The 72,089-nt window shown below is 47.0% G+C and overlaps 1 protein-coding gene across 1 annotated transcript; it reads right to left on the bottom strand.

Moving 5' to 3' along the window:
* Positions 1-20,378: 20,378 nt before the first annotated feature.
* TMEM19 (transmembrane protein 19) lies at positions 20,379-50,103 on the bottom strand. Its single transcript, XM_075344893.1, has 7 exons — positions 49,964-50,103; positions 43,313-43,460; positions 39,272-39,385; positions 36,278-36,415; positions 28,951-29,205; positions 24,811-25,020; positions 20,379-20,863 (listed from the first exon to the last, which is right to left on the bottom strand). Exons 2-7 carry the CDS (start codon positions 43,440-43,442, stop codon positions 20,700-20,702), a joined length of 1,011 nt encoding a protein of 336 aa, XP_075201008.1. The 5' UTR covers positions 43,443-43,460; positions 49,964-50,103; the 3' UTR covers positions 20,379-20,699.
* Positions 50,104-72,089: the final 21,986 nt, after the last annotated feature.

Below are 72,089 nucleotides of genomic sequence, written 5' to 3'. Positions count from 1 at the left end.
ACTTTTCCAGAACTGAGCTGGCTTCATGAGGTGTTTTTCAGCAAATTTAACTCTGGCCTGTCTATTTTTGGAATTGATGAATGGTTTGCATCTAGATGTAAACCCTTTGTATTTACTTTCATGGAGTCTTCTCTTTACTGTTGACTTAGAGACAGATACACCTACTTCACTGAGAGTGTTCTGGACTTCAGTTGATGTTGTGAACGGGTTCTTCTTCACCAAAGAAAGTATGCGGCGATCATCCACCACTGTTGTCATCCGTGGACGCCCAGGCTTTTTTGAGTTCCCAAGCTCACCAGTCAATTCCTTTTTTCTCAGAATGTACCCGACTGTTGATTTTGCTACTCCAAGCATATCTGCTATCTCTCTGATGGATTTTTTCTTTTTTTTCAGCCTCAGGATGTTCTTCTTCACCTCAATTGAGAGTTCCTTAGAGCGCATGTTGTCTGGTCACAGCAACAGCTTCCAAATGCAAAACCACACACCTGTAATCAACCCCAGACCTTTTAACTACTTCATTGATTACAGGTTAACGAGGGAGACGCCTTCAGAGTTAATTGCAGCCCTTAGAGTCCCTTGTCCAATTACTTTTGGTCCCTTGAAAAAGAGGAGGCTATGCATTACAGAGCTATGATTCCTAAACCCTTTCTCCGATTTGGATGTGAAAACTCTCATATTGCAGCTGGGAGTGTGCACTTTCAGCCCATATTATATATATAATTGTATTTCTGAACATGTTTTTGTAAACAGCTAAAATAACAAAACTTGTGTCACTGTCCAAATATTTCTGGACCTAACTGTAAGTGAATAAATATTATTATATTATTTGGGGGCACTTTGTGCATTATTATTCATTAGGCAGGCACTCTTAATATCTTTGCATTTGGGGCTTAGAACTTACAGGCAGGCAGTGACTAAAACTACTTGTTCTGCCTGGTACCAATCTTTACCGCCTCAGAGTGGTCATGGGCCACTCCCGCTGGTGATTCTGCGAATTTCGATAAGTAACGCCTTTTTTCTACTCTGCTCTGTTGACAGGGTATCTCTATCCATGTCATGCTGATTCACAGCCGGCTCCCCACTGTCTAACTGCAGGGAGCCGGCTATCAACCAAGATGTTTGCAGTGGCGCTCCATCGTCAGAGCAGACAAGGGGTGAAGTGAAGCTGGGGATCTGCCAGCTGCGTCACAGAGATCATCTCCATGCAGAAGAAGCAGGTAGTTAACATCTACCTGACAATAAAGAAAGTGCACATGTATGCTCACCAGCCTTGTGCAGAGTCCTCCACCCATGGCAAAATCCCAATTGGAGACCGGCTTCCAACCATGGACTAACGGAAGCAGCACTGTAAGGACAGAAGGGAATTCGGGTCCTCCAGCTAAATAAAAAATGTGTATGCTTTATTTATTCCATGTTAAAATCCATGCTTTACAGAAAATAAAATATATATATATTCAAATATTTTTTTTTATCTGGGTGGACCCGGATTCCCTTCTTTCCTTATATTAGCATCTACCTGCTTGTTAGTACTTAGCCAAATAGCCAAATTGTGAGGATACGTTCTCTCTCCTATCTCTAATAAGCAGTAACAAGGCGTGATTTGTTATTTAAGACACCACTGGATGGTGACCAATGTGCTTGAGCCTTGGTTTGTGACCTGCTGATGCCCATCATCTGAATGCGGTAAGACCGTTCTCGTCTGTGGGGGACCCACATTATTGTACGGAAGGTCGGATCCTTTTCCATTACGAGGGTCTTATACCCCGTTATCAAGAGTCCCATTATTTTTAACCCGATCACCTGACAAAAAGGCGGTTCCTTATGTAGGTGGTGCGGGATTTAATATCCTAGTAGTCTGCGGTTGGATATTTGGGATGTTCCTTGTTTAATGTGCCTAACACCTGTCCCTAGCCCATTTGAGCTTGGTGGCTATTGTGGACTGTGTGTCTTTTGTGTTTTATGACACGTTTTTATGTAATGACATTTTGTCATTTTTTAAATACACCTATTAAAAGTTAATTTTTAGGTCTTTTTCTTTCTAAGGATTGTTGCACCCCTTAGCTATTTTCTGATATTTACTCCTACCAGGGGTGATATTGGTTGGTAATTTTTGCTGTTAATCTACTTAGCCAAACAGCCGCCTTCCCCCTCACCCCCCCAAAAAAATCTAAATTACTTGTTAGGGGGGGAATTCAAGGGGTATTATTATGGAGTGGCAATAACAGGCACATAAATGAGAGAATCAGCACAAGGGGAAGCTTCATCACTTTGGGAATGGGTGTTGGACATATGACAAACAAAATGTATATGTGTTGCAAACTCAGTCTTAGAAGAAAAAAATAAATTGTCATGAAAAATTGGGCCAGATGGAAAAGGTGAATAACTCTGACCAGAAAGGACGTCAACTGTGACGGTTATGTTGTGGTAATACTACCGTAGTTTTGATCTCTGTGAAGTTTTTCATTAACAGCCAGGTTATGCTTATGGTGAGCCACCCTAACTGTAAACCAATGTAAACCAAGTAGGGGGCTCACCAAGATGTGTCCTGCTCCCACCCCTATCTATGTCTCTGGTGAAGGTGATATTTCCTATACTCCTTTTGCCTGAGAAACAGCACTCCCGCAAGTTTGTTTTTTGTGGCTTCTTTAGAATCTTATCTTCTATGAGCATGTAGGAGAGAAGCCGAGGACGATCCTCATCGTTTTCTGACAGTCCCATGGAAATAAAATAGAGCAATACTGTGCATGCTCAGCCACCGCTCCATGCCAGACAGGGCATTTTAGAATACCTTTCTCAGTATCAATGGGGGTCTCAGTAGTGTGGGCCCCCACCAATCATAACTTTATCACCTTAACTATGGATATGGGATATCTTCTAAAGGCCAGAATTATTCTTTAAAAGGGAAGATGTCCAAAAAAAAAAATTTCAATAACTGAAAAAATGTAAAGTATTAATGTTTTGTTTTAATATTATTATTTGTTTTTAATTGAGCAAAACATAAAAAAAAAAAATAAAATAAAAAGTTTGATATTTTCCACTCTTAAACACTAGGGGGAGCAGCTTCTGAAATCCTACAGAAATCCCACTGTAGAAATAGCCTGGATTACAGCTGCAGTAAAGTGGGCAGTAGCTGCTCTCCTGTGTGTGATATCACAGCTCCCCCTCCCAATCTGGGGGTTTCCAAATGATAACAGAGAATGAAAGGTAGGGACACAGTGCAGAGCCATTTTGCTGGTGACCAGAAATGTCTATAAAGTGTCACCGAGGACAGCAGGAGTATCACACAGGATAGGATTAGATACACAGCTCAGCAGACAGTATCACACAGGATAGGATTAGATACACAGCTCAGCAGACAGTATCACACAGGATCAGATTAGATACACAGCTCAGCAGACAGTATCACACAGGACAGGATTAGATACACAGCCTTGGAGAGATCTAGTGCTCCATTCGCCTGACCAAATTTTTTAGTTTTTGAAGAGTTGCTTTAAAGGAATTGTCCAACAATACAAAAAGTCTTTCAGTAATTTGCAAATGTGAGTTAATGAACCTTAATAATATATTTAAATTCTAAACACTAAACAGATGGCCTACATAAAGGCCTCTGAAGTGTAGCACTTCTGTATAAGCAGATCTAGACCAACAAAGCAGAACGTTTTCTTCCCCTTTCTGTGTCTGGCTCCAGTCATGAATTAAGCCAGCCCCCAATCCCTCTCTCAGCATAAGCTATGGCGAGTAAGGGGCTGGCTTTGCTAATGAACCAAGAGCCAGTCACTTCTCCAAGTCACTGGGGAGGTGCCAACACAAAAGGAGCGGGAAGGAAGCTCTTTACTTGGTTGGAAGGTAATAGCTGACACAGGTGACACTTTTGAGACTGAACTCAAACCACAAACTTTTAAATTTAAAGAAAATTACTAATTTGTTAATTCACATTTATAACCCACTAAAGGTCTTTTGTTTTGTCTGATAGCACAGTCTTTTGATGGCTGCATGGCTCGCAGACAAACCTTTAATAATAAAAAAAAAAAAACCTATATTTTACGGTTTGTAAGACACACTTTTCCCCCAAAAAATGGTGGAAAAATGGGGGTGCATCTTACAAACCGAATATGGCTTACTGGGGCGGCAGTGGTGGAATAGGGTCGGCGATACTGCGGGCTCGTGGGGTGTTGCGACGGCAGGCACTATTGATTTGCCGGCGGATTGCGGGCTGCTTTGAATCTCCCGAAGTTGACGAGATCGACTTATAGAAAATGGGCGCGGAGGTGGCGCGTGCGCAGATAGGAATCCGTGACCATTTTCTTGAAGTCCATTGCGTCGATCTGCGCACATGCCGTGGCCATTTTCTTTAAGTCGATCTCGTCAACTGCGGGACATTCAAAGCAGCCAGCTGGCAGATCAATGGTCCTTGCTGCCGCGACACACCACAAGCCCGCAGTATCGCCAACCCTCCGCTGCTGCACACAGAGCCACGACACCCTGTCTTTCGAGCCCGTAGGCAGATCAGTGGCACCAGACGCCATGACACCCCATGAGCCCACAGCAGTATCGTTAGCCCTTTGCACACTGACCCTCTTGAGCCAAGATACCCCCTCCTCCGTGCCCGCAGTATTGCCTACCCTGCCTCCTGGGACCTTCTGAGACTCCGCCACCGCACCTCCCTGGTGAGTATGGTTCTCATGGAATTACATTTTAAAATATGTGGCGTTCATGGCTCTCAGCCAAAAAGGTTCCCAACCCCTGTGGTAGCCCCTTGATGGGTGCCTGTTTGTTGTCTGTATGGCATGTATAGTAGTGGCACAGGAATGCATTTTGGTTTTCACCTGTATAAGCACCATGGTCATCAACTCTTTGCAGTATAATCACATTGCTCACTATGTGTATTAGAACCCTAAGCGATGTGCCCACGGGCGCTCGTATCTGCAGGTACGAGCGCATGTTTCCCGCAGCTGCCCGCCGGCGTCCGCAGCTATTTTTAGCTGCTAGATTACAGCGGAATAGGTGCGGGAAACATGCGGACATTCATGCGGCTTACCTGCGGACGTCCCGGCCTCTTATCTCCATAGCGGAGGGCCGAGACATCCGCAGGTAATTCCGCATGAATAATTGGCATGCAATTATACATGCGGATGCCTACATCCGCAGCATGGTCGGCAGCCGCACTTTCCGCAGCGTGGACACAGCACTCCCCATGTCCCATAGGATAACATGGGGAGTGGCTGTACATGCTAAAACCTGTGGATTTATCTGGAAAATCCAGAAAAATCCACAGGTTTTCCACGGCAAAATCCGCAGAAACAAGCTCCCGTGGGCACATAGCCTTAGGGTATGTGCATGGATCAGTTTTGCAGAGTTCATCGGGTTTTTTTATAACAAAGTTCTTGAAATTGCAGCAAATGGCATTAATTTGTAAAACAAACCCTGGTTTTGTAATTCCAAAAATCATGGGACAACCTCCCTCCTCCCCCAATCAACGAAAACTGAAGCAAAGAACACTACATCACTTCGGCAGTCACACGTATTGCAACTCTCCACAGCAGTTTTATCAGCAGCTTCTAAAGATAATAATTGTAATAAAGAGGATTCAACCTCGCAGACGGTGTAATATAAGATCTATCAAGAAACCACTTGAGTTCAATGAGCCAACTTTTCTATAATGAGCCACAATAAATTGAAATGCGGTGGAACCAGCTCGCTAATAATACTCTTGACAAGGAAGATCCTTGTCACTTTCCCCCAATATCTAAGTGGTACATTTTTATCTCATTTAAATGGAAATCGCTTACGGGAAGGAATTTACAATGGAGGATTTACATTTTTCAAACGCACCTCAATAGCATAGTAAACCAACATTTCATGTGGCAGATTCCTCGCAGATTTTATTTCATTCACAGAAACACAACATTCTGTACCTTAAAGGGACTCTGTCAACACAGAATGGCTGTTCAAACCTAGTACAGGCGCTTTTACATCATGGTGGGGCCAATTATTTAGATACACCTTCCCACCTGCTTGTTTTCCCTCTATCTCCACCCTTATCGGGCTCTATGAATCCAAGCTGTCAATCAATGATTAGGGGAGGGTGAAGATATAGGGAAAACATAGCAGGTGGGAAGTTGTATGTAAATAATTGCCCCCGTCCTGATACACAAGCGACTGTACATGGTCTGAACAGTCATTTTGTGCTGGCAGTGTCCCTTTATGGCTACTTTCACACATCAGTTTTTTTCCATCAGGCACAATCCGGAAAAAAACGGATCCGGCGCCAGATCACTTTTATCCCCATTGATTTGTATTAGCGCCGGATTGTGCCTGATGGCCTTGCGTTGCATCCGGCTTTTGCCGGATCCGTCGTAATTGGTTAATGCGGCGGCCGGATGGAACATCTCTTGTAACGTTTTTGTCTCTGACAAAAAAAAAAACACATCGCGCTGGATCCGGCGTGATTTACAATGGAAGACTATAGACGCCGGATCCGTCGTAATGCGGCAAAAAATGGATGCAGCTGCCAAATCCGTTTTTGTAAACTGAGCATGCTCTATTTTATTGAAAAAAAAACGGACGAAACGGATGCAAGAATGGATGCGCTGGATCAGTTTTTTTACGGATCAGGTATACCAGATCCGTCAAAAAAAAGGATCAGACGCATCTGTTTTTGCATATTCTGCGCCCGATCCGTTGCATCAGGCACATGCCGGATTGTGCCTGATGCCAAAAAACTGATGTGTGAAAGTAGCCTAAGGCTATGTGCGCATGTTGCATAATTGCATGCAGTTACGCTGCGATCTGCACCGCAGCGTAACTGCATACGTCCCCTGCACAATCTATGGAGATTGTGCAGGAGACGTGCGCACGTGGCGTATTAGAGGGCAGCGCTTCGGCTGCTGCCCAAAGCGCGCGTTCTAAGAAGTGACATGTCACTTCTTTCGTGCGCTCTGCATGAAGTCCCTGCTCTGTCTTTGGCAGGGGCTGGGAGGGGCTACATGCAAAGCGCATGAAATCGGCTTTAGTTTATGCAGTGATTTGAAGCGCACGTGTGCTGTTCAAATCGCTGCAGAAATTTCTGCACGGCCAGTACGCAACGTGTGCACATAGCCTTAGTCTGTTTTAGTTATGTAGGAATTCTGGAACATCTTTTTTGTAAGGCTATGTGCGCACGTAGCATTTGTCCCTGCAGAAATTTCTGCAGCGATCTGAAGAGCACACGTGCGCTTCAAATCGCTGCAGAAAATGTCCGTGGTGGAAAAAAATAAAAAGCAGATTCCATGCGCTCTGCCTGCAGCTCCTCCCATAGACAGAGCAGGAGCTGCCGGCAAAGCGCACAGAAGAAGTGACATGTCACTTCTTAGAACGCGCGCTTCGGGCAGCAGCCGAAGCGCTGCGCTCTAAGACGCCACGTGCGCACGGCTCCTGCATAATCTCCATAGATTATGCAGGGGACGCAGGACGCGTGCAGTTACGCTGCGCTACAAAGTGCAGCGTAACTGCATGTAATTACGCAACGTGCACACATAGCCTAACTGTGCAGTTTTGCTCTGCAAGTATACTAGAATCCACATTGTTTTCATTACTTTTATGGCTTTTGTTTGAACCCTTAATAAACAGGATTTAGATGTGCACTTGATTGAGCAATACAGTAGAATGATACAAATGGTCGCTTCTTTGACTTCTGCTGTGTCCATCTTTCCAGATGGCCACAAGATAGTAATTATCTTCTTATGAATATCTGAAGAAATGGGCATTACTGCAAACAAACAAACAAGTAGCACTATCTGTCCCATTGTACTGGATGGCTTTATCAGGCACATCTGTATCCCTGCTGTCTGGAATCCTGGAGTGTCTATTAACCATATCATCCTTTTTCTCCTCTCGCTACATAAAGCTCAATATGGAAAAAACTGAAATCATCTTTCCCCCATCTCAGTTATCTTTTCTACCTGATGTATTACAATAAATTACACCATGCTCTCCCCAGTGCCCAAAGTCCGCCGCCTCGAAGTAACCCTCGACTCTGCCTTGTCCTTCAACCCACACATCCAAGCTCTCACCACCTCCAACTCAAAAATATTTTTAGCGCCCGTCCTTTCCTCAACTCCTAATCTACAAAAATGCTAGTACATGCCCTTATCTCCTACCTTGATTATGCAACATCCTCCTCTGTGGCCTCCCTGCTAATACTCTCGCACATCTCCAGTCCATCCTTAATTCTGCTACCCGACTAATCAACCTCTCTTCTCCCCTTTGCAAATCACTTCATTGGGTTCCAATTAACCAGTGTTTCAAATTAAACTACTAACACTGACCTACAAAGCTGTCCATAATCTGTGTCCTCCGTATATCTCCGAGCAATCTCTCGATATAGTCCCACACAATCTCTTGTCCTACCAAGAACCGCCTTTTCTCCTCCACACTTATCCATTCTTCATCCACCCACCTCCAAGACTTTTCTCTAGTATCACCCATTACTTTTGTGCCCCAACACGTCCTATTATCTACTACACTCGCAAGCTTCAAATAAAAATTGAAAACCGATCTCTTCAAGAAAGCTTAGGCTATGTGCCCACAGGACAATGTACCTGCGGATATATCCGCAGGTACGTCCGCAGGTTTCCCGCAGGTGATCCCCGAAATCTGCAGCTATCCATAGCTGCGGGATTCCAGCAAAATATCTGAGGTAAACCTGCGGACATTCGTGCGACTTACCTGCACAAGTCCCGCCCTCTATCTCCACAGTGGAGACCGGACATCCGCAGGTATTTCCGCAGGAATAATTGACATGCAGTTACGTGCGGCTGCAGGAAATCTGCATCATATTTCGCAGCCGCACATACCGCAGCATGGAAACAGACACTCCCCATGTCCCATAGGATAACATGGGTAGTGTCTGTAGTTGCTAAAACCTGCGAATTTATCTAGAAAATCCAGATAAATTTGCAGGTTTTCCGCGGCAAAATCCTTGGGTACATTGTGCCGTGGGCACATGGCCTTACAGCCTCCAATGACCCTGCTGCCTCCTCACCACCACCGGAGCTACCGCAACCTCCCCAGCCTACTGTCTCCTTACCATTATCCTGTAGAATATAAGCCAGCCCCCAAGGTACAGAGGGCCCGCTCACCCCTCTGTACCAGTCTGTCTACTGTAATTTATATCTGTATTTTGTATGTAATCCCTTCTCATGTACCCCACCATGGAACCAATGGTGCTCTATAAATAAATAATCCCAGGATTCAGACGGAAGCAATGACAGTATTGTTTAACAGGTGGGAATCTAGCCTAATTCCTTTGAGAAATGAATACTTTTAAAATGATGTATTACCAGTTGGGGGTGGGTGTCTATGCACACTAACAATGTTCATTCAGTGCTATGTATGAGCCTATCCTTTTGAGGAGTATGGAAACTCCCAATTGTCAACGTATTCATTTATTTTTAGGAGGAATAACAGACCACTGTCACAATATGCTCTTATTAGAAAATGTGCTCCAGTGGTGACAGGTCCAATTTAATTCTGAAACATATTAATCAAAACTCCATTTTTCTCATATCTAACTCCAAAATCCTTGCATATTCTTAAAGGGGTGCTAAGTTTTGAAATTGCTTTAGACAGCATGACAATAAGTTTACAGTTGACTTGTTTTTATTTGCTATTTTCTTAATATTAGAGCTTTTATCTTCCATAGTGTATAGCTAGTTTCCATAAAGCTTAGCCACTAGTGCCTGTCCAGACCCTAGCCAAGAGTGCACAGTAGTTACATTCCGGGAGAGGCGTTAACTCCTAACATACCTGTTAGTCCTTTTCAGACCATTGATGTTTCCAGCATCAGCATCTCCAGAGTAGGTCTCATAATTAGTGATGAGCGAGCATGCTTGTCACTACTCGGTACTCGCACAAGTATCACTGTACTCGGGCTACTCGGCGGGTACCGAGTAATTTCGCGATACTCATGCTGTACTCGTGGTCTTCATCCCTGCATGTTGGCGCTCTTTTGAGAGCCAGCCCTCATGCAAGGATTGGCTGGCAGACCACTGCAATGCCACAGCCCTGTTAGTTGTGGAATTGCAGTGATTGGCCGGCCCGCACAGCATGACCGAGCCTTTATACCGGCGGGCGCGCTGTGCTCTGCACACAGCCATCTCATATTCCCTGCTTTCCCCGCCCACAGGCGCCTATGATTGGTTGCAGTGAGACACGCCCCCACGCTGAGTGACAGGTGTCTCACTGCACCCAATCACAGCAGCCGGTGGGCGTGTCTATACTGTGCAGTAAAATAAATAATTTAAAAAACCGGCGTGCGATCCCCCCAATTTTAATACCAGCCAGATAAAGCCATACAGCTGAAGGCTGGTATTCTCAGGATGGGGAGCCCCACGTTATGGGGAGCCCCCCAGCCTAACAATATCAGTCAGCAGCCACCCAGAATTGCCGCATACATTAGATGCGACAGTTCTGGGACTGTACCCGGCTCTTCCCGATTTACCCTAGTGCGTTGGCAAATCGGGGTAATAAGGAGTTAATGGCAGCCCATAGCTGCCACTAAATCCTAGATTAATCATGTCAGGCGTCTCCCCGAGATTCCTTCCATGATTAATCTGTAAATTACAATTAAAAAACACACACACCCGAAAAATCCTTTATTAGAAATAAAAAACAATAACAAAGTCCCTCATCACCAATTTATTAACCCCGACAAAGCCCTCCATGTCCGGCGTAATCCACGGACCTCCAGCGTCGCATCCAGCTCTGCTGCATGCAGGTGACAGGAGCTGCAGAATACACCGCCGCTCCTGTCAGCTTCACACAGCAACTGAGGTGAGTAGCGCGATCAGCTGCTGTCAGTCAGGTAACTCACGGCCACCGCTGGATCCAGCGGTGGCCGCGATTAACCTCAGTGACAGCTCAGCTGATCGCGATACTCACCTCAGTTGCTGCGTGGAGCTGACCGGTGCGGCGGTGAGTAGCGCGATCAGCTGAGCTGTCACTGAGGTTACCTGCGGCCACCGCTGCATCCACCGCTGGATCCAGGTAACCTCAGTGACAGCTCAGCTGATCGCCCGGCTGTCTTCAGTTGCTGTGTGAAGCTGACAGGAGCGGCTGTGTATTCTGCAGCTCCTGTCACCTTCATGCAGCACAGCTGGATGCGACGCTGGAGGACTGTGGATTACGCCGGACATGGAGAGTTTGTCGGGGTTAATAAATTGGTGATGAGGGACTTTGTTAGTGTTTTTTATTTTAATAAAAAACACACACACGAAAAATCCTTTAACTGTAATTTACAGATTAATCATGGAAGGGATTTCGGGGAGATGCCTGACATGATTAATCTAGGATTTAGTGGCAGCTATGGGCTGCCATTAACTCCTTATTACCCCGATTTGCCAACACACTAGGGTAAATCGGGAAGAGCCGGGTACAGTCCCAGAACTGTCGCATCTAATGTATGCGGCAATTCTGGGCGGCTGCTGACTGATATTGTTAGGCTGGGGGCTCCCCATAACGTGGAGCTCCCCATCCTGAGAATACCAGCCTTCAGCCATATGGCTTTATCTGGCTGGTATTAAAATTGGGGGGACCGCACGCCGTTTTTTTTAATTATTTCACTGCACAGTATACACACACCCACCGGCTGCTGTGTTTGGGTGCAGTGAGACACCTGTCACTCAGCGTGGGGGCGTGTCTCACTGCAACCAATCATAGGCGCCGAAAAGCAGGGAATACGAGATTGATTAATGAGCGGCCGGCTTTTTCAAAAGAGGAAAAGCCGCCGGAGTTTAGTGAACAGCTGTGCTGCGCCGCAGCAGTGATCGGGGAACGGTAAGTATGAGAGAGGGGGGAGACTGACCGACAGACTGTGAGAGGGGGACAGACAAGACAGAGAGAGACAGACAGAGCGAGACCGACCGACGGGAGATAGAATGGAAAAAAAAAAAAAATGGCCGACATCGCTAGTAAAAAGCACAAAACGTGCGTTTTGGACAGCGGAGTGCCACACAATGTTTTTACGTAAAATCTTTCATGTAATAATCTCAAAAAGTAACATACACCAGCTCTATCTCACTATTGGGTATGTGCCCTTAACATTTCCGCCATGAAAATTAATTTTGGTGTCATTTTGGAAGGTTTTCTGGTGAATCCGTAAAAATGGCGTAAAACGTGGACAAAATTGTTCACAGCTGTGACTTTTGAGTGATAAATGCTTCAAGGGGTCTTCCCCATGCTGTTGCCATGTCATTTGAGCACTCTTCTGAGACTTTTGTGACATTTGTAGGGTTTCTACATGCTGCCGGGGGTCATTTCACAAAAATACTCGGGTCTCCCATAGGATAACATTGGGCTCGGTGCTCGGGCCGAGTACACGAGTATCTTGGGATGCTCGGCCCGAGCCTCGAGCACCCGAGCTTTTTTGGTACTCGCTCATCACTACTCATAATCACAACTCCCACTGTCTAGAGCTGTGTGCTCGTTTAAATGCAACTCAGAACAAATGACTGACAGCTGAATGCATTACAGCAGAACTTGTACTTAGCTTTATAGTTTTACTAATACTACAGCTCTGCTACTTACCAGAACTGTCACTTAAAGAATAACATATGACCCACACAAAGTAGGAAGTAAGCTTATTGCATAGCTATGAGCTGCTCAAGAGACAACTTGATAATAACCCTTAAAGTTAAGGCCCTGTCACACACAGAGATAAATCTGCGGCAGATCCGTGGTTGCAGTGAAATTGTGGACAATCAGTGCCAGGTTTGTGGCTGTGTACAAATGGAACAATATATCCATGATTTCACTGCAAACACAGATCTGCCAAAGATTTATCTCTGTGTGTAAAGTGGCCTTTAGGCCCTGTGCGCACTTACCGGATTTTGCCGCGGATTTTTTGCGGTTTTGCTGCAGAAAATGTTCAGAACATCTCTGCATTGAATCACCAGCAAAACCTATGGGAAAAAAAAATCCTGTGCGCACTAGGCGGAATTTGACAGCTGCAGGTTTTGCTGCGGGAATCCCGCAGCAAAAACAATTGCATGTCAATTCTTTCCGCACGTCGCTGCGGTATTTCACTCCATTGACTCCAATGTAATCGTGAAATCCCGCAGGGAATAACGCAGGCAGCAAATTCTGTGCGGTTCACTGCGTTTTCCTGTGTTATTCCCTGCGGTATTTCGCAGTTTACCTCCGGTAATGTACATCGCTTGCCTGCAGTTTTTCAGGGAAGTGATGTCATTACAGGAAGAGAAAGCCGTGCAGAGAGTAAACACACACATATCACTGACACACACAGACATAGACACATAGAAAGCAAATGGAAATATAGAAAAGAAAAACACACGGGCTCCGCTGTATTTTTACCTTCCAGCCGAGGTAAGCACACAGCGGCGGCTCGGTATTCTCAGGCTGGGGAGGGAGAGGGGCAGGGTTAATGTTCCCCGCCTCACTCCCCCTCCCGCAGCCGAGAATATCAGCCGCAGCTGCCCCGGGACTGTCGCATGCATTATGCGGCAGTACCGGCGTGTCCCCGGCTCTTCCTGCAGCCGTGTAGCAGTGGCAGTCAGGGTAATACAAGGAGTTAATGGTGGCGGATCACCACCATTAACTCCAGGCTTGATCATGGCAGCGTCTATGAGACAGCTGACATGATCAACCCGTAAGTAAAGTGAATAAAACACACAGAAAAATCCTTTATTTTAAATAAAACACAAACAAGCCTCATTCACCCTTTTATTAACCCCTCCCGAAACAAAGATCCGGCGTAATCCACAGCTCCAGCATAATCCACAGCTCCTGCGCTGCTTACATCCAGCCGCAACTGACACAGACACTGCTGAATGAATGCAGCCTCGCAGCGAGACAGCAGAGCTAATTACCGGTCATTTCCCACGGCCGGTAATGTGAACTCACTACCGACCGTGGGAAATGCAGCGATCTGTCCTCTATCTATCTATTCTTCTGTCTCTTTATCTATCTATCTAAAAGAAGGAAATGATTTTTTTTTTTCTTTTTTTTTCAATGTGCTTTATTGCATTGAATGCAATAAAGCACATACCAACCCGCACGCGGCAAAACCGCGGCAATACCACGGTAAAACCGCAGCAAACCGCATGCGGTTTTCGGGTGCGGTTTGCCGCGTTTTTTTACCGCGGGTACGGTAATCTTTAAATACCTGCGGAATTTTCTTGAGAAAATTCTATTTTCCAGTGCGCACATAGCCTTAGGGGTACTTTGCACGCTGCGACATCGCAGGCCGATGCTGCGATGCCGAGCGCGATAGTACCCGCCCCCGTCGCAGCAGCGATTTCCTTGTGATAGCTGCCGTAGCACATGGACTCACCTGTCCTGCGACCGTCGCTCTGGCCGGCGACTCGCCTCCTTGTTAAGGGGGTAGGTCGTGCGGCGTCATAGCGACGTCACACGCCAGGCGGCCAATCGGAGCGGAGATGAGTGGGATGTAAACATCCCGCCCATCTCCTTCCTTCCGCATATCCTACGGAAGCCGCAGTGACGCCGGTAGGAGATGTTCCTCGCTCCTGCGGCTTCACACACAGCGATGTGTGCTGCCGCTGGAGCGAGGAACAACATTGGACTGTCGCGTCAGCGTAATCATGGATTACGCCGACGCTGCACCGATGATACGATTACGACGCTTTTGCGCTCGTTAATCGTATCATCTAGGCTTTACACACTACGATGTCGCATGCGATGCCGGAAGTGCGTCATTTTCAATTTGACCCCACCGACATCGCACCTGCGATGTCGTAGTGTGCAAAGCCCGCCTTAGGCTTCGCTTCCACTGCCCTTTCATGTGAGGGGATGCTTCAGATTGTCTCATGAAAAATTCTCTGGGCTTCCCCAGTTATTTGGTTTATAAATGTTTATCTAGTGTATTTTTTTTTTTTTTAAGTTGCAGTGTAAAATATTTTTGTAGTATCTGCATGCTGTTGACTAATTATTTGGATGATACATGTCAACCTTTATTTAATGCTATGGTTAAGGACTTCCAGAGATCAGTACCTGGGTTTCCAACTGCCCCATGCACTGGATACAAAGGTTTAGGAAGAACAATGCAATACTTTCATTCAATAAGCTGGCATTAAAGGGGTTGTTTATGGTATTTAAGGGCCACAAATAGCTAATGCTGTAAAATCACAAAATAAGTATTACCTATTGAAGACCCTGCGACCACCTCCCCACAGGTCTTTGATTACAGAGTTGCAGTGCTGATGTCACTTCTACAAGTGACCACTGGCCTCAGCGGTCTTGCCAATGTAGATACCATGGGACCATTGTGAATGGGATATCACCGCTGTACCCATCAACAAAAAAACGTAAAGCAAAAGGAGTGGAACCTGAGGGGAAAGGGCTTCAACGGATAATTAAAACTTATTTTGCAGCATAACTATCCATGGTACATTTTTTATTTAATTGGAAATCCCTTTTAAAGGGATGCAAAATACAAAAACTTAACAGGGATTTTATCAGTTGGGAAATTTATAGCACAACAGATGCAGGTCCTACTGCTGGAACCCACAATTATCTTGAGATTAGGGCCTCGTTGTGTGCCTTCAGAATTCAACTGGCTAACACGGTACCAAAACTTTTTCTCTTGTGACTTCAGAATTGAAGAAATGGCTGTGCATCAGTGCGACCTCCTTACTAGCAATATGCCATGAATGTGTCAGATGAGACAACCCCTGTAAAGCATCATTCCAGCATTTCTTTTATTGCACGGCTTAAGTGGTGCTTTAAATGCAAGTCCCGTGTACTTATATTTAACCTCCGGCAGTTTCACCTTTTATCGCCACCGCTCCAAGTTGGTATTGGCGATTTGTGACCTGCCAGCAGCTCCAGTGTTTAATGGAGCACTGGAGGTCACAACTCAATACATCTCTATGACAGCCTTGTTTTGGCCCCATAGAGCTGCACTGGGAGTTTGTGATGTAACTTCTGGACAGTCAGAAGCTACAGTCACAAGATTGTGCCTTGTTATCGGCGCTGTGGCGGTAAAAACATGAAGCCACCAGAAGGTGACTATATGACAGGGGGGCAGGAGTCTTGGATTAAAGCATCACTACAGCACTGGAAAAAACCCAAAACTGCTGGAATAGTGCTTTAACAATACATTTCACAGATGTATTAAAGGAAAGCAGCAGTGGTATAAAAAAGAAATCTTAAATTATACTTCTTTATTCAAAATTGTCCTTCAAAACATGAATACACATTATTAACATAGAAAAAACAAAAAGCCAGCACCAAATGTGCACTACAGCACTAAACATTCCAAACTGTACTTATTATAAAAAATGTTTTGAGATTTTTGGCAAAAAATTGCAATTTCTTGAGCTGCTTCGCCACGTCACGGCAAATCTCATTTGAAGCAGTCCTACACTAAAATATTTTTATAAAATGTGCCATACGGCCTCACATATGAATAGTAGAACTGCTCTTAGCAGCACTCACCTGGTCTATTTCAATCCCGTACCCATGACTGAGTCATGGCTGTGGGTGGGACAGGTCCAAGCAAATGCTGCATGAAGTAAATAGCCTGTGGACAAAGCCTGATGACTTAATGTGAACAGTCACCAACTGCCAAAATCCAGACAGATGGAATACATCCCAAATTGGGGTGCATAGCAAGGTGGAGGTCAACCACCGACCAATTCAATGAAGAAAAAACAAAAAGCCAGCACCAAATGTGCTATGTGAGGCCGTATGGCACATTTTATAAAAATATTTTAGTGTAGGACTGCTTCAAATGAGATTTGCCGTGACGTGGCGAAGCAGCTCAAGAAATTGCAATTTTTTGCCAAAAATCTCAAAACATTTTTTATAATAAGTACAGTTTGGAATGTTTAGTGCTGTAGTGCACATTTGGTGCTGGCTTTTTGTTTTTTCTACATTATTAACATAGTACAGAATGTAAAGCAAATCCAAGAAGAAAAGCAACGCTGGCCATAGAAGAATGCTAACTGTGCTGCCAACTTGCATCTTGCATGATACAGGCTCAGCCTGTTACAGAAATATCATTGATATAAAAAATTATTTCCTATCTGATTTTGGGGTGCCTATGTGACGAACCACATTCAATGCAGAATTAAATTAAAAAGAGAGCTCTAGTATCAGCAGATGAGTTACGAAATCTCATTTTACAGTGGCGCACCAAAACACTGTAGGCTGAGCCAGAAGACCATCCCTTCGTTTTTTATAAAGCGTATATGATCTGGATTAAAGGTGTATTATGTTATCAGCCATCTGCAGGATATGTGATAACTTATAGATTGGTGTATACAACCGCAAGGAACCCACACCGATTGCCAGAACATGGCACTTATGTCCCTGATAGAATGGAGGCAGTGCGCACATTCTACATGCTGAGGGCAGTACTTGGCAGAATGAATTAATGAAAGGGCAGTTTAGCATGTGTACTGCTGTCCATTGTGGTGGAGATAAGTGTCAAGTTCTGGTAATCAGTGAGAGTCCAAGACATCGGGACTCCAATCGTTTACAAGCTATCAACCATTTTGTGGATAGGTGGTAATTTCTTTGTTCCGGAAAACCCCATTAATGTACTTTTTCCATAAGCATCTATGGTATCTAAGATGGTATTTTCCTTGTTTTCCCCATCAAAGTGGTCATACATACCACTAATGTCTGAGAACATGATGTCTGATGATGTTCATAGCATTAGATTTTTTCTCTCTCCAGGTCTATTAATCCTCTTGCAGAAATAAGCAGCAGTGTTCAAAAGCTGACCATCTTACACAACCTCCATAGGAATGTCATACATTGTGCAAATTCAACAAGCATTTTAAGCATATTCAAGTGTTCAAAAATGTCCATGAGATAAAGGGGCACATAAAATCCACTGTTCTGGTGTTTGGGAGGAGTCCTAAATGTGGCACCCACACTGATCTTACAATTGTCCCCTATCCAGAGGAAAAATGATAATTTTGGCACTCTGGAATACCTCTTCAATATTGATCACAGCCATTTTCATTGTGGGATATGAGTTTATACTTAATAAAATCTAAATATTTGTAGCTCACTTGTATGACCACAATGACCTGGTTGTTCGGCCTCGTTCAGACATCCATGAAACATGAATATAGATAAAGATGATGAGCACAAGTCTCCTGCCGTCATATTAACAGCCCCAAACGCTGTTGAGTACAGGTTGTGAGACCGGCGGCCGCACAGTCTGTGTGTCATGTAGATCCGAGTTTGGCTTTAGGTTCAAGTACTGTAATAAGTTGTTTAAAGATGATTTTACAAAGCTGTAACGCATCCAAAAAATGAAGGACTTTGAAAAGCTTTAAAATGATGTTTAGTCATCGCTTTCTAGACCGTGAACGCAGCCAGCAATGTAGAGAAAGGATGTTTTCTGTCTGGTTACCATGGCTGCTTCCGAGGACGTGCAGATATTTCTTCTGTAGTGAACACTCTTGTCTATAAGAAAGACATTTCCTCACACGTGAGCTAGTGTATTTATATAGGTACATCCATACCTGTAGACATGGCCGGAGCAAGAACGTAGGGCTTATAAAAGAACTAGACTGCGATGCACAGTAGTCAGAAGGGAAGTCTTATTTCATGAATAAATAGCTGTTCATAAAATGCAGACATACCCAGAAGAAAGAGTTTATCTGTTCCTCTGAAGCACATAATAAAGCATAGCCGAGTGCCTGCAATATACGCATAGTTTACAGAAAACTAGTGTAAGGAAATACAAGAAAAATAATATCACTCTTACAAGAAATGTCTCCAGTGTTTCTGAGGCAAAGATCAAAGGCAGACTGTGCCAGCGGACATCCAAGGCATAGATCAAAGGTAGACTGTGCCAGCATATATCTGAGGCAAGGACCAAAGATAGACTATGCCAGCAAGCATAAGAGGCATAGATCAAAAGGTAGACTGTGCCATCGGGAATCTGAGGTATAGATCAAAAAGGTACATTGTGCCAGGAGGCATCTGAGGCAAAGACCAAAAGGTAGACTGTGCCAGCGGGAATCTGAGGCGGAGTCCCAAGGTAGACTGTGCCAGAGGGCAACATACCCAGCCACCTCTTATTATTCGCTATCTGAGCTGTCAATCTTAACTGAATGGACAGCTTTCTAGTATTGATGTAGCCTAATTATTCCACTGTCCAGGGATAGTGATCGCCTCAAATAGCTAAGTCAACATTGGTTAGTGTAAAGGAAAATTCACTGCAATCTCATTTTGAACTGCAGAAAATGTTTATTCAAGCAGAGTACGAAAAGAAAAAAAAAAATGTTTGTGACCTTTCTTATGACGTTTCGACCCTCCCAGGTCTTAATCATACGGACCTTTGGGGTCAGGTACAGAATGTTACATGCTTGAAGGGAGTCTGCACGCCCACAGCACCTGATATCCTGTACCTGACCCCAAGCGGTTGTATGATTTAGACCCGGGAGGGTCGAAACATCACAATACAGCTCGCCAATACATTTTGTTTCCTTTTTCTATTCTACTTGAATAAACATTTTCTGCATTTAAAAAAAGAGTGCGGTGAATTTTCTTACCCTGTGACTCTCGGTTACCTTCCTATTTCACAAGCTCCTCCCATGGTCAATGACCATGGGTCAAAACCATTCTTTTGAAACATTGGTTAGTGGCAGATCTACCTCTCTAGGATGTGGTCGAGTGTCTGTAGCTGCACACACAAGTGACTGGTCCAAGATTGACAACATTTGCCCACGCATAGCCTTAAAAGGAGCCTACTATCAGACAGAGGGAGTATATATGGCCACATTTTTCTTTAGACTGGAAAACTACCTTTGTAACATATTGCAAGAAATACAGTCAGTACCCTTTGTTTAAATGGGGTATGCTACAGTCCCCTTTCCTCCTTTGTGGTACAGTTGGCGCATTTCATGGGAAAACACTGTAGTAATCACAGGGCTAAACCAAAGCTGTGCCCCCTTTCAATTTCAGAATCAGTGGGAGTATCAGAAGTCACCCCAACTGATACTTTTTAATATAGGAGTAACCCCTTAAAAATTTTCTGAATCCACTAATCTTTTTAGAAACGACCAACATGCTTACAGGGATAGTCAAGTAGTACCCCCACCCCACCTGCTGTCATAGATATGAGGGCATGCCGATCCATCCTAAGTAAGAAATACACTTATGCTCGGCCAACCTGATTTTGCATAGCGGCAGGTCATCATTGATCAGAACACAATCTTTTTACAGCTTGCGTTCTCCACAGACCCAAACAGCTAAGATAGATTTATAAAGTTTTGATCCATGTAACACATTAAAATAAGCAATTGCATTAAAACACACACAAAAAAAAAACCAACAAAATTTTACAAATATATAAACCCCCAGAAAACCTGCTGACGTGTAGTTAGAATCAGATCTATTAAAGTTGTCAATTTTATTATTCAAAGTCTAAAACTTTAAAACAAAATCACCTTTAAAACACAATGATAGTGTTCCACCACGAGTCAGGCCACAGCACAAGCCGGTGAAGGTCAAATATCCGTACATTGTGTCAGGTGCAAATAAGAAGTGCTAAAATAGAGTGCAGATGTAATATTCCTGCTATACAGTGTTCATTAGTATTATTTTCTTCACATCATATAGTGGTCTCATGTATGTTCAGTCCCTAAAGAATATAAAGAATAACGCACCGTTAACAACTTTCCAGTTTGTTTGTGCACTTGTAATTGAGCAATAATCTATGTTCTAGGCCAAAAACCCCAAGCAGCTCCTGGTAGTAAAATCGCAATGAGGATTGATGAGAATAGGTTTACAGCATTGTTGTCTAGTATTGGCTTTCCAGATATCAATTTTGCACCAATTGTTGGATGGTTGACAATCTTCCCAGTGTTTTCATCAAAACCTATAAAGAATATGAATATGTTAGCAAATAACATATGAACACAAATGTCATCGTTATGGGTCAGAATCATGCTGATGAACGGTCATACCAATCATTGTGTAAATGACTAAAATGATCAGCTAAGTAGGAGAGGCTCCAGAGTAAAGTTGCAAAAGAGACCTAAGGGTACAACTGCATTCAGCACTGTCACATGTACCCAAAAGCCACGCGCAACTGCAATGGTGTATTGGTGCTCGAGATTACCAGTAATAAGTGTGCACTTCTTCACCCCTCTAGGTGGGTTTGACTTTGCGTGACTGTATTCTAAAGCTGTACACCAGTACTTACTTAATAAATCACCAAAAATATTAAAAGAGAACCTGTCACTAGATTCCTGTGGCCCAAACCACGAGCAACATGATGAGCGGCTGACTATATAAACACGAGAGATCTGTCAATTATCCAGAACAAAACTGGGAAAAGCAAACTAGGGGCCACTTCTCAAACTATAGTTTCTCAATAACACGGCAGCTTTTCACAGAAAGACATAGCAAGCTCAGATTCATGCTGCCTGCAATTTAGGCAGCATTACTATAGTGACAGGTTCCTTTTAACGTTCCTACATTTACATACAAACTATAAAAGATGCCCACTTGTACAACTCTTGATTTTGCTTAGAAGAATTCTAAGGTTCCCTGCAAACTTAGTACCAAAAAGATTGATTTGCAGTAAATCCCATGCATACACGTGTTTTTCATACTTTAAAACACCACCCACAGCCCAGTTAGTCACGGAGACTGGGACCGGCCACGGTGATGTCAGGTGAGCAGGAAGTTGATGTGACATCCCCAAGGTCACGGAGCCCGGGGGTCAGCAATAGTGCTGCATTATTGGCAACACAAGGTATTTGTGAGAAACCTTTCTTCTCAACATAATATTGTTGTGGCCAATAATGAATATGGGTGAACCCCTTTTTAAGAAAAGGAAAAAAAAAACACCAAAAAAACCATATACAATATATATATTATATATTTTTATACTGTAAAGTGTGAAGCAGCACATAAAAATGTTGTTAGTTCCAAATTAATACAGTATTTCGCAATTTCACATTTTGTAAATATTTTAGGATTTAATGGACCACTGAAGATATGATGCTTTGTTACAATGTAAAGTGGTCAGTGAGCAGCTTGTGTAACAGTGTAAATTTGGTGTCCCCTATACTCACACAGCCATTAATATCTAACCCCCTGCAAACAAAAGTGAATACACTCCAAAGTGAAAATGGCCATATTGTGCCCAAAGTGTCAACATTTTGTGTTTTCACCATTATTCTCAAGCACTGCCTTAGCTCTCGTGGGCATGGAATTCACTAGAGCTTCATTGGAGTCGCTGGACTCCTCTTCCACTCCTCAATGATGATGACATCATGGAGTTGGTGGATGGTAAAGACCTTTCCCTCTCTTACCTTCTGTTTGAGGATGCCCCACAGATGCTCAATAGGGTTTAGGTCTGGAGACATGCTTAGCCGGTCCAGCACCTTTACTCTTCGTTTGTTTACTAAGACAATGGTCATCTTGGAGGTGATTTTAGGGTCAGTTTCTGAAGGGAGGGAGTCATGCTCTGCTACAGTATATTACAGTACATATTGGCATTCATGGTTCCTTCAATGAACTAACTCCCCAGTCGGTAGCACTCATGCAGCCCCAAACCAGGACACTCCCATCAGCATGCTTTACTGTAGGCAATTGAGAAAATCACAATCTCACAGGGGCACTGCTGTAAAAGAAGGTCTGTTAGCTTTAAGTGATAAAATAGAATAAAGTATTTTATCACCTGAAGCTGGCAGACCTCCTTTAACAGCAGTGTCACTGTGAGATTGCAGCTTTCCCTTTTTTCATAATTTCTTGGTTCCTGACCGGAGCGGGTAGTTGGTGTGGATGCCGATTGTGGAGTTATATAGTTTGTATATCAGTGTTGTGCCTGACCCAGCACAACCTGTTCAGTTGAGCAGTGGGGATTAGTTAACTTCACACTTGGCTTTAGTTGGATTCACACAGAGCGTTTCTCTCCCTTCTCATTGACTGTAGACAAGACACACTTGTCTTTGTACACCTCCCCTGATTGCCGCCACACACGCTTAAACACCATCTGAACCAAATAAGTTTATCTTGATCTCAGCAGACCACAGGACATGGTTCCAGTAATCCATGTCATTAGTCTGCTTCTCTTCGGCAAACGGTTTGTGGACTTTCTTGTGCATCATCTTTAGAAGAGGCTTCCTTCTGGGACGACAGCTCAGACCAATATAATACAGCGTACAGTGGACTGAGCACCGACAGGTTGGCCTCCACCCCACCCCTGTAACATCTGCAGCAAAGCTGGCAGCACTCATACGTCAATTTTGATAGGACAACCTCTAGCTAGGATGCTGAACACATACACTCAACTTGTTTAGTCAACCATGGCGAGGCCTGTTCTGAGTGGAACCTGTCTTGTGAAATCATTGTATGGTCTTGGCCAATGTTCTGCATCTCAGTTTCAGCGTGTTACCAATCTTCTTATAGCCTAGGCCATCTTTATGTAGAGCAACAATTATTTTTTTTAAGATCCTCAATTTTTTGCCATGGAGGTGCCATGTTGAACCTCCAGTGACCAGTATGAGAGAGAACACTAAATTTATCACATTTTTTGCCCATTTACACCTGAAACCTTGTAGCACTAATGCATCCCACAACATCGGGGAAGGAAAATGGTTAATAGGGCACAATTTGGCTATTTTGACTTAGGGGTGTAAACAATTTTGTTGCCAGTGGTTTAGATATTAATTGTGTTGAGTTATTTAGAGGGCACACCAAATTTACACTGTTATACAAGCTGTACATTGACTACTTTACATTATATCCAAGTGTCATATCTTCAGAGTTGTCCCATAAAAATAGAATATTTACAAAAATGAGATGGGTATACTTACTTTTGTGATATGCTGTACATGCTGGTTAGGCTAGGTTCACACTTCCGTTGTTTTAAATCCGTCAGGTCCGTCAGCAATGGATCAGTCGTTTTTTAGTTGTCAACTGATGTGTTTTTCACAGGATTCCTTTCACAGGAATCCTGTGAAAAAAAACTGATCCGTTGCGTCCGCTGTGCGTTCGTTTTTTGACAAATCAGTCATGATCCGTTTGTGTTTGGGACAGCCCAGTGGGTGTGCCAAACATGCTGGGTATGCTCAGTAGAGCATGACAGAATCCAGCGCTGGATTCCGTCATAAGACGGATTATGACAGAATCCAGCACCATAGACATACATTACAAGCGTGACGGACTGCGGCGAATTCCTGCGCGGTGCGTCAATTTTGACAGCCAGAAAACGTTACATTCTGCGTTGCTTCCGCCCGGCGGTCAGTCAAAAAAACGACTGACCGCGACGCAGCGGATGCAACGCAAGGTCATCAGTCTCAATCCGCCACTAATACAAGTCTATGGGACACAACGGAATCCGCTAAACGGATAGCGTTGTTTACCATAGCCGCGGATTGTGACTGATACATTTTAACGGAAGTGTGAACCTAGCCTTACATATCACTGTCAATATCTGTAAAACGCATGGCTTAACATTGTTCTATTTCTGTAGTTTAAACAAAAAAGAAAAAATAAATCCACATTGTGTAAGGTGCCAAGTGCACAAGTTCTAGAGTTAGGTCTGCCCAAATTAAAAACAACCCTGGAAAATAGAGAGCACAAAACTGCCCTGACCATGCTCACAGTGCCATTTCACTAGTCAAAATATCTAGCCCTGCAGTGGAATCCTACAGACCCCATGATAAGGCATTAGGGTCCACTGCTTACTGACAATGTGCTGCGACGGATCAGGTACTGCATCAAGGTTTTCATCCCATTATCTAATGTATGGTTTGTACTATACATAATAGCTAAGTAAAATGGAATATATAAATGGAATTATAAACTCACCAGTGTACTGCATTATTGCTCCAAGATAAGAGTCAAGTATGGAGCCAACCAAGCCGGCCATCGCACCATACAAAATAACTGGCCACTGCGGGGCGGCAATATCTAAATCATTCACAAACATAAGCTGAGAGATGAAATATGCTATGCCGACACACAAGCCACCAAGAAGACTTGCAAAGAGACCTATTATCGTGATGCCACCATTTGTGCCTAGGATAAAAACAAAGCCCAATTAATACTGAATGACCATCAAACATGAAGGTGTAGTTTAACAGAGGATTTTTTAACAGGTTATCAAGGTGGGGGGGGGGGGGGAGGTTCGAGAATTAAAAGCTATACCTCACCTATTAGGTAATCTGTCAGCAGGTTTTTGCTATGTAAGCCTAAGCCAGCAAGGGTTAACAGGAAGTTCAGGGAAGCTTGTTTTGTCACAGTCTGATCTATTGCTTGTTTGCCGTTTGTTTAAGCAGCAGGATCCTTATTACAGGTCTAGAAACTCACATGCACTGCAGTCTGACAAGCCCTGTGCTTTGATTGACACCTCACTGTCAATGTACAATTCCTACAGAAAGCCTGGTGTGGACGGGGACAGCGCCCTGGACTCTGCTACATAATTAAAGTTTAAAATAAATAAATCAGATTGTGTCAGAACGCCTGCAGCCAGTAATCTAAGCAGTACATTGTTGGATTCAGAATACTTTTGCCTATATCATGCTGCCGTCAGATGAGGTGGCAAAAACCTGCAGACAGATTCCCTTTAAATTCCCCACTACTGCACTGGTGGTTTCAAGTGGATGATTGCACTTTGAGTAGGTGGTGCACTAGTAGGGTCCCCAATCTTACAAAAATATGAAGAAGTAGGCAATCCATAATACTACAAAGTGCCTAGTTCTTGCGCTCCTGAAATGATTTAATGTGTAGCATTCACATGACCACTGCCGCCTATTACTTACCTCTGCAGTGAAGTGACACAGCAAGTGGCCACTGATAGTTAATATGACTGTTGTAGGCAATGTATTATCACTGCTAAAACCACTTGAGCAGCGGCGCTGAAGTGATGGGGATTAACAGCTGAAATATTAGTAATATTAAGAAATTCCTTCTCTGATGCAGCTTTCTTAAAATGCTGGATGAGCCTGCTGAAGTGGGTTTGTTAGCTCTGCTGGTATGGTAGGACTGTATTAGTATACACCTGAAGTGGCTGTAGTGGACACCTTTTTCTAAAACTTTGTGTTAGGCCGCTCTTGCATTATTTTGCCTAAAAATAACCTGAGGACTAGATTTTACCATTTTCCTATCAAAAGAGGTGTGCCCTACACTAGGAATGGCACAGCACAGAGTTAGGCTGTACTCACGCATCTGTGTTTCGTGGCCAGTGGGCAGACTGCACTGCCAGGACCGGCCCCTAGATGCCGGACCAGAATGTCACAGCCTCACACACTGAAATATAGGAGGTGTGCCCTACACTGTGCGACTATGGAGAGGTCCACCTTTCTGACCAGGGGAGTGGTAACACCGAATTTATTCATTACTTTCTAGTAAGAGAACCAGAGGAATGGCACAGAGTTAGGCTGGGCTCAGGCATCTGTGTGTCGTGGCCAGTGTGCAGACTGCACTGCCAGGACCGGCCCCTACATGTCGGACCAGAATGTCATGTATAATCACAGTTATAATCAGCATCCAGAGAAGGTCGGTGTGATAGATGATGATGTCGCTTTTCATCACTAATATAATGTCACGGCGTCATGTCCACTGTTCTCGTGATTTACATCTAGACTGAATCTGACGTCAATGTGTTGGCTTTATTGGAGAACAGACATGACTGCTCAGTGCTGCACCTTGCACTAATGGCAGGTATGGAGCGGGGGGGCAGTACGATTATATTATTTTCTTCTTTCACTACTTACAATTACACCGACATGATTTAGATGGAAATTATAAACTATACCATTATAACAGGATTCACGTATCTTTGTTTCACGGTCCGGAATCTAGTTATAACCCGACCTTTACGCAGGTGGGGAATCCTGACCTGATGGGTTCCCTTTAACCCTTAACAACCGCGGGCAGTAATATTACATCCTAGCGGTCAGTGTTACTGCCAGTGGTCTGCCGCCGGCAGCATGCCGTAATCGGTGCACATCTCAGCTGATTTTCACAGCTGAGATGTGTTCCTGCCAGGCACGAGCAGAATCGTTATCTGCTCGTGCCATTTAAGCCCTTAAATGGCACTGTCAATATGTGACAGCGCCATTATAACGGTATCGGCGGTAAACATTTACTTATCGGCCAATACCGGAAGTCTCGTGACGTGATCACGTGACTTCCGGTGGTTGTCATGGTAGCACAGGGTCATGTGATGACTCCTGTAGCTCACATTAATTACTTTCGGTTTCACTCAACCCGGAGCAGAGTGAAGCAGAAAATCAGCATATCTGCTGTTTACAGCTGTATAGCTGTGATCAGCAGATATGGCAGAGCGATTGGATTGTTGATCCATATAGCCCCTTAGGGGGACTAGTAAAATTAAAAAAAAAAGTTTTAAAAAATTAAAAAATAAAAAAAAACAAAAAAAAAAAACTAAAAAGTTTAAATCACCCCCCTTTCGGCCATTGAAAATTAAAGGGTTAAAAAAATTAAAAAAAAAATAAAAATAGACGCACATTTGGTATCGCTGAGTTCAGAAACGCCCGATCAAAATATAAAATCAATGAATCTGATCAGTAAACAGCGTAGCAGCAAAAAAAATTCCAAACGCCAAAATTACGTTTTCTGGTCGCCACAAATTTTGCGCAAAATGCAGTAACAGGTGATCAAAATGTAGCATCTGCGCAAAAATGGTACTGTTAAAAATGTCAGCTCGAGACGCAAAAAAAATAAGCCATCATTGAGCCATAGATCCCGAAAAATGAGAATGCTACGGTCACGGAATATGGCGTAAAACGTAATATAACCCCTTATATAAAAGTAAACCTATACATGTTTGGTGTCTACGAACTCTCACTGACCTGAGGCATCACACCCACACATCAGTGTTACCATATAGTGAACACAGTGAATAAAATCTCAAAAACAATAGTGCTAACGCACTTTTTTTTGCAATTTTTCTGCATTTGGAATTTCTTTTGCCATTTTCCAGTACACTATATGGTAAAAACGTATATTTCATTTAAAAGTACAGCTCGTTCCGCAAAAGAAAATGAGCCCTCACATGACCATATTGACTGAAAAATAAAAAAAAAAACAAAAAAAAAAAAAAGTTACGTCTCGCAGAAGAATGGCGAAAAACCAAAATGGAAAGCGAAAAATCGGCCGGTCGTGAAGGGGTTAAAGTCCACTGTTAGGAGGTGATCCAGTGCGGTGTCTGATCACTGAGAAGTGTGCAGAGAGATCAGTCAGAGCAGCAGGATCAGCTGGGTGCGATATGCTTCTGCCATGAAGAGAGCTATGTGATTCATAGCATCACAGTACTCCATCTACCTGCCCGACAGTGCACTCTATAACCAGTACAGGGCAGGAAGGGAAGCTGGGCACACAGGGCTCAGACTGCAGCACACACTGTTGGAGATTGGGGTGGTTAATAGCCATTAAGTGACAAACTAATAACAGATTTGCATATGATGCCTTTAGTATCACTATATTGGTATTGCTGATGTCCAGATTTTTTATTTGGGGCATCTATTTGTATGTATTTCCCTCTTCTTTATTATTAATTATTATTATCCCCTCTCTGGGTCCTTTGTAGTATACTGCCCTACACTTATTGGACCCAACTATGAAAATGTGTTTGTACTTTCTATAGCATCATATACAAGATTCTGAATGGGGGGGCCCCCTAACCACATCCTTACCAATGGGTGTTCCTAAGGCCTTGATAAAAAAAAATATGTGTTTACAAGAACTGAAGTCCTCAGTGGTTGATACCTTTTAATGGCTAACTGAAAAGATGGTAATAATTGCAAGCTTTCGAGACTACTCAGGTCTCTTCATTCATTTTTTGAACGCAAATGCGCTAATCTTTCAGACTCAAGAAATTTCTTAAGAAAAATCCTTTTTCTAGTGTGAACAGAGCCTTATAGTAAAGTGTGTCTAAGAGTCTGACAAATACATGATTGTTATATACAATAATTTTATTCTTACCAACAGGGACCTTCTCCCAAGTAGTTATCAATCGAGGAGAACTCTTGCTAAGGACTGGAGCAATCTCTGAAGCCCATGTATCTCCAGCTGAGCAAGCAAGTGCCCCAAGAAGTGATAGACACATCCATGAGGCAGTGTACTCTTTAGAAAAGTCAATTGGCATTTCTCCAGGACCATTTTCCACCATATACAGCAAAGCCAGCTCTGCTGGTACACCCCCATTACAAAACACCTGCACCCAGTTCCTTTGTCCACCTGAAAAAAACAAAAAAACAAAAAAAAACAAAAAAACAGTCATAAATATAATCTTCTATCACAGATAAAATTTAGCAAGCAAGTTACAAAGATTATCAATCTTGCCGTAATGTTGAGACACTCCTGCAAGTGGACTCGCCACCATTGTCTTTCTTTGGAGTCCTTAGGATTGGTAGAGCAATTTTCTCCAGACAGTAGGACATTTTCGCCCATCATTCACATGAAATGCAGGCAAAACTAAAGGGCCCATTATACGTTACGATATATCTAACGATATATCGTCGGGGTCACGTCGTTAGTGACGCACATCCGGCATCGTTTGAGATATCGTAGCGTGTGACAGCTACGAGCGACTGAACGAGCAAAAATACTCACCTTATCGTTGCTTGTTGACACGTCGCTCCGTTTCAAAAACAAAAAAAAAAAAAGCCACGAACGTCCTTCTGCACGCCGGTTGTTCATTGTTCCCGAGGCAGCACACATCTCTCCGTGTGACCCCCCGGGAACGGTGAACTGCAGCTTACCTTCGTCCCGCCGGCAATGCGGAAGGAAGGAGGTGGGCGGGATGTTACATCCCACTCATCTCCGCCCCTCCGCTTCTATTGGGCAGCCGCTGAGTGAAGTCAATGTGACACCGAATGTCCCTCCCCCTTCAGGTCGAGGATGTTCGCCGCCCACAGCGACGTCGTTTGGAAGGTAAGTACGTGTGATGGGGGTTACAGACTTTGTGCGACACGAGCAACAAATTGCCCGTGTTGCACAAACGATGGTGGCGGGTGCGATCGCATGTTAAAATCGCTGCGTGTAAAGCGGCCTTAACCTCTTCCTGCTGTGAACAACTATTATTTTTACTTCCCCTTCTTTCAAGAGCCATACATTCCCCCTCCCCCCATCTATATTGCTAACCACTAACCACTGAGCCACCATGCTGCCATAAAAGTCTGATAAGTATGGGTCCCATTTCTAGTTTTCAGACCCCAAACAGGAGACAGAGCTGCACACAAATTACAGAGCAGCAAGAAACTAAAGAGATCCTCAATGAATTTGGCATAAACAACTAAATGATTATGGCAAATCCTGCAAGAAGGGAATTTTGTTTACTTACCGTAAATTCCTTTTCTTCTAGCTCCTATTGGGAGACCCAGACAATTGGGTGTATAGCTTCTGCCTCCGGAGGCCACACAAAGTATTACACTTTAAAAAGTGTAACCCCTCCCCTCTGCCTATACACCCTCCCGTGCATCACGGGCTCCTCAGTTTTGGTGCAAAAGCAGGAAGGAGGAAACTTATAAATTGGTCTAAGGTAAATTCAATCGGAAGGATGTTCGGAGAACTGAACCATGAACCAAAAGAACAATTCAACATGAACAACATGTGTACACAAAAGAACAACAGCCCGAAGGGAACAGGGGCGGGTGCTGGGTCTCCCAATAGGAGCTAGAAGAAAAGGAATTTACGGTAAGTAAACAAAATTCCCTTCTTTGTCGCTCCATTGGGAGACCCAGACAATTGGGACGTCCAAAAGCAGTCCCTGGGTGGGTAAAAGAATACCTCGATAAAAAGAGCCGAAAACGGCCCCCCTCTTACAGGTAGGCAACCGCCGCCTGAAGTACTCGCCTACCTAGACTGGCGTCTGCCGAAGCATAGGTATGCACCCGATAGTGTTTCGTGAAAGTGTGCAGACTAGACCAGGTAGCTGCCTGACACACCTGCTGAGCCGTAGCCTGGTGCCGCAATGCCCAGGACGCACCCACGGCTCTGGTAGAATAGGCTTTCAGCCCTGAAGGAATCGGAAGCCCAGAAGAACGGTAGGCTTCAAGAATCGGTTCCTTGATCCACCGAGCCAAGGTTGACTTGGAAGCCTGCGAACCCTTACGCTGGCCAGCGACAAGGACAAAGAGCGCATCTGAACGGCGCAGGGGTGCCGTGCGAGACACGTAGAACCGGAGTGCCCTCACTAGATCTAATGAGTGCAAATCCTTTTCACATTTGTGAATTGGATTAAGGCAAAATGAAGGTAAGGAGATATCCTGATTGAGATGAAAAGGGGATACCACCTTAGGGAGAAATTCCGGGACAGGACGCAGAACCACCTCATCCTGGTGAAAAACCAGGAAGGGGGCTTTGCATGACAGCGCTGCAAGCTCCGACACTCTTCGGAGTGATGTAACTGCCACTAGAAATGCCACCTTCTGCGAAAGACGTGATAAAGAAACATCCCGCAGCGGCTCGAAAGGTGGTTTCTGAAGAGCCGTTAGCACCCTGTTAAGGTCCCAGGGTTCCAGCGGACGCTTGTATGGTGGGACTATGTGGCAAACTCCCTGCAGGAACGGGCGGACCTGCGGAAGCCTGGCCAGGCGCTTTTGAAAAAATACGGAGAGCGCCGATACTGGTCCTTTGAGAGAGCCGAGTGACAAAGCCTTGTCCATTCCGGATTGAAGGAATGAAAGAAAAGTGGGTAAGGCAAACGGCCAGGGAGAAAAACCCTTATCAGAGCACCAGGATAAGAAGATCCGCCAAGATCTGTAATAGATCTTGGTGGACGTTTGTTTCCTGGCTTGTCTCATAGTGGCAATGACATCCTGAGATAATCCTGAAGACGCTAGGAGCCAGGACTCAATGGCCACACAGTCAGGTTGAGGGCCACAGAATTCAGATGGAAAAACGGCCCTTGTGACAGCAAGTCTGGGCGGTCTGGAAGCGCCCACGGTTGACCCACCGTGAGATGCCACAGATCTGGGTACCACGATCACCTCGGCCAATCTGGAGCGACGAGAATGGCGCGACGACAGTCGGACCTGATCTTGCGTAACACTCTGGGCAGCATCGCCAGAGGGGGAAACACATAAGGCAGGCGAAACTGCGACCAATCCTGAACTAATGCGTCCGCCGCCAGAGCTCTGTGATCCTGAGACCGTGCCATGAAGGCCGGGACCTTGTTGTTGTGTCGTGACGCCATGAGATCGACGTCCGGCGTTCCCCAGCGGCGACAGATCTCTCGAAACACTTCTGGGTGCAGAGACCATTCCCCTGCGTCCATGCCCTGACGACTGAGAAAATCTGCTTCCCAGTTTTCTACGCCCGGGATGTACACTGCGGAGATCGTGGAGGCTGTGGCTTCCACTCACTGCAGAATCCGCCTGACTTCCTGGAAGGCCTGACAACTGCGCGTGCCTCCCTGATGGTTGATGTATGCGACGGCCGTGGCGTTGTCCGACTGTATACGGATCTGTCTGCCCTCCAGCCACCGATGGAAGGCCAATAAGGCTAGATACACCGCCCTTATCTCCAGACTCCAGAACATTGATCTGAAGGGAGGACTCTACCGGAGTCCAGGTTCCCTGAGCCCTGTGGTGGCGGAAAAAACGCTCCCCACCCTGACAGGCTCGCGTCCGTGGTGACCACAGCCCAGGTTGGGGGTAGGAAGGATCTTCCTTGCGATAGAGAATTGGGACGGAGCCACCACTGAAGAGACGTCTTGGTTGCACAGGGACAGAGAGACGTTCCTGTCGAGGGAAGTCGACCTCCTGTCCCATTTGCGGAGAATGTCCCATTGGAGTGGCCGCAGATGGAATTGCGCGAACGGCACTGCCTCCATCGCTGCCACCATCTTCCCCAGGAAGTGCATGAGGTGCCTCAAGGGGTATGACTGACCCCGAAGAAGAGATTGTACCCCTGCCTGCAGGGACAGCTGTTTGTCCAGTGGTAGCTTGACTACCGCTGACTGTGTATGAAACTCCATGCCGAGGTAAGTCAGTGATTGAGTCGGTGTCAACTGGGATTTTGGGAAGTTGATTATCCACTCGAACTGCTGGAGAGTCGCCAGAGCGACTGTAAGGCTGTGTTGACACGCCGCCCGAGAAGGTGCCCTGACTAGGAGATCGTCTAAGTAGGGAATCACCGAGTGGCCCTGAGAGTGTAGGACCGCCACAACGGATGCCATGACTTTGGTGAACACCCGTGGGGCTGTTGCCAGGCCGAAAGGCAATGCCACGAACTGAAGGTGCTCGTTCCCGATGGCGAAACGCAAGAAGCGTTGATGTTCGGGTGCGATCGGCACATGGAGATAAGCATCCTTGATGTCGATCGATGCTAGGAAGTCTCCTTGTGACATCGAGGCGATGACCGAGCGGAGAGATTCCATCCGAAACTGTCTGGTGCTCACATGTCTGTTGAGCAATTTGAGGTCCAGAACGGGGCGGAATGATCCGTCCTTCTTTGGCACCACGAACAAGTTGGAGTAAAAGCCGCGACCATGTTCCTGAGGGGGAACCGGGATCACAACTCCCTCTGTTTTCAGAGTGGCCACTGCCTGAAAAAGTGCGTCGGCCCGAGCGGGGGGCGGCCGAGTCTGCCTTCCATTCGCGCAGCCACATGGCCCTGCGGACTGCCACAGAATTAGCGGATGCCACCGCTGTACGGCTAGCAGAGTCTAGGACTGCGTTCATGGCGTAGGAAGAAAAAGCTGTCGCTTGAGAAGTCAGAGACGCAACCTGCGGAGCAGAATTACGAGTGACTGCATTAATCTCAGCCAGACAAGCTGAGATAGCTTGTAGTGCCCACACGGCTGCAAAGGCCGGGGCAAAAGACGCGCCCGTGGCTTCAAAAATGGATTTCACCAGGAGCTCTGCCTGTCAGTGGCATCCTTCAGCGATGAGCCATCTGCCACCGATACTACAGATCTAGCCGCCAATCTAGAGACTGGAGGATCCACCTTGGGACACTGAGCCCAACCCTTAACTACGTCAGAGGGGAAGGGGTAACGTGTGTCAGTAAGGCGCTTAGTAAAGCGCTTGTCCAGAACCGCTCTGGGCTTCTGGACAGCATCTCTGAAGTTAGAGTGATCGAAAAAAGCACTCCGTGTACGTTTGGGGAACCGAAACTGGTGTTTCTCCTGCTGAGAAGCTGACTCCTCTACAGGTGGAGGCGGGGGAGACAGATCTAACACCTGGTTAATGGACGAGATAAGATCATTAACTAAGGCGTCCCCTTCAGGTGTATCAAGATTGAGAGCAACGTCAGGTTCAGAGCCCTGAGCTGCGACGTCCGCCTCGTCCTCCAGAGAGTCCTCGGGCTGGGAACCCGAACAGCGTGAAGAAGTCGGGGAAGATTCCCAGCGAGCCCGCTTAGCCGGTCTGGGACTGAGATCCGGGCAGGAGTCCTCCGCGTGGGACCTAGGGCCCAACCTGGGAGTGCGCTGCGGCGGCGCGGACCGAGAGGGGCCTGGAGGCGACGAGCTAACGGGGACCGGGGCCTGTGTAAGGACCGGTCTGGACTGCAAAGCTTCTAGCAGCTTGGCAGACCATTTGTCCATAGACTGAGCCATGGATTGCGAAAGTGACTCAGAGAGTTTCTCAGCAAACTCTGTCCCTGCCGCCTGGACAGGGGGAGCAGGGGGGGGTCTACATGAGCCGAGGGGCCCACTAGTGACCGAGGCTCCGGCTGAGCAAGCGAAACAAGGGTTGAGCATTACTCACAGTGAGGGTAGGTGGAACCCGCAGGCAACATAGCCGCACAAGAGGTACAGGTCGCAAAAAAAACCCTGTGCCTTAGCACCTTGTGGACGACATGCTGTTGTCTCCTAGGAGAGTGATCACTGAGGGTATATGGGAAGGGGTATACAGCCCGACCGAACAGAAATATGTATATAAATATGTATCTATTCCGGCACCCTGGGGGGGGGGGACCAGCACCGGGTGACCGGTGTGGCTTACCGACCGCTAAAAAGCGAGTGTGTGTCCTCCAGATTCCCTGCCTTAGGTCTCCCAGAGCTGCAGAGCTCTTCTCCGATAATCCTCCACCGGCAGAATGCCAAAAAACATGGCTGCCGGAGCTCTCAGGGGAGGAGTGGAGCCGTGGGCGGTGCTAGAAAAGTGCGGGAATCTGGGGTCCCCACAGTGATCAGTGAGGGGGGAGGAAACATGCAGGATGCTCCGGCCCTCACAGCCGACGTCAGGCCGGCCGTCCCGCCTTTACCCCTGACAGGCAGGCCCGGGGGCGGGATTTTAGCTACTAGGCCGCGATGAAGCCGGGGACTAAATTTAAGACCGCGGCCGACAAGCAGGCTCGGTCGGCGCGGAAGTCCGCCGGTCTTCCGAAATCAGCAGCTGCTGCAGCGTCCGGGAATAAGGCGCTCCATGCACAGTCCCCATGGGGACACAGAGTACCTTATAGATGCAGGGCCCGATCCCTGAGGAAGAATATACTCCTGTCCAGCAGATTCCCACAGGGGCTGCGGAGGGAGCCCGGTCCCAGTGAATGGACGACCGGTCAGGATCCCACTTCTCCCAGAGCCACTAAGGGATGGTGAAGGAAAATGGCATGAGGCTCCGGCCTTTGTACCCGCAATGGGTACCTCAACCTTAACAGCACCACCGACTTTCGTGGGGTGAGAAGGGAACATGCCGGGGACCCCGTGGGGGTCCTCTTTTCTTCCAACCGATATAACTAATCTGAGAATGCATGAGTGGATGTGTGCCTCCTTCCACACAAAGCATAAAACTGAGGAGCCCGTGATGCACGGGAGGGTGTATAGGCAGAGGGGAGGGGTTACACTTTTTAAAGTGTAATACTTTGTGTGGCCTCCGGAGGCAGAAGCTATACACCCAATTGTCTGGGTCTCCCAATGGAGCGACAAAGAAATAGGATTTTAAATGGGTATAGGTGGGAATACACCATTACCCTACTTATAATTCCACTCGCTATATTGCAAGTCTATATGCGTGCTCAGATGGGCTGCTAAACATGAAAACAAGCTCACCATGAAGTTAGGGCAGGCAAAGATTTCTTATAGAAAGAGAATGATTAAAAAGTACAAGCGGCTAAACCCACACCAGGAGAGAAATATCGCCCTGTTTTAGAAGAGTTCTCTCCATGCTATTCATTTCTTTATATGAAAGCCCCAGCCTTCAGCAGAGGCCGGCGCCCGACACGGGGCCCAGGAGGCCGGCGCCCGACACGGGGCCCAGGAGGCCGGCGCCCGACACGCAGCCAGGCCAAGTTTGCTAGAGCAACAGATGTTCTTATTAATGGGGAAACGAATGATTTCTGCTTTAAAGTATTTATAAGTTACCTTCTTTGTATTCAGAGTCAAATTTCTTCTTAGCCTCTCCTTTCCACTTCGTAAGTTTTGATGATGTAAAAAAGAACATAAGAAGGGCTGACAAAAAGCTGTAGTTCGCGACTGTCAGGAGAAAACCGACCAGCAGACCTGTAAAAAACAAAAAACACAGAATAAAAAGTATTTGTGCACCAACCTGAGGATCTAAACAAGTGTGACTCACTGGAATATATGATCCACATAAAAAGACAGTCACAGCCAAAAGTCCATCAAACAAGACATGGGATGGCAACCAGCCAGTCATAAACTACGGACACAAGTCAGCACACACTCCTGAGGTGAAGGAGATTAGGACGACTTATACCTCAGCCATATGTTGGGTAAAGAACATCTCTACCTTTTACAACCATCTGTTTCTTAAGCTGGGTTTACACACTGCAACATCGCAATCGACATAGCTGTAACGTCACCAGTTTTGTGACGTTACAGCGACCTCCCCAGCGACATTGCAGTGTGTGAAACCTATCAGCGACCTGGCCCCTGCTGTGAAGTTGTGATCGCTACAAATCGTTCAGGACCATTCCTAGGTCCTTTGTTTCCCGCTGTGCAGCATGCATCACTAGCAAGTTTCAGTGTGTAAAGGGGACTTTCCAGCGACTCCGCGGCTCTGTCTGTGTAGCGTCCTGATTAGCGGTCACCGGTGAAGGATTCACCGGTGACCGCTAATCCCCCGAGTGACTGAAGTGTCCCCCCCTCTCTCATACTCACCGATCCGAGCCGGGTACCGAGCCGGGTACAGTCCCAGAACTGTCGCATCTAATGTATGCGGCAATTCTGGGCGGCTGCTGGCTGATATTGTTAGGCTGGGGGGCTCCCCATAACGTGGAGCTCCCCATCCTGAGAATACCAGCCTTTAGCCGTATGGCTTTATCTGGCTGGTATTAAAATAGGGGGAACCGCACGCCGTATTTTTTAATTATTTATTTATTTTACTGCACAGTATAGACACGCCCACCGGCTGCTGTGATTGGGTGCAGTGACACAGCTGTCACTCAGCGTGTGGGTGTGTCTCACTGCAACCAATCACATTTGCCGGTGGGCGGGGAAAGCAGGGAATACGAGATTGTTTAATGAGCCGCCGGCTTTTTCAAAAAAGGAAAAGCCGCCGGAGCAGTGTGAACGCCGTGCAGCGCCGGTGATCGGGGATCGGTGAGTATGAGAGAGGGGGGGAAAATCACCAGCAAATGAGGTGAGTAACGCGATCAACTGAACTGTCACTGAGGTTACCCGCGGCCACCGCTGCATCCACCGCTGGATCCAGGTAACCTCAGTGACAGCTCAGCCGATCACACGGCTCTCTTCATTAGCTGCGTGCAGGTGACAGGAGCGGCTGTGTCTTCTGCTGCTCCTGTCACCTGCATGCAGCAGAGCTGGATGCGACGCTGGAGGACCGTGGATTACACCAAACAAGGAGGGCTTTGTTGTGGGTAATAAATTGGTAATGAGGGAATTTGTTAGTGTTTTTTATTTCTAATAAAGGATTTTTCGGGTGTGTGTTTTTTATCTGTAATTTACAGATTAATCATGGAAGGTATCTCGGGGTGACGCCTGACATGATTAATCTTGGACTTATTGGCAGCTATGGGCTGCCAATAACTCCTTATTACCCCGATTTGCCAACGCACCAGGGCAAATCGGGAAGAGCCGGGTAGAGTCCCAGAACTGTCGCATATAATGTATGCGGCAATTCTGGGCGTCTGCTGGCTGATATTGTTAGGCTGGGGGGCTCCCCATAACGTGGGGCTCCCCATCCTGAGAATACCAGCCTGCAGCCGTATGGCTTTATCTGGCTGGTATTAAAATAGGGGGGGACCGCACGCCGGATTTTTTAATTATTTATTTATTTACACGGCACACAGAGCCGCGCGGCATTAAATGAAGTCGGGTGAAGTTCACCTGCTTTTTTGACACGTCCCCAACGACCAGTTAGTCGCTCTGCAGGTCCAGATCGCTGTTAGGTCGTTGGCCAGGTCTGCCTGTTTGACAGCTCACCAGAGACTTTGTAGCGGTCCCGGCTAGGTTGAGATCGCAGGTTGGATCGCTAGAAAGTCTCAGTGTGTAAACCCAGCTTTACTCTAACATGAGGTAAACCTGCATTATTACCAGCAAAATCACCGATGTGTGGGCAAGGTTATGCCCGCCAAAACGTGAACACAGCCAAAAACTGGCCATACATGAGAGCTTTCTGCGCCGGGCAACCTCTCTCTCTCTCTGACTCACACGTTAATGCTCTGATTGGCAGATCCTTCGTGTGTCTTCAGATATGAGAGAAGAAACTGCATATTTTCTAATAGAATTCAAATTACCCGTCCCTTATCTTCCCTGACATTATCTATTGGGGCCGGGGGGAGAGAAGTCAGGAGGCCCCCCATTCACAGCAGACAGGCGGCCAGTGTCATATGCAAGGTTTATAGGACCATCATTGATGAGAGAAGAGTCAAGAGAAATCTAATCCTTAAAGGGCTTGTCTACTAATTGGACAACCATTTCTTAAATGAAACAATGCCACGTTCTAATTAAAAAAATAGTGTAGATTCACCTCCCAGACCGCTGCCCCATCTGCTCACATTCACATAACAGTGTTATGTTACATGAGCACTGCAATCAATCAGCAGCTACTAACGCACCCTTCTAAATCAAACCTCCAGGGTGGTGTGAGCACTGCAGCCCAATAGGGCCGATGACTGTCAGCAGTGTTCACAAGGGATATTAATTTCACGTGGGTGCTAGGAGATGCGGAGCCAACATCAATTGAATGGCACTGGTGTGGGAGGGGAGTATAAGCCATTTTTATTTCCAATGGGGCTTTGTTTTATTTAAGAAGGAATAGTTTAAGTAGTTGACAACCCCTTTAGATATGCTGTAATAAAACTGAAAAAAAAAAATAAAATAAAAATGAAGGGCGCTATATCTCGAATGGGAAACGTAAAAATATGTAAAACGTACCTCCTAGAGCTCCAGTGCTATCCAAGCTCTTCTTCTTTAAGCCATTGGAAACTATAACAATTGGAATTACGACAGAAAGCAGCCAACGCCAAGGAGATATGGGCCGCAGAGTGCCTGGTAAAAGAAAAGTCATTGTATGCTACTGTTTTAGTGAATTTTTCCCACACAAGGGCTCATTCCGATGTCTTTTCACGTACGAGTTGTATCCATTTAGTCTATGGAGGTAGTTCACATGCCCATGTATTTTTAGGGGACTGAGTGGTCTGCACAAGATTACGGACACATGTCAAAGATCTGATTCAGTGATCAAAATGGCCAATAAAAGTCTATGGATCTATCCAAAAAAAAAAAAAAAAATCAAAGCACTTGGCTGCCATCCGTGCAGTTATTCAGATTTTTTCATTTCATAGAACCTTGAAAAATCAGATTTTTTTTTCCCATTTGAGAAAAGAAAAAAAAAAAAAAAAAAACTAAGCAAACTAGTGATAAAAACGAACACTGACCAAATCCTGATGAAATTTATCAAGAAACAGATGAAACTCAGTTATTTTTGCACATGAGAAAAATCACTGAATGTCTGAATGAGCCGTAAGATCAGGTCAGTAATGCCCCACTCAGGCTTCAGAGCGCTCAGCCTGCTTTACATCTATGTAGCTTACTATATAGATAGAATGAACCTAAATCTCCAATATGTACTGTGTATGGAGAATAGAAAGATTATATAAACACAGTGAGCCTTCAGCTGTATCATTAGTGCATTTTGCTTTTGTATATGAGCCATTTCTTCCCAGTTCCAATTGATTTAACCCCTTCACGACCGGCCGATTTTTCGCTTTCCGTTTTTTTTTTCCCGCCATTTTTTTTCTGAGAGACGTAACTTTTTTATTTTTCAGTCAATATGGTCATGTGAGGGCTCATTTTTTGCGGAACGAGCTGTACTTTTAAATGAAACCATCAGTTTTACCATATAGTGTACTGGAAACCGGCACAAAAATTCCAAATGCAGAAAAATTGCAAAAAAAGTGCGAAAAACTATGGTTTTTGAGATATTTTATTCACTGTGTTCACTATATGGTAAAACTCACGTGTGGGTGTGATGCCTCAGGTCAGTGCGAGTTCGTAGACACCAAACATGTATAGGTTTACTTTTATATAAGGGGTAAAAAAAAAAAATTGGAAGTTTGTCCGAAAAAAGTGGCGCACGTTTTACGCCATATTCTGTGACCCGTAGCGTTCTCAGTTTTCGGGATCTATGGCTCAGTGACAGCTTATTTTTTGCGTCTCGAGCTGACATTTTTAACGGTACCAGTTTTGCGCAGATGCTACGTTTTTATCGCCTCTTATTGCATTTTGCGCAAAAGTTGTGGCGACAAAAAACGTCATTTTGGCGTTTGGAATTTTTTTGCCGCGACGCCGTATACTGATCAGATTAATTGATGTTATATTTTGATAGATCGGGCGTTTCTGAACGCGGCGATACCAAATGTGTGTATATTTTTTATTTTTGTAACCCTTTAATTTTCAATGGGGCGAATGGGGGGTGATTTGAACTTTTAGGTTTTTTTTAAATTTTTTAAAACTTTTTTTTTTACTTTTAGTTTTTTTATTTTACTAGACCCCCTAGGGGGCTATTGCAATCAGCAGTCCGATCGCTCTGCACTATCTGCTGATCACAGCTATCTAGCTGTAAACAGCAGATACGCTCACTGTCTTTTTCACTGTGCAGCGGGCACAGCGAAAGTGAAAGCAAGTCATGTGTAGTACAGGAGTCATCACATGACCCTGTGCTACCATGACAACTATCGGAAGTCACGTGACTTCCGGTATCGGGCGGTAAGTAAAAGTTTACCGCGATCGCGCTTATAATGGCGCTGTCACATATTGACAGCGCCGTATAAGGGGTTAAACGGCACAAGCAGATAACAATTCTGCTCGTGCCTAGCAGGCACACATCTCAGCTGTGAAAATCAGCTGAGATGTGCGCCGATCGCAGCATGCTGCCGCCAGCGGACCGCGGGAAGTAACGTTATGACCGCTAGGACGTAATTTTACTGCCCACGGTCGTTAAGGGGTTAAAAGTAAAGTTTGGAACATTTTTCAATCAGAAAAGCCTCAAGAATTGACATGTAGGTTTTTTCCTTCACTCTGCAAAAATAGCATTATGCGTAATTATAAAAGCTTATTCATAAAGTATTAGAAGAGGTATTTAAAGCAAAATCCGCTCCAAAAGCCAGGAAAATAAATAAAACCCCCAATAACCCTGTAATAAAAATGAGATAATGCAATGGTTATCGGATAACGCCACAATTAGAGATATTTTGATGCTGCAAATCCACAGTAAACTACACACAGTTTATATACAGATTGTGCTGTGGATACTGTCCTACACATCAAGGAATAAAAGCCACTGTTTTTCTGTTTGTCCGCACCTGGTGCACAAGCTTTATAAGTTTAGTGCTTAGGGTACTTTCACACTTGCGTTCAGCGGAGTCCGTCACTATGGAGAATAGCGCAGTCTGTTAACACACTGCGCTATTCTCCACAGACTTGTATGGACGACGCACTGTAACGCAAGTGTCAGCGTTGCATCCGCTGGACGACGCAGCATTGTTATTTTGACGCTGCGCCGGGCGGGAGGAACGCAGCATGTAACTTTTTTTGAGCAGCGCAATCCGTTGGATTTCACTGCGCATGCCCTCTCTGGCTCCCTGCACCCGTAACCAAGGTAAATATCGGGTAACCAAGCAAAGTGCTTTGCCGATATTTACCCTCGCTACGTGTGCAGGGAGCCCGACACTTCCCTGCTTGGCTCCGCCCCCTCCCGCACTCCACTCCCGTACACACACACACACACACACACACACACACACACACACACACCTGTCCTCAGCGCCATGGCCCCGCTCGGCTCCACCCACTCCTCCCCCGCACACATTCTCGGCAGCCGAGCTATCAGCCGGCTGCTGTGAGCGATCAGCTGATCAGCCGGCGGCCGGCTGCTGTGAGCGATCAGCTGATCAGCCGGCGGCCGGCTGCTGTGAGCGATCAGCTGATCAGCCGGCGGCCGGCTGCTGTGAGCGATCAGCTGATCGTTCACAATAGTCTGCCGCCGGTAAACTGTAAAAAAAAATCAAAACGGATTCCGTTGTTTTGCAGCATCCGTTGCATCCGTTGCGCCACTATATGCAACACATCTGTTGTATCCGTCACACAACGCAATGCAACGGATACTGTTCAAAGCAAGTGTGAAACTAGTCTTAGTCTCTAATATTTAGTAAAATTAGGCTGGGGACACACGGGTTATTGCATGACACGGCTCCTACTCTGCTGGAGTGTTATGCGATTGTCATGCCACTGTGCGGCGATCACAGCACAGCCACGGAGGACAGGGCGGGCGAGGAGAGGGAGGGACAAATCTCCCCATCTTCTCAATTATCAGCTGATGCTTATATTGCACTGTACCTCGGTGTAATGAGAGTACAGAGCGATGTTTCTCTCGCACTCATAAACCTGAATGGGTGCGAGAGAAAACGAATCGGACTTCACCCGCAGCATGCTGCAATTGTTTTCTTGGTCCAATTACGGCTGAGAAAAAAAAAAAAAATTAAAAATCGATCATAGGAGTGACTGCATAGAGTAAAATTGGTCCAACTGGAATGCGATTTTTTATCGCATTCCACTCGCTCCGTTTTACTTGCCGTGTGTGCTTACCCTTAGTCCTACACTAAAAGAAAATTGACAGGAGCGGTCAGCCAAATCCCTAAATAGTCCTCATTACATACACGTGGAATATTTTCCTCTCGTCTAGCACATTAGACCTATGTGGAGGACGATGTGACAATGGTTTGCAATTACTGCAGCCGTGTGATGGCACTAACTACATCACTATGGATGAACTAGACATTGCTGTGCACAAAGAGGAACGACATACAGGCAGGATATTGAGGAGTTAGGAACAGACAAGACAGCCTCTATAGAAAAGAGGAAATGGGGAAATAACTACCGGAAGTAACAAAACCGTCCCTGCATCAGTGAGCTTACCATAATATGTACTGGCAGTGATCGAGATAATCCAGAAGGACAGAGATATGCAAAGGATCATAGACAGAATGAAAATATTCATCATCATGTTGGCGTATTCCTTATAAATGTCGTCCCGAATAAACAGCATACCTGCAGCTCAGCAAACCTGAAGACGAGAGCGAAAAAGGAAGAACGTATTAATCCTCAGTGCAAATGGAAGAACACCATAGATCTAGTATAGCACCAACGACTGAAGCAACAAACCAACCCCGCACAATTCCTGCATCAATCCCACGTGACAATGTCCACTGGACATACACTGTTCACCTTATAGCCCCGATTTGTGGCATAGAAAATAACAGCAAACTCAAAGTCTGTGCCTGGAAATCAAACAAAAAAAGCTGAAATATCACCTGCTGGAGGGACATGGCCCTTGTAATAGCTGGCTGCTGTGCCGAAAGTTAGACCCCACTGACCTACAGTCCTTGTAAACCCCCTGAAATGGACTTTACTCACCAGCAGGACGAGCGAGCACCACACAGATGGCTAATCTGTCTGAATGTGTTGTATAACACTTGTGTATAAAGCATCACTAACAAATCACATTACGCCACGCTCAATTCACTAACAGAAATTACCATGTGATTCAGAGAAAACAGACAGGAAATCGGGGCCAATTGTGGAAGAAAACAGATGAATATTAGGGTCACGGATCTGTTACCCCACGGCGTTCTACGGATCTGTCAAACAATGGATCTGAAATTGACCAACGCACCTAAAATAATTCAGGGCTCTTCCCGTCAGAATACTGCACCAATCTGAACTATACCCAGCATCAAAAGAGTAAACCCAGAGGTGTTTTCCATTGTGGATTTTGGCATTTATGGTCTACATTTACATTACAGATTTTGCAGGGGATTCCACACTACATATTGCTTACCCATTCCTTACATAGTGCAGCACAGCACATAGGGTGTAATTACTTACATTAGTCCCTGCCCCTATAGGCTTCACCCTACCCAGAAATCAGAGGGCACTCTATAAGAGCGGGCATCACATGGACGCTGCAGGGCCAACATACAGTGGGGAAAATAAGTATTTCATACACTGCCGATTTTGCAAGTTTTCCCACCTACAATGGAGAGGTCTGAAATTTTTATCGTAGGTACACTTCAACGTTGACAGACAACAAAAAAAAAAAAAAAATATGTACAGATTTTTAAGTAATTAATTTGCATTTTATTGCATGAAATGAGTATTTGATCACCTACCATCCAGCAAGAATTCTGGCTCTCACAGACCTGATCTTAAAGAAAAAAGAAGCCCTCCTACTCTGCACTTATTACCTGTATTAATTGCACCTGATCAAACCCATTACCTGTATTAAAAAAAAACCTGTCCACATAATCACACTTCAACCTTTCCAACCAAAGGACTGTCTAAGGACACAAAGAACAAAATTGTAGACCTACACAAGGCTTGGATGGAATACATGACAATAGGAAAGCAGCTTGGTTAGAAGGCAACAACTGTTGGTGCAAATATTAGAAAATGTAAGAAACACAAGATAACTGTCAATCTTACTTGGTATGGGACTCCATGCAAGATCTCGCCTCAGTGGGTAAGAATGACTGAGAAAGGTCAGGAATCAGCCCAGAAAAACATGGGAGAACCTGGTTCATGACCTGAAGAGAACTGGGACAACAGTCTCAAGATTACCGCTAGTAACACACTACACCATCATGGATTAAAATCCTGCAGGGCACGCAAGGTCCCCCTGCTCACACCAGCACATGTACAGGCCTGTCTGAAGATTGTCAATGATCATCAAGATGTCTACAGGAGTCATGGAAAGTCATGTCAACTCCTCTCGGAGTGTTTGGAGGAAGAAGGATGTGCACACACCGTCCCAACAGTAAAGCATAGGGGTGGAAACATCATTCTTTGGGGGTGCTTTGTTTGCAAAGGGAACAGGACAACACCATCATATTGAAGGGAGGATGGATGTGGTCATGTATCGCAAGATTTTGGCCAACAACCTCCTTCCCCCAGTAAGACAATTGAAGATGTATTGTGGCTGGGTTTTCCAGCATGAAAATAACTAAACACACAGCCAGTGCAACTAAGGAGAGGTTTTGTACATTTCAAGGCCCTGAAGTGTCCTAGCCAGTCTCTAGCCCTGAACCAAATAGAAAATCTTTGGAGCGAGCAGAAACTCAATGTTGCCCAGTGACAGCCCTGAAACCTGAAAGATCTGTATGGAGGAGTGGGCCAAAACCCTGCTGCAATGTGTGCAAACGTGGTCAAGAGCTACAGGAAACATCTGACCTCTGTAATTGCAAACAAAGGTTTCTATAGCATAATAACTTCTCTTTTCCTATTGTATCAAATATTAATTCTATGCAATAAAATGCAAATTAATTATCAAATCATACAATGTGATTTTTTTATTCTGTCACAGTTGAAGTGCACCTACGATAAAAATTATAGTCCTCTCCATTCTTTGTAGGTGGGAAACTTGCAAAATTGCCAGTGTATCAAATTCCTATTTTCCCCATTGTATGGCCTTTCTGGGCGCTTCTTTCCAAGGAGGGGGTTGTGTTGACAAGACTGTTCCTTTAAATATGGGTATGCCCACACATGGCGGAACTGGCCAGCATGCAAAGGCCCAAATAGACAGCAACAAGATGTACCGTAGATAAGCACACAATCCGTCCGTCCTGCTTTAGGCTATGTTCACATTGCATTTTAGCCTATGGTCAGTGGCTCTGACGATGGAGTCACAGTGTACTCTGTCATGCACCGTTTTCAGCCCTATGTGCCCATTTGAGACAGGCAGTAAGACGTAGTAGACCAGGTCTTAGAGCCCTCCTCAACTAAGCAAAAGAGCTGAATATGGTGCATGACAGAATCCAGTGACTCCATCTGCATTATTATAGTCACAGGCCGCATCAGCCTATACAGGGAACCGGCAGTAATAACTACGACACAGCCCCAGAGCAGAATATGGCGGTTGGCCACATCTCATACACGGCAGCCATGTCCAGGTATGGTGGACCACACTGTCTATGAGGCACTATGGGAGGTTGTCGCCCTCCACCAGAGGAGCTGACAATCTAAAGTCTATACTGTCACACATGGCAGCCATGTCAAGGTATGTCGTACCACACTACCTATGGGGCACTATTGGAGTTGGCCCCCCTCCATCTGTGCCAGGGAAACTGTAGATCGTCAGCTCATACCCTCACACATGGCAGCCATAGTAGACCACACTGCCTATGGGAGCTGGCCCCACTCCACCTATGCCAGGGGAGCTGACACATGGCAGCAACATCCTAGCATGGCAGACCACACTGCCTATGGGGCAATATGGGATCTGGCACCTCTCCACCTGTGCAAGGGGAGTTAACAGTTTATAGCCCACCTGTTCCCTGCATGCCACCCCGCACAGTGAGTGAAGCGCCTGCCCTCCCTGCCATCCACCCCGCACAGTGAGTGTAGCGCCTGCCCTCCCTGCCATCCACCCCGCACAGTGAGTGTAGCGCCTGCCCTCCCTGCCATCCACCCCGCACAGTGAGTGTAGCGCCTGCCCTCCCTGCCATCCACCCCGCACAGTGAGTGAAGCGCCTGCCCTCCCTGCCATCCACCCCGCACAGTGAGTGAAGCGCCTGCCCTCCCTGCCATCCACCCCGCACAGTGCAGCACCTGCCCTCCCTGCCATCCACCCTGCACAGTGCAGCACCTGCCCTCCCTGCCATCCACCCTGCACAGTGCAGCACCTGCCCTCCCTGCCATCCACCCTGCACAGTGCAGCACCTGCCCTCCCTGCCATCCACCCTGCACAGTGCAGCACCTGCCCTCCCTGCCATCCACCCTGCACAGTGCAGCACCTGCCCTCCCTGCCATCCACCCTGCACAGTGCAGCACCTGCCCTCCCTGCCATCCACCCTGCACAGTGCAGCAGCTGCCCTCCCTGCCATCCACCCTGCACAGTGCAGCACCTGCACTCCCTGCCATCCACCCTGCACAGTGCAGCACCTGCCCTCCCTGCCATCCACCCTGCACAGTGCAGCACCTGCCCTCCCTGCCCTCCACCCTGCACAGTGCAGCACCTGCCCTCCCTGCCCTCCACCCTGCACAGTGCAGCACCTGCCCTCCCTGCCATCCACCCTGCACAGTGCAGCAGCTGCCCTCCCTGCCATCCACCCTGCACAGTGCAGCACCTGCCCTCCCTGCCATCCACCCTGCACAGTGCAGCACCTGCCCTCCCTGCCCTCCACCCTGCACAGTGCAGCACCTGCCCTCCCTGCCCTCCACCCTGCACAGTGCAGCACCTGCCCTCCCTGCCCTCCACCCTGCACAGTGCAGCAGCTGCCCTCCCTGCCATCCACCCTGCACAGTGCAGCACCTGCCCTCCCTGCCATCCACCCTGCACAGTGCAGCACCTGCCCTCCCTGCCATCCACCCTGCACAGTGCAGCACCTGCCCTCCCTGCCCTCCACCCTGCACAGTGCAGCACCTGCCCTCCCTGCCCTCCACCCTGCACAGTGCAGCAGCTGCCCTCCCTGCCCTCCACCCTGCACAGTGCAGCAGCTGCCCTCCCTGCCCTCCACCCTGCACAGTGCAGCAGCTGCCCTCCCTGCCCTCCACCCTGCACAGTGCAGCAGCTGCCCTCCCTGCCCTCCACCCTGCACAGTGCAGCAGCTGCCCTCCCTGCCCTCCACCCTGCACAGTGCAGCAGCTGCCCTCCCTGCCCTCCACCCTGCACAGTGCAGCAGCTGCCCTCCCTGCCCTCCACCCTGCACAGTGCAGCAGCTGCCCTCCCTGCCATCCACCCTGCACAGTGCAGCACCTGCCCTCCCTGCCCTCCACCCTGCACAGTGCAGCACCTGCCCTCCCTGCCATCCACCCTGCACAGTGCAGCACCTGCCCTCCCTGCCATCCACCCTGCACAGTGCAGCAGCTGCCCTCCCTGCCCTCCACCCTGCACAGTGCAGCAGCTGCCCTCCCTGCCCTCCACCCTGCACAGTGCAGCAGCTGCCCTCCCTGCCCTCCACCCTGCACAGTGCAGCACCTGCCCTCCCTGTCCTCCACCCTGCACAGTGCAGCAGCTGCCCTCCCTGCCATCCACCCTGCACAGTGCAGCAGCTGCCCTCCCTGCCCTCCACCCTGCACAGTGCAGCACCTGCCCTCCCTGCCATCCACCCTGCACAGTGCAGCACCTGCCCTCCACCCTGCACAGTGCAGCAGCTGCCCTCCCTGCCATCCACCCTGCACAGTGCAGCACCTGCACTCCCTGCCATCCACCCTGCACAGTGCAGCACCTGCCCTCCCTGCCATCCACCCTGCACAGTGCAGCACCTGCCCTCCCTGCCATCCACCCTGCACAGTGCAGCACCTGCCCTCCCTGCCCTCCACCCTGCACAGTGCAGCACCTGCCCTCCCTGCCATCCACCCTGCACAGTGCAGCAGCTGCCCTCCCTGCCATCCACCCTGCACAGTGCAGCACCTGCCCTCCCTACCATCCACCCTGCACAGTGCAGCACCTGCCCTCCCTGCCCTCCACCCTGCACAGTGCAGCACCTGCCCTCCCTGCCCTCCACCCTGCACAGTGCAGCACCTGCCCTCCCTGCCCTCCACCCTGCACAGTGCAGCAGCTGCCCTCCCTGCCATCCACCCTGCACAGTGCAGCACCTGCCCTCCCTGCCATCCACCCTGCACAGTGCAGCACCTGCCCTCCCTGCCATCCACCCTGCACAGTGCAGCACCTGCCCTCCCTGCCATCCACCCTGCACAGTGCAGCACCTGCCCTCCCTGCCATCCACCCTGCACAGTGCAGCACCTGCCCTCCCTGCCCTCCACCCTGCACAGTGCAGCACCTGCCCTCCCTGCCCTCCACCCTGCACAGTGCAGCACCTGCCCTCCCTGCCCTCCACCCTGCACAGTGCAGCACCTGCCCTCCCTCCTGCACAGTGCAGCACCTGCCCTCCCTGCCCTCCACCCTGCACAGTGCAGCACCTGCCCTCCCTGCCATCCACCCTGCACAGTGCAGCACCTGCCCTCCCTGCCATCCACCCTGCACAGTGCAGCACCTGCCCTCCCTGCCCTCCACCCTGCACAGTGCAGCACCTGCCCTCCCTGCCCTCCACCCTGCACAGTGCAGCACCTGCCCTCCCTGCCCTCCACCCTGCACAGTGCAGCAGCTGCCCTCCCTGCCATCCACCCTGCACAGTGCAGCACCTGCCCTCCCTGCCATCCACCCTGCACAGTGCAGCACCTGCCCTCCCTGCCATCCACCCTGCACAGTGCAGCACCTGCCCTCCCTGCCATCCACCCTGCACAGTGCAGCACCTGCCCTCCCTGCCCTCCACCCTGCACAGTGCAGCACCTGCCCTCCCTGCCCTCCACCCTGCACAGTGCAGCACCTGCCCTCCCTCCTGCACAGTGCAGCACCTGCCCTCCCTGCCCTCCACCCTGCACAGTGCAGCACCTGCCCTCCCTGCCATCCACCCTGCACAGTGCAGCACCTGCCCTCCACCCTGCACAGTGCAGCACCTGCCATCCACCCTGCACAGTGCAGCACCTACCATCCAGCTAGCAGCAATGCCCTCCTCTCACACCTGTCCCGCTGTGTTATATACGCCTCCCAAGAGTCCCAACCTCTCTCACCGTGCAGCCAACTCTCGGTGTGCGCTGAGGTAATGGCCAATCTCCGGTAACAGTCGCCATCTCTGCTCGTCACACATGCGGTATAGTAGCGGAATCCCTGCTCTCACCATCCACCGGAACACTTCCGGTCGCCTAGCGGTCCCAGCGAGCAACGCATGCGCGACATTCCCCCCTCAGCACAGCGTGGGTTGCTCCACTGACTGGAGCGGAGGAAGAGCGCGACTCACCGGTCCCGTACTCACGGAATTCAGATATTACCGACAAAATGGTGGAATAATGTTCTGTGTGGAGCGGGTTCTGTCCGTTACTATAGAAATAAGGTGGCTACTGCCTTCGGATATCCCTGTATGAACCTCGCAGAGCTCTCAGTGATATAAGCCACCTGTGTTTACCTGGTAAAAAAGCAATCTATCTTTTCCCAGGGGCGCATTGGTGTAGCCGCACAGGGGCCAAAGTGGTGAGAGGGGGGGCTCATTTCTATCAGTAAAGTAGGTAGTGCTTTATGATGAGCTCTTGGACTGGAAAGGGCCCCTATATAGTTATTTCACAGGGGCCCTTCCAGGGGCTGGCACAATGTAGCCTGGGGGGCAATCACAAAGCAGTGGCCCTCAAGTTGCAGCAGCCCACCATTGGACATTGGTCTCTGGCCGCTGCATTAAGGCTATGTGCGCACTTGCCGCGGATTTTTTGCGGTTTTGCTGCATGTTTCGCTGCAGAAAATGTTCATAACATCTCTGCAGTGAATCACCAGCAAAACCTATGAAGAAAAAAAATCCTGTGCGCACTGGGCGGAATTTGACAGCTGCATGTCAATTCTTTTCCGCACGTCGCTGCGGGATTTCACTCCATTGACTCCAATGTTAATCGTGAAATCCCGCAGGGAATAACGCAGGCAGCAAATTCTGTGCGGTTCACTGCGTTTTCCTGCGTTATTCCCTGCGGTATTTCGCAGTTTACCTCCGGTAATGTACATCGCCTGTCTGCGGTTTTGCAGGGAAGTGATGTCATTACAGGAAGAGGAAGCGGAGCAGAGAGTAAACACACACAGATCACAGACACTCACAGACATAGAACACAGACACATAGAACACACATAGAAAGAAAACGGAAATATAGAAAACAAAGCACGTGGGCTCCGCTGCATATTTACCGTCCAGCCGAGGTAAGCACACAGCGGCGGCCCGGTATTCTCAGGCTGGGAAGGGCGAGGGGCAGGGTTAATGTCCCCCGCCTCACTCCCCCCTCCCGCAGCCGAGAATATCAGCCGCAGCTGCCCCGGGACTGTCGCATGCATTATGCGGCAGCACCGGCGTGTCCTCGGCTCTTCTTGCTGCCGTGTACCAGTGGCAGCAAGGTAATACAAGGGGTTAATGGTGGTGGATCACCGCCATTAACTCCAGGCTTGATCATGGCAGCGTCTATGTGACAGCTGACATGATCAACCCGTAAGTAAAGTGAATAAAACACAGACACCAAAAAATCCTTTATTTTAAATAAAACAAACAAGCCTCGTTCACCATTTTATTAACCCCTCCCGCACCAAAGCTCCGGCGTAATCCACAGCTCCGACGTCCTGCGCTGCTTACATCCAGCCGCGACTGTCACAGACACAGCGCTGAATGAATGCAGCAGACAGCAGAGGTAATTACCGGTCATTTCCCACGGCCGGTAATGTGAACTCACTGCCGACCGTGGGAAATGCAGCGATCTGTCCTCTATCTATCTATCCCTCTATCTGTCTGTCTATCTATCTATCCCTCTATCTATTCTTCTGTCTATCTATCTACTATCTCAGAATTAAATGACTTTTTTTTTTTTTTTTCAATGTGCTTTATTGCATTGAATGCAATAAGGCACATCCCAACCCGCACGCGGCAAAACCGCGGCAATACCACGAACAATACCGCGGTGAAACCGCGGCAAACCGCATGTGGTTTTCGGGTGCGGTTTGCCGCGGTTTTTTACCGCGGGTGCGGTAATCTTTGAGAGCATGCGGAATTTTCTCAAGAAAATTCCATTTCCCAGTGCGCACATAGCCTAAAGCAGCAGTGATAACAGGCTTTATGAACAGGCTGGTGCATATATAGGAACAGAGCTTAGCTTACTGTGTACATAGATACCGCAACAGAACCAAGGCTGACTACTAATCAATGATTACATAGATACGGGAACTGAAGCGAGCTTATGTGAGCAGAACCGAGATATGGGAGCAGAACCAAGCTTACTACACTTACTACAGAGATATGGGAGCAGAAGACAGCTTACTACAGAGATATGGGAGCAGAACAGAGCTTACTACAGAGATATGGGGGCAGAACCGACCTTACTGCAGAAATAAGGGAGCAGAACCGAGCTTCCTACAGAGATATGGGAGCAGAACCGAGCTTACTACAGAGATATGGGAGCAGAACCAAGCTTACTACAGAGATATGGGAGCAGAACAGAGCTTACTACAGAGATATGGGAGCAGAATCGAGCTTACTACAGAGATATGGGAGCAGAACAGAGCTTACTACAGAGATATGGGGGAAGAACCGAGCTTACTACAGAGATATGGGAGCAGAACTGAGCTTACTACAGAGATATGGGGGCAGAACCGAGCTTACTGCAGAAATAAGGGAGCAGAACCGAGCTTCCTACAGAGATATGGGAGCAGAACTAAGCATACTACAGAGATAAGGGATCAGAACCGAGTTTACTACAGAGATATGGGAGCAGAACAGAGCTTACTACAGAGATATGGGAGCAGAACCACACTTACTACAGAGATATGGGAGCAGAACCGAGCTTACTATAGAGGTAAGGGAACAGAATCGAGCTTACTACAGAAATAAGGAAGCAAAACCGAGCTTACTACAGAGATAAGGAAGCAGAATCGAACTTACTACAGAGATATGGCATAAGGAAGAAAAAAATGAGTTTAATAGGGCCATACATAGTAAGAAATGTGAAAAAATGCACCCAAACAGTATAAAAAATATTATATATTTATTATATCATTAGAACATTACAAATAGGGGCACTGTCATAACCTAAGTTTATAAAATACAACAGTTGCTGGAAAAAAAAACAGAGGTATCCCCACTAGGACCTCAACAGCATAAACGTCAATGGGGTAGCCAAAGAAAAGTTGAAAAGGTAGTAATATGTAGCACAGGAGAACAATTTGACATATAAACAGACCCAAAGGGTACATAATAGACAAACCCAGTCATCTCCTATGCATATTAGTAAAACAACCGCTTACCCATAACTAACGTGCCAGTGCATTCGCCGTATCAAGGGTCCAGTGGAAAGAGGGGGAAGCCCCAACGCATTTCACTGAAATGCTTCCTCGGGGGGCAGTTACTACAGAGATATGGGTAAAGAACCAAGCATACTACAGAGATAAGGGATCAGAAAGGAGCTTACTACAGAGATATGGCAGCAGAACCGAGCTTACTACAGAGATAAGGGAACAGAACCGAGCTTACTATAGTGATATGGGAGCAGAACCGAGCTTACTACAGAGATATTCGAGCAGAACAGAGCTTACTACAGAGATATGGGGGCAGAACCAAGCTTACTGCAGAAATAAGGGAGCAGAACTGAGCTTACTACAGAGATATGGGAGCAGAACCGAGCTTACTACAGAGATATGAGAGCAGAACCGAGCTTACTACAGAAATATGGGAGCAGAACCACACTTACTACAGAGATATGGGAGCAGAACCGAGATTACTACAGAGATATGGGAGCAGAACCGAATTTACTACAGAGATAAGGAAGCACAATCGAGCTTACTACAGAAATAAGGAAGCAGAACCGAGCTTACTACAGAGATAAGGAAGCAGAATCAAACTTACTACAGAAATATGGCACTGGGAGGGTCAGTTCTGATATAGTCCTGGTATGTGTAGAGCTTGCTCCACATGCTGGGACCTGGGCTGGTCTCTATCCACAATTGCCTTTTTTGCAACATGGAAGCGGTTATATATACAGGTTACAGGTATGTGTGCTCCATTATGGTTCTGCTTTTAACTTTATCTAGGAGGCCGCATAGCACATGAAATAAAGAATATAGAGTAGGACCCCCCTATTGAGATTTGCCGTGACGTTGGCAGTGGTGGCTCAAAGAATTGATCAATTATTTGCTAAAAATCTATTTTTTTTTAATTTTATTATAGTACAGTTGGAATAAATCTGTGAATTTTCACTTTTTATATGATGCATGCCAATTTCAGATCGTGCTGGCTCCTTTTTCTCTTTTTCTTTACAGTGATAAGGAAGCAGAATCAAACTTACTACAGAAATATGGCATAAGGAAGAAAAAAATGAGTTTAATAGGGCCATACATAGTAAGAAATGTGAAAAAATGCACCCAAACAGTATAAATAAATATATATTTATTATAACATTAGAACATTACAAATAGGGGCACTGTCATAACCTAAGTTTATAAAATACAACAGTTGCTGGAAAAAAAAACAGAGGTATCCCCACTAGGACCTCAACAGCATAAAAGTCAATGGGGTAGCCCAAGAAGAGTTGAAAAGGTAGTAATATGTAGCACAGGAGCACAATATGACATATAAATAGACCCAAAGGGTACATAATAGACAAACCCAGTCATCTCCTATGCATATTAGTAAAACAACCGCTTACCCATAACTAAAGTGCCAGTGCATTCGCCGTATCAAGGGTCCAGTGGAAAGGGGGAAGCCCCGACGCGTTTCGCTGAAATGCTTCCTCGGGGGGCAGTTACTACAGAGATATGGGTACAGAACCAAGCATACTACAGAGATAAGGGAGCGGAACCGAGCTTACTACAGAGATATGGCAGCAGAACCGAAGCTTACTACAGAGATAAGGGAACAGAACTGAGCTTACTACAGTGATACGGGAACAGAACTGAGCTTACTACAGAGATATGAGAGCAGAACCGAGTTTACTACAGAGATATGGGAACACAACTGAGCTTACTACAGAGATACGAGATCAGAACCAAGCTTACTACAGAGATATGGGAGCAGAACCGAGCTTACTACAGAGATAAGGAAGCAGAATCGAGCTTACTACAAAGATATGGGTGCAGATCTGAGCTTACTACAGAGATAAGGGAGCAGAACCAAGCTTACTACAGAGATATGGCAGCAGAACCGAGCTTACTACAGAGATAAGGGAACAGAACCGAGCTTACTACAGAGATATGGGAGCAGAACCGAGCTTACTACAGAGATATGGCAGCAGAGCCAAGCTTACTACAGAGATATGGCAGCAGAACCGAGTTTACTACAAAGATAAGAGAGCAGAACCAAGCTTACTGCAGAAATAAGGGAGCAGAACCGAGCTTACTACAGAGATAAGGGAGCAGAACCGAGCTTCCTATAGCAATATAGGAACATAACCAAGCTTACTACAGAGATATGGGAGCAGAACCAAGCTTACTACAAAGATATGGGAACACAACTGAGCTTACTACAGAGATACAAGATCAGAAACAAGCTTACTACAGAGATATGGGAGCAGAACCGAGCTTACTACAGAGATATGGGAACAGAACTGAGCTTACTACAGAGATACAAGATCAGAACTGAGCTTACTACAGAGATATGGGAGCAGAACTAAGCTTACTACAGAGATATGGGAGCAGAACTGAGCTTACTATAGCAAAATAGGAACATAACCGAGTCTATTATAGAGATATGGGAGCAGAACCGAGCTTACTACAGAGATATGGGAGCAGAACCAAGTTTACTATAGCAATATAGGAACAGAACCTTGCTTACTACAGAGATATGGTAGCAGAACCAAGCTTACTACAGAGATATGGGAGCAGAACCGAGCTTAGTGTATCAATACAGGAACACAATCGTACTTACTCAGTCTTCTATATAGAAACAGCAACAGAACCAAGCCTTCTACTTACATATGGGAACAGAACAATCTTACTGCATACACATAGTACCAGAACTAAGCTTTCTACTTAAATATGGTACCATAACTGAGCTTACTATATAGATATGGGAGCAAAACCATGTTTCTTCAGCGCTCTATTGGGAGACCCAGACGATTGGGGTATAGCTACTGCCCTCCGGAGGCCACACAAAGCACTACACCAAAAGTGCAAGGCCCCTCCCCTTCTGGCTATACCCCCCCGTGGTATCACGGGTACTCCAGTTTTAGCTTTGTGTGCGAAGGAGGTCAGACATTCCATGCATAGCTCCACAGATTTTAGTCAGCAGTAGCTGCTGACTATTTCGGATGGAAGAAAAGAGGGCCCATATAGGGCCCCCAGCATGCTCCCTTCTCACCCCTGGATGGTGTTGTAAGGTTGAGGTACCTATTGCTGGTACAGGGCTGGAGCCTCACATGCTGTTTTCCTTCCACATCCCCTTGGGGGCTCTGTGGAAGTGGGATCCTGCCGGCCTCAAAGCTCTGACGCCGGGCTCCATCCACAGACCCATAGAACCTGGTGGATGCCGAGCAGGAGTACCATCAGGGACCGGGCCCTGCATCATACAGGTACTCTGTGTCCCCGGCAGGCACAGACGCACTCCGGGCTGGCTGGGTGTTGTAGTGCGCCGGGGACCGTACACTGAGCTGGTGTTCCTACAGTTATCTGGGGGACTTTGTGTTCTGGGAACGCAGCGCCGACCCTCACTGGACCGGGCGGCGCTGCTGTGACTTGTGGTGCGCCGGGGATACGCCGACCGCGCTTTTACGGCGGCGGCGTTTATAACTCTAGTCCCCGGCTTTTGGGCCTAGGACGCCGGCAGCTCCGATCGTTCCCGCCCCCACCCTGTCAATCAGGGTAGGGGAGAGACGCTGTTTCACGGCAGCGAGGAGGGCTGGAGCCTGATTTACATGCTCCAGCCCTCTCACTAGGCACAGAGGGAAGCAGGCTTCCCGCTCTTGGTCAGGAACGCCCAGGGCCCGCCCCCCTTCCTCTCTCAGGACGCCGGCAGCCATTACATGCATGTCTGGCTGGAGGAAGGACGCAAGGCTCTGGGAGACCTAGACTGAGGGGCTTTGGGAGACCACACACCCGCTCTTAAGCGGGCGGTAAGCGGCTTTTCAGCTGGCCCCTCTAGTGCCTTACTGTGTATTAGTGTACTGTGTCACTGGACATAGATATTTATTGATTTCTTGCACTGTGAGGTCGCTTCCTGGCTGAATACCCCAGATCGCTCTGAGGAGGCAGCAACATGTCATCCACAAGACGCAAAGCTGCCAAGGCTAGGGCTGTGTGCACTGCGTGTGCTGCATGTGGGGCTGCTCTACCAGCAGGCTCCAAGGACCCCCATTGTGTGCAATGCTCAGATCCGGTGCTGCTTCGCCAGCCGGAGTCAGGAGAGATAGTGACCCAGGCTGAGACGCCTGTAAGTCCTGCCCCGGTGTCAGGGACAGACTTTGCAGTTTTTGCGGTTAATATGTCTGTGACTATGGCAAAAATCCTGGAAACTTTGCAATCCATGCCTGGGGCTCAGTCTATGGACACGGCGAGGTCTATGTCCTCTAATCCTCCGCAGTTGGATTTAATCCAGACTGCAAGGGGGTCCCCGGCTTCTCAGGATGAGTATAATGACTCAGATGATTGCCCCAGCCACCCCAAGCGGGCTCGCTGGAAAGACCCTCAACGTCATCACACTGCTCAGGGTCTCAGCGCAATCAGTCTCCCTGTGATGTGTCTGAAGAGAGTGATCAGGAGTCTAATCCTGGAACCCCTCTCAATCTGGATACCCCGGATGGGGACGCCATGGTAAACGATCTTATCTCAGCCATCAATAGGCTGTTAGATATTTCTCCCCCAGCCCCTTCAGCAGAAGAGGCAGCGGCAGAGCAGGAGAAGTTTCGTTTCCTCTATCCCAAGCGTAAATTAAGTGCTCTGTTGGATCACTCTGACTTCAGAGAATCAATCCAGAAACACGACGCTCATCCAGAAAAGCGTTTCTCTAAACGTTCTAAGGATACACGTTATCCTTTCCCCCCTGATGTGGTCAAGCGCTGGACCCAGTGTCCAAAGGTGGACCCCCCGATTTCCAAGCTTGCAGCTAGATCCATAGTTGCAGTGGAGGATGGCGCTTCACTTAAGGATGCCAATGACAGACAGATGGACCTTTGGTTAAAATCTGTCTATGAAGCTATCGGCGCGTCGTTTGCTCCAGCATTCGCAGCCGTATGGGCACTCCAAGCTATTTCAGCTGGTTTAGCAAAAGTGGATGCTATCATACATCCAGCGGTGCCGCAAGTGGCGTCCCTTACCTCGCAGATGTCTGCGTTTGCCTCTTACGCTATCAATGCGGTCCTAGAATCTACCAGCCGCACCTCAATGGCGTCTGCCAATTCGGTAGTTTTGCGCAGGGCATTGTGGTTAAAGGACTGGAAAGCAGATGCTGGTTCCAAAAAATGTTTAACCAGCTTGCCTTTATCTAGAGATAGACTGTTTGGCGAGCCATTGGCTGACATCATTAAACAGTCCAAGGGTAAAGACTCCTCTTTACCCCAGCCCAGATCAAGCAAACCTCAGCAGAGAAAGTGGCAGCAGAAGTTTCAGTCCTTTCGAGGTTCGGGCAAAACACAATTCTCCTCGTCCAAAGGGACTCAGAGGACGCAAAGAAACTCAGATTCCTGGCGGGCTCACTCACGCCCCAAGAAAGCAAATGGAGGAACCGCTTCCAAAGCGGCTACCTCATGACTTCCAGTCCCCTCCCTCCGCATCTCCGGTCGGGGGCAGGCTCTCCCGCTTTTACGACACTTGGATGTCACAGGTCAAAGACCGGTGGGTGACAGACATTTTGTCGCGCGGGTACAGAATCGAGTTCAGTTCTCGTCCTCCAGCTCGGTTCTTCAGAACCTCCCCACATCCAGACCGTGTAGATGTCCTGCGGCAGGCGGTGGACTCCCTAAGAGCGGAAGGAGTAGTGGTTCCTGTACCGTCTCAGGAACAAGGGAGAGGGTTTTACTCCAATCTCTTTGTGGTGCCAAAAAAGGACGGCTCGTTCCATCCTGTTCTGGACCTAAAACTGCTCAACAAACATGTGCACGCCAGACGGTTCCGGATGGAAACCCTCCGGTCTGTCATTGCCTCAATGTCTCAAGGAGACTTCCTTGCCTCAATAGACATCAAAGATGCTTATCTCCACGTGCCAATTGCTACAGAACATCAACGTTTTCTACGTTTTGTGATAGGAGACGACCATCTTCAGTTCGCAGCTCTGCCATTCGGTCTGGCGACAGCCCCCCGGGTCTTCACCAAGGTCATGGCGGCGGTGGTAGCAGTCTTGCACTCTCAGGGACACTCGGTGATCCCTTACCTAGACGATCTACTTGTCAAGGCACCCTCTCAAGAGGCATGCCAACTCAGTCTACAGGCTACGCTGGAGACTCTCCAGACTTTTGGATGGATCATCAACTTTCCAAAGTCAAATCTGTCACCGACACAGTCACTAACGTATCTTGGCATGGAGTTCCATACTCGAGCAGCGAGAGTGAAGCTTCCGCTAAACAAGCAGCGGTCCCTACAGACAGGGGTGCAATCTCTCCTTCAGGGCCAGTCGCACCCCTTACGGCGCCTCATGCACTTCCTAGGGAAGATGGTGGCAGCCATGGAAGCGGTTCCCTTTGCGCAGTTTCATCTGCGTCCACTTCAATGGGACATTCTCCGCCAATGGGACGGGAAGACGACTTCCCTAGACAGGAAAGTCTCTCTTTCCCAGACGGCCAAGGACTCTCTACAATGGTGGCTCCTTCCCACCTCATTGTCTCAGGGAAGATCCTTCCTGCCCCCATCCTGGGCAGTGGTCACGACAGATGCGAGTCTGTCAGGGTGGGGAGCAGTGTTTCTACACCACAGGGCTCAGGGGACGTGGACTCCGCAAGAGTCCACCCTTCAGATCAATGTTCTGGAAATCAGGGCAGTGTATCTTGCCCTACTAGCCTTTCAACAGTGGCTGGAAGGAAAGCAGATCCGAATCCAGTCGGACAACTCCACAGCGGTGGCATACATCAACCACCAAGGAGGGACGCGCAGCCGGCAAGCCTTTCAGGAAGTCCGGCGCATTCTGAATTGGGTGGAGGACACAGCATCCACCATCTCCGCGGTTCACATCCCAGGCGTAGAAAACTGGGAAGCAGACTTCCTCAGTCGCCAGGGTATGGACGCAGGGGAATGGTCCCTTCACCCGGACGTGTTTCAAGAAATCTGTCGCCGCTGGGGGGTGCCGGACGTCGACCTAATGGCGTCTCGGCACAACAACAAGGTCCCGGCATTCATGGCGCGGTCGCGCGATCAAAGAGCTCTGGCGGCAGACGCCTTGGTGCAAGATTGGTCGCAGTTCCGCCTCCCATATGTATTCCCGCCTCTGGCACTCTTGCCCAGAGTATTACGCAAGATCAGATCCGATTGCAGCCGCATCATACTCGTCGCCCCAGACTGGCCGAGGAGATCGTGGTATCCGGATCTGTGGCATCTCACGGTCGGCCGCCCGTGGTTACTTCCAGACCGTCCAGACCTGCTGTCTCAAGGGCCGTTTTTTCCATCAGAATTCTGCGGCCCTGAACCTGACTGTGTGGCCATTGAGTCCTGGATCCTATCGTCAACAGGCTTATCCCAGGGAGTGGTAGCCACAATGAGACAAGCTAGGAAGTCAACTTCTGCTAAGATCTACCACAGAACGTGGAAGATTTTCTTAACCTGGTGCTCTGCTCAGGGAGTGTCTCCCTGGCCATTTGCATTGCCCACTTTTCTGTCTTTCCTGCAATCAGGGTTGGAAAAGGGCTTGTCGCTCAGCTCCCTTAAAGGGCAAGTCTCGGCACTATCCGTGTTTTTTCAGAAGCGTCTAGCACGTCTTCCTAAGGTGCGCACGTTCCTGCAGGGGGTCTGTCATATTGTGCCCCCGTACAAGCGGCCGTTGGATCCATGGGATCTGAACAGGGTACTAGTTGCTCTCCAGAAGCCGCCTTTCGAGCCTCTCAAAGAAGTTTCTTTTTCTCGCCTGTCACAGAAAGTGGCGTTTCTTGTTGCGATCACATCGCTTCGGCGAGTGTCTGAGCTGGCAGCTCTGTCATCCAAGGTTCCCTTCTTGGTGTTCCACCAGGACAAGGTAGTGCTGCGCCCCATTCCGGAGTTTCTCCCTAAGGTCGTATCCTCGTTTCATCTTAATCAGGATATATCCTTGCCTTCCTTTTATCCTCATCCGGTTCACCGGTATGAAAAGGACTTGCGTTTGCTAGATCTGGTGAGAGCACTCAGGATCTACATTTCCCGCACGGCGCCCATGCGCCGTTCCGATGCACTTTTTGTCCTTGTCGCCGGTCCGCGCAAGGGGTTGCAGGCTTCTAAAGCCACCTTGGCTCGATGGATCAAAGAACCAATTATAGAGGCCTACCGTTCTGCTGGGCTTCCGGTTCCTTCAGGGCTAAAAGCCCACTCAACCAGAGCCGTGGGTGCGTCCTGGGCATTACGGCACCAGGCTTCGGCTCAACAGGTGTGTCAGGCAGCTACCTGGTCGAGTCTGCACACTTTCACCAAGCATTATCAGGTGCATACCTATGCTTCGGCGGATGCCAGCTTAGGTAGAAGAGTCCTGCAGGCGGCAGTGACATCCCCGTAGGGGGGGGCTGTTTTGCAGCTCTAACATGAGGTATTTCTTTACCCACCCAGGGACAGCTTTTGGACGTCCCAATCGTCTGGGTCTCCCAATAGAGCGCTGAAGAAGAAGGGAATTTTGTTACTTACCGTAAATTCCTTTTCTTCTAGCTCTTATTGGGAGACCCAGCACCCGCCCTGTTGTCCTTCGGGATTGTTTTTTGCTGTTTGCGGGTACACATGTTGTTCATGTTGAACGGTTTTTTCAGTTCTCCGATGTTACTCGGAGTTAATTTGTTTAAACCAGTTGTTGGCTTCCTCCTTCTTGCTTTGGCACTAAAACTGGAGTACCCGTGATACCACGGGGGGGGTATAGCCAGAAGGGGAGGGGCCTTGCACTTTTGGTGTAGTGCTTTGTGTGGCCTCCGGAGGGCAGTAGCTATACCCCAATCGTCTGGGTCTCCCAATAAGAGCTAGAAGAAAAGGAATTTACGGTAAGTAACAAAATTCCCTTCTTACTACATAGATACAGTACCATAACGCAGCTAACTACCAGGGCTATGGAGTTCGTAAGCTAAACCTGCGACTCTGACTGCGACTCCTCAATTTCCCTTGAACTGACTCCGACTCCCACATACAGGGGCGTAACTACCACGGTCACCATTGCGACCGGGCTCGGGAGGTTAGGGGCCTGCTGCCGCCCGGAAGATCAGCAGCCAGCTTCTTTCTGTGAGAGGAGCTGCGCTGTTTTGCCACAGACCACACGGCCGCTATATGACCCGGTCGCCGCCACTGACACCGGGCCCCCATGCCTGGTGTCAGTGGTGGCGGCATCGGGCCCCCCGTCATCGCACACTGCTATGATGTTGCATAGAGCGGCCGGCGCCGCTCTATGTATCATCATTCTTCTCTCGTGCCTGCGCAGTTACGTCACTCCTGTGCGCCTGCTGTGTGTGGTGAGAGCACAGAGCGCAGGACGGGAGGACGCCGACCGGAGCCACGGGGGAATGAGGAGAGGGGAGGACGTGCAGCGGTGAAACTTGAGGTGATGACAGAGCTGTGGTGGAAGGAGAAGACAGGTAAGTACTTGTTTTTTTATTTTTTTTCTATCAATCAGTGAGTACACGGGGAAGCTAGCTGCAGGACACATGGAAGCCTTGTGGGGGGCTCTGGCTGCATCACACATAGAGGCCCTGAGGGGGCTGGCTGCAGGACACATGGAGGCCTTGGGGGGGCCTGGCTGCAAGACACATGGAGGCCTTGGGGGGGCCTGGCTGCAAGACACATGGAGGCCTTGGGGAAGCCTGGCTACATTACACCTGGAGTCCCTGGGGGGGGGGGGGCTGCATGACACTTGGGGGGCCTGGCTGCATGACCCTTGGGGGAGCTGGCTGCATGACACATGGAGGCCCTGCGGGGGCTAGCTGCAAGACACATGGAGGCCTTGGGGAAGCCTGGCTGCATGACACATGGAGGCCTTGGGGGGGGGGGGCTGGCTGCATGACACTTGGAAGCCTTGGGGGGCCTGGCTGCATGACACATGGAGGCCCTGGGAGGGCTGGCTGCATGATACATGGAGGCCCTGGGGGGGCTGGCTGCATGATACATGGAGGCTTGTGGGTAATGGCTGCATGATACATGGAGGTCTATGCGGCTGCATGATACATGGAGGTCTATGGAGCTGCATTATACATGAGGTCTATGGGGCTGCATAATAAACATGAAGGACATCTTATACATGGACTGTAAGTGTGCATTATACATGGAGGAGTATGAGTGCATTATAAAACATGGAGAAATATGGGAAATGCATTGTAATACATGGAGGACTATAGGGGGTGCATTCTAATATATGAAGGGTTATGTGGGACCCTTTATACTATATGGAAGGCTATGTGGGGGCCATTATAGTATTTTGAGAACTATATACGAGGGTGGACAAAGATACAAGCATGGGATGGGAATGTTTTGTGCTGAGGGAAAAAGGCTCTTTCCCTCGGCACCCAGCTTTCCTATGCTCTGCTGTACATCTTCTCTCAGCACCCAGCTTTCCCATGCTCTGATATGGAAAAGCTGGGTGCTGGGGGAAAGATGTATAGCAGAGCATGGGGAAGCTGGGTGCCGAGGACAAGATGGATATCAGAACATGGGAAAGCTGGGTGCTGATAGAGTGATTTCAGATCATGGGAAACCTAGGTGCTGTGGGTAAAAGCCAAGTGTCAGCATCATTATCCTGTACCCTGAGTGTCAGTGTCATTATCCCGTACCCGAGTGTCAGTGTCATTATCCCGTACCCCAAGTGTAGGTGGAGGGGCGGCCCTGGTACAAATTTTGCACCAAGGCCCATCAAACTCCAGCTACGCCACTGCCCACATATATTGCTTATATTTAAGTGAAAAATTTATTGTAGTACAATATGAACATCAGACATTTACCGTAATCATTTTTATGATACAATAATCAAGATATTTAGATAGAACATAAAATATATTTATTGGAATACAACTTTAGAACACAAAAAACTGTAATAAATTGTAAATATGTAATACACTATGTAATATAGATAACACACATATACAGTGCTGTCCAAAAGTATTGGCACCCCTGCAATTCTGTCAGAGAATACTCAGTTTCTTCTTGAAAATGATTGCAATCACAAATTCTTTGGTATTATTATCTTCATTTAATTTGTCTTCAAGGAAAAAAATAAAAAAATTGTCATACAGCCAAATTAGATATAATGCCACACCAAACATAACAAAGGGGGTGGACAAAGTATTGGCACTGTTTGAAAAATCAAGTGATGCTTCTCTAATTTGTGTAATTAACAGCACCTGTAACTTACCTGTGGCACCTAACAGGTGTTGGCAATAACTAAATCACACTTGCAGCCAGTTGACATGGATTAAAGTTGACTCAACCTCTGTCCTGTGTCCTTGTGTGTACCACATTGAGCATGGAGAAAAGAAAGAAGACCAAAGAACTGTCTGAGGACTTGAGAATCCAAATTGTGAGGAAGCATGAGCAATCTCAAGGCTACAAGTCCATCTCCAAAGTCCTGAAAGTTCCTGTGTCTACGGTGCGCAGTGTCATCAAGAAGTTTAAAGCCCATGGCACTGTGGCTAACCTCCCTAGATGTGGAAGGAAAAGAAAAATTGACGAGAGATTTCAACGCAAGATTGTGCGGATGGTGGATAAAGAACCTCGACTAACATCCAAACAAGTTCAAGCTGCCCTGCAGTCCGAGGGTACGACAGTGTCAACCCATACTATCCGTCGGCGTCTGAATGAAAAGGGACTGTATGGTAGGATACCCAGGAAGACCCCACTTCTTACCCCGAGACATAAAAAAGTCAGGCTGGAGTTTGCCAAAACTGACCTGAGAAAGCCTAAAACGTTTTGGAAGAATGTTCTCTGGTCAGATGAGACAAAAGTAGAGCTTTTTAGGAAAAGCCATCAACATAGAGTTTACAGGAAAAAAAGAGGCATTCAAAGAAAAGAACACAGTCCCTACAGTTAAACATGGCAGAGGTTCCCTGATGTTTTGGTGTTGCTTTGCTGCCTCTGGCACTGGACTGCTTGACCGTGTGCATGGCATTATGAAGTCTGAAGACTACCAACAAATTTTGCAGCATAATGTAGGGCCCAGTGTGAGAAAGCTGGGTCTCCCTCACAGGTCATGGGTCTTCCAGCAGGACAATGACCCAAAACACACTTCAAAAATCACTAGAAAATGGTTTGATAGAAAGCACTGGAGACTACTAAAGTGGCCAGCAATGAGTCCAGACCTGAATCCCATAGAACACCTGTGGAGAGATCTCAAAATGGCAGTTTGGAGAAGGCACCCTTCAAATCTCAGGGACCTGGAGCAGTTTGCCAAAGAAGAATGGTCTAAAATTCCAGCAGAGCATTTTAAGAAACTCATTGATGGTTCCCGGAAGCGGTTGTTCGCAGTTATTTTGGCTAAAGGTTGTGCAACCAAGAATTAGGCTAAAGGTGCCAATACTTTTGTCTGGCCCATTTTTGGAGTTTTGTGTGAAATGATCAATGATTTGATTTTTGTTTTATTCTCTTTTGTGGTTTTTCATTGCAAGCAAAATAAATGAAGATAATAATACCAAAGAATTTGTGATTGCAATCATTTTCAAGAAGAAACTGAGTATTATCTGACAGAATTGCAGGGGTGCCAATACTTATGGCCAGCCATGTATACAGTACAGACCAAAAGTTTGGACACACCTTCTCATTCAAAGAGTTTCCTTTATTTTCATGACTCTGAAAATTGTAGATTCACATTGAAGGCATCAAAACTATGAATTAACACATGTGAAATGAAATACTTAATAAAAAATTGTGAAACAATTGAAAATATGTCTTATATTCTAGGTTCTTCAAAGTAGCCACCTTTTGCTTTGATTACTGCTTTGCACACTCTTGGCATTCTCTTGATGAGCTTCAAGAGGTAGTCACCGGAAATGGTTTTCACTTCACAGGTGTGCCCTGTCAGGTTTAATAAGTGGTATTTCTTGACTTATAAATGGGGTTGGGACCATCAGTTGTGTTGTGCAGAAGTCTGGTGGATACACAGCTGATAGTCCTACTGAATAGACTGTTAGAATTTGTATTATGGCAAGAAAAAAGCAACTAAGTAAAGAAAAACGAGTGGCCATCATTACTTTAAGAAATGAAGGGCAGTCAGTCCGAAAAATTGTGAAAACCTTGAAAGTGTCCCCAAGTGCAGTGGCAAAAATCATCAAACGCTACAAAGAAACTGGCTCACATGAGGACCGCCGCAGGAAAGGAAGACCAAGAGTCACCTCTGCTGCGGAGGATACGTTTATCCGAGTCACCAGCCTCAGAAATCGCAAGTTAACAGCAGCTCAGATTAGAGATCAGGTCAATGCCACACAGAGTTCTAGCAGCAGACACATCTCTAGAACAACTGTTAAAAGGAGACTTTGTGCAGCAGGCCTTCATGGTAAAATAGCTGCTAGGAAACCACTACTAAGGACAGGCAACAAGCAGAAGAGACTTGTTTAGGCTAAAGAACACAAGATATGGACATTTGACCAGTGGAAATCTGTGCTTTGGTCTGATGAGTCCAAATTTGAGATCTTTGGATCCAACCATCGTGTCTTTGTGTGACGCAGAAAAGGTGAACGGATGGACTCAAAATGCATGGACTCAACATGCCTGGTTCCCACCGTGAAGCATGGAGGAGGAGATGTGATGGTGTGGGGGTGCTGTGCTGGTGACACTGTTGTGGATTTATTCAAAATTGAAGGCATACTGAACCAGCATGGCTACCACAGCATCTTGCAGCGGTATGCTATTCCATCCGGTTTGCGTTTAGTTGGACCATCATTTATTTTTCAACAGGACAATGACCCCAAACACACATCCAGGCTGTCTAAGGGCTATTTGACTAAGAAGGAGAGTGATGGGGTGCTACACAAGATGACCTGGTCTCCACAGTCACCAGACCTGAACCCAATCGAGATGGTTTGGGGTGAGCTGGACCGCAGACCCCCAATAATAAATAAGCTAATTACACTAAATACGGGGTGTGTTGGGTCCGGAGCAGGAGATGCTGTTATCTCTCTCCATTTTGGGTAATGAATGAAAACACTGAGCTGGGTCATCCCTCTATTTCCTCAACAATTCCTAAAAGAACATTGGAAAGAGTGGGTTTTTTAAACCAGAAAATAATTTTATTCGTCATGTAATAGAGAGAGGGTTTGTTGCAGTGTAACAGTGCACCTGGGAACCATTCAGCACATTGCCTGGACCTCATACACTGAATGCAGAACAGTGGGGGATCGTGAATCTGCTAGAATGCTGCCCCTGCAGTCAGGACCCCCATAATCATGGACGCTCCTGTTATCAGATACTCCAGAGAACATTCATGAAGAAGGAGAATCCCCTGTAGAGCGGTGCCCACGGTGAGAGACGTGACCAGAGCAGTTGCTGTGTCATTTTCTATTGGTCTGTTTTTGGGAATGCAGGATCACAACCAATATGGCCACCATCACCACTGTTACAGGGTGCGTCACTGAGCATCATACACCCTGAATAGTACATGGTGTAATGATACGTCCTCCTCACATTACCAGATTAGTTGGGTAGATTCCATATCCCGGGATCTTGGAAAGCAGACAGAAACTGATGGCAGCCATATTGTACTCAGTGCTGCCCATGTGATCGTGATAAACTACATTTCCCACAACCTCCTGTTTCTTCCTCAGGCTCCTTCTCAGCCCCAGATAACAGTAGCTGATCCGCCATTTGTTCTGCTTTGCTGGGGGCCACAAGGGACAGACAGGAGACATGGAGCTGAACACAGTGTGTAATATTATGCTATAAATGTAATTCTTGTCGGTGCCCAGCACCGAGTGTAAAGGTCTGTTAGACTCCGTCTGGGGCAACTTCAATGGCATCACACAGCAATGACAACATGGCACTCAGCACAGTGGGGTGAAATAAGCACAATTCTGCCATTTTCTTTGGAGGGTCTTCTTTATAGTGTGTTCATTCTACCCCCTGGATTGCACCCATTAAATGCTGCTGCCAGTGATTGATAACAGCATTTTAGGAGGTTAACCCTTTTACAATGCTACTAGTTTCGAAAAATAACGCCAAAACAACAACTTTTTTATTTTTTTCTTTTACAAACTTCTGGGGTTTTTTTCACCACTTAGATAACAGTAAAACATGTTTGGTATCTACTAACTCGTACTGACCTGGGGAATCAAATTACCAGGTTAGTTTTACCATATAGTGAACATGGTAAATAAAAACACCAAAAAACCTTTGTGTAATTGCACTGTTTTTGCAATTTCACTTGGAAGTTTTACATTACAATAAGGGCAGAAGGAATGGTTTCATTCAAAGGTACAACTTATCCAACAAAAAACAAGCCCTCATATTTCTATATTAATGGAAAAATAAAAAAGTTATGGCTTTTGGAATAAAATGGAATAAAGGGAGTTAAAAATGAAAAAAAAAACAACAACAAAGAAAACAGAAAATTGCCGGCTGGTAAAGGGGTTAAATTGCCACTGTCATGTCTTGGTTTGATCTGGCTGCCTCCTGTGCTGTAGTCCATTTCCCTCTACACTGGCCCACAGTCAGGCTAGGTCACTGGCCAAGTCCTGAACTATTAGTCTCTATTTTTTACACATTTGGTATTTCTTGCCTTTTTGCCAACAAGTGTTTCCTATGCTGTAATGTAGTTTTCCCTATTACCCGTCGGATGTAAGTATTTTAAACCTCCTCAGGCTTCCATTCCCCTCTTTTGGTTTACCTAATTTTACTCCGCACCTTCCCCAAGTTTCTTAAGGAGGTACTGTACGTGAAACCCTCAATGGCCACTTAGGGAGAATTTGGTCCAATTGGTTACCTAAGTTATCAGGTTAGGGTTCTTTCAGTCTGCGCAGGGGACTTTAGGGACTGCGCAGCTGGGATCTCTAGTCTGTACAATAACTGGGCGGTTTAGGTGTAGCAGTCTTAAGTAAAGCCTTATTTTACATTATTTACCATATGTGCACTATTATGCGCATAACAGCCACAAATTAAGCAAGTTCTGGTGACTGGTATTAGAGACAATGGTTAATCAGTGTCTAATAATTGTGCGCTTGCTAGGCTGCATCTATCACACACTGAGGAGGATAGCTGTTCGTCCTATAGCAGGAGTGAAGGAGTGAACGCCCCATACCTTGCCCACCTTGTTTAGTAACTTAGGAACACTGTAAAATGACTGTAAAATGTGGCTCTACCACTGCGCTGCTGGAAATACAACACACGTCCAGGAGAAGTATAATGCAAGGTGGTTTAATTCAATGCGTTTCGATGTGTACCCCACTTCTTCCTCAGGAAATCCACCAGATTGACAGACAATGTTAGTAACACAGTCCATAAATAAACTGCTGGTTGTTCAGAAAAGGCGCCAAAAAACCTTGTTTAGTAAGGACACAAACACTCCAACTATGAAAAATAGGAAGAAGGGACAGATACTGTGGCCACAAAGCCACTATCCTGACCTACCCCCCACAGTGCCCCATACACATTATGTTTACAGTACACACACAGTGTGATGCCCACAATGCCCACACACACAGTATGATGCTGCCCCCTCACACACTATGATGTGTTTAGTGTCCCACACACACACAGTTTGATGCCCAGTGTCCCTCTCCGCACACACAGCATGATGCTCACAGTGCCCCACACACACAGCGTCATGCCCACAGTGACCCCACACACAGTATGATGCCCACAGTGCCCCTCCCCACAGTACAATTCCCACAATACCCCCACACACAGTATGATGCCCACAATGCTCCCAACAGACACTATGGTGCCCACAGTATGCCCACACAAAGGATGATACCCACAGGGCCCCCCACATACAGTATGATGCCCACATGGCCCCCCCACATACAGTATGATACCCCACACACACAGTATGATTTCCACAGTGCCCCTCACAAACAGGATGGTGCCCACAGTGCCCCTTCTCCACACAGTATGATTCACACAGTGCCCCTCACACACAGTATGATGCCCAAAGTGCCCCACAAACACAATATAAGACCCACAGCGCCCCCCACACACAGCATGGTACCCCACACACACAGTATGATTTCCACAGTGCCCCTCACAAACAGGATGGTGCCCACAGTGCCCCTTCTCCACACAGTATGATTCACACAGTGCCCCTCACACACAGTATGATGCCCAAAGTGCTCCCCCCATACACAGTATGATTCCCACAGTGCCCCTCATACATGGTTTGATGCCCACAGAGTGTCTCCAAACAATTTTACAGCCACACACACACACACACACAAGACTGCATCTTGGATCTCACATCAAATAGGTGATAACTCTTAATAGGGCATGATGGGAGTTATAGTTCTGTATGGAGAGGAAAGTGATAACATGAATGTAAAAAATGAATTTATTTCAATTTTCTAGATTATACATGACACACATTTTTCAGTATTATATATTTTTTTTTTTAAGTCACCTGTCACTTAAGTGTATGTTCACCTTTATATGGGCTGCATAATCCACTCTATCCTAATGTGACTGGACCATCCTGATGTAGCAGAATATGGTCCATGGAATAAATCATGGGAGAACTAATTCCATTCTGTGTTGAATCTCTGGAAGATGAGAGGTATAGTAAGTCCCGGCTGGATGCGAGTATATAACAAGAATTACTTTAATTTCAACCTTCCGTTATGAGTAAATTTCCCTTTCCAAAGGTCAGAAAAAAAAAACCAACTATACATGAGGCTAATAATCAATGAATTTCAACCTGAGGAAATATAATTCAACTAAACAAGAAGATAGCCTTTTGAGAAATGCACCTTGCAATTTGTTGTGTAATCTCTCCTGAGCACACCGATACCCCATGTATGGTGGAAATCAACTGTTTGGGCGCACAGCAGGGCTCGGAAGGGAAGAAACGCCATTTGACTTTTAGAGGACAAAATTGTCCAGAATAATTAGTGGATGCCATGTTGTGTTTGGAGCACCCCTGATGTGCCTATATAGTGGAAACCCCTCAGAATGTTGTAACGTTGAGCTGTAAAAATAAAATAAATTTGCTTTAACCCCAATTCTTTCATTTTACCAAAGGTAACGGATAAATAAATCATACAATTTGTTGTGAAATCTTCTGAGTATACTGATACCTTATATGTGGCGTAAATCTACTACTTGGGCACACGGCAGGGTTCAGAAGGGAAGCAGCACCATTTTACTTTTTGAATGCAAAATTGGCTGGAATCATTAGCAGGTGCCATGTCGCGTTTAGAGAGCCACTGAGGTGCCTAAATAGTGGAGCTCCCCAACAAGTGACCCCATTTTGGAAACTAGACGCTCAAGGAATTTTTCTAGATGTTTGATGAGCATCTGGAACCCCCGGGGGCTACACAGAATTATAACGTTGAGCCGTGAAAATTAAAGATATACATTTCTTACCACAAAAAATGTTGCTTTAACCCCACATTTTCATTTTCTCTCGGGTAACAGGAGATAATAGACTACGTAATTTGTTGTGCAATTTCTCCTGTCTACACTTATTCTTCATATGAGGTTGAAAGCTACTTTTGAGGCACAGTACAAAGTGAAGAAGGGAAGGAGTGCCATATTTGAGTTCATATTTAGTTGGAATGGTTTGCGAGTGCCAAGTCACATTGGCAGAGACACTGAGGTTCCAGAACAGCATAAATCCCCCATATGTGACCCTATTTTACAAACTGCACCCCTCAAAAAATTTATCCAGGATTACAGTGAGCATATTGACACTACAAGCGTGTCACAAAATTTTATACTGTTGGGAGATGAAGAAAAAACAATTACATTTTTACAACTAAAATGTTTCTTTAACGCCAGATTTACAATATTCACAAGGGGGATAGGTAAAAAAGGCCCCATGAAGTGTTACACAATATTACCTGAACGCGGCAATACCCCACATATGACTATATAGTACTGTTAGGCCGCACCACAGGGCTTGGGAGAGAAGGAGTGCAATTTGATTTTTGG

Source organism: Anomaloglossus baeobatrachus, chromosome 4, assembly GCF_048569485.1.
Source record: "Anomaloglossus baeobatrachus isolate aAnoBae1 chromosome 4, aAnoBae1.hap1, whole genome shotgun sequence".
In the NCBI taxonomy this organism is placed as follows: domain Eukaryota; kingdom Metazoa; phylum Chordata; class Amphibia; order Anura; family Aromobatidae; genus Anomaloglossus; species Anomaloglossus baeobatrachus.
This window is presented reverse-complemented; position numbering and strand designations above follow the sequence as displayed.

Bases quoted from the DNA above. Each gene is read 5' to 3' on its own strand.
- TMEM19 (XM_075344893.1), bottom strand. From the start codon at position 43,442: ATGCTGTTTATTCGGGACGACATTTATAAGGAATACGCCAACATGATG. The intron at 25,021-28,950 runs GTAAGAATAAAA...TTTTTATCCTAG, and splicing joins TTGGGAGAAGGTCCCTGTTG to GCACAAATGGTGGCATCACG. The intron at 20,864-24,810 runs GTGAGTTTATAA...TATTCTTTATAG, and splicing joins AGCAATAATGCAGTACACTG to GTTTTGATGAAAACACTGGG.